A 54,088-nucleotide genomic window follows, 5' to 3' on the forward strand; every position below is an offset into this window, starting at 1 on the left:
AGGAAGTATTGTCCCTACTCCATTCTGTACGCTTCGTCTATGTTAAAGGAAAAACTGATTTTTTTTTTTTAATCTGATTGAGTACTAATACAAAATGGATTTACTGCATGTAACAAGTGGAAGTGTAGTACTCGAGCTCAGTAATATGGTACCAGAGATATAATATGCTTCAGACAAACACTTTGGTGTTGGTTTTCCTACTGTCTATTAGAAATGCCAATAAAGTGAGAACAGTGTCATTTGATTCCGAGTTCTGAGGTAAGGCGAGAGGTGGAAGCCATCTGGAGAATTTAGGAGTAGACAGAAGAAACTACAAAAAGACTGGCTCATTATCTCGGTCAGATTGAGAGCAACAAACCTCCTGACCACAGGTTGTTTTTCTATATGTGCTTTATTTATTTAAAGCTCTAATTATTTTCTGTAGGATTTTCTTGCAAGAAAAGAAAGCAAGTAACTCTTCACTCTCACTGCCCTATATTGAGGGTTCAGGATCTGGCAAAGTGGTTAAAAGAAAACAAAGAAGAATAAATACATTTTGAAAAAGATAACTCAACTTAGCTAACTTAAAAAAAAACTGAGAACAAATACTGTACAACAACAATAATGAATTGAAGCAGAGAAAGTAAATACATACCCTGACACACCTAGACAGGACGCAAATGAAGGAAGGCGTGGTGGTGATCGGCAGAGATGTGGATCATGATAGACACAGCGGGAGCTCACAACAACATTACGGGCTGATCCGAATGACAAAACATCAACTAAAGGAGCAGGAAGTCACGAATCCAATCGGAAAAGTTCCAAACGTGAACCGAAACAGGCAATGCCCCAAGGAGTTGGACAAAGACTGCAACTCTATTTATCTACAATTCTCTGCATGGCAATAGGTGTGGAGATATAAAAATGTAAAAAAGAAAAATAGATACAAGCTATCACGAAATTAGATTTTCAAAGGACTTAGTTGATATCATCATCGCCCATGGTTTTGTTACAAATAAAAGGCAAATAAAAAAATAGTCCAACCTCTGTAACATAGTCCAGTATAATCAGTTCTAGTGTTATTTTTACCGTTATTATTAAAACACTAACAAACAAAAGAGGCACAATATGAAAAAGAGATCTGTATTAACACCCAAGGCCTTTAATGTAATCGGCGTGACGAAAAGGTTAGAGCGTCAGTCGCACAGTTCTGGGAAAATGGGTTTGAATCTTTGCGCCAGCCTTGCTTTGTGCAATTTGCATGTTCTCTCCATGTTTGTGGATTTATTTTTCCTCGTAATGTGTCTTCTTCCCACATTCCAAAAACATACAGGTTAGATGAGCTGAGATTCCATCCATCCATCTACAATATTTTTTTCCATCCTGATTTTCCACATTAGGGTCAGATGTGGGCTGGAGACTAGCCAGCTGACTTTAGGTGAGGGGAGGGGTGCACTCTAGAAAGGCTGCCAGCAAGTTGCAGGAAACTTATAGACAAACAAGCATTCAGATTCAAATCAATGCCGAATTTGGAGTCTTTAAGTCTTCATTCAAGTTAAAGTGCACATTTTGGAACGTGGGGAGAAGCTGTTGTACCTGGAGATAATCAATGCAAGCACAGAGGAGGACATGCAAACTGCAAACGGGAATTGGAACCCTGAATTTCAGAACTTTAAGGCAGATTTGCGACCCACTGGGCTGCTAGGTCACTGCGTTGCCCCTGTTAATATTCCAGATACTTTTGCCGGAATGGGAGCAAAACAGGAACCTACCAAAATAAAACCACTAACGTCTTCATGTCAGTCTAATCAGCAGGTAGCTTTAGAAGCTAAAGTAGCAGTGCACATCTTAACGCAGTACTCCGTTCGTCTCGTCCATGCTGAGATCTCACGTTTTATGAACAGAATGAGTGGATGTCTAAATCAAAGAATGACACGCGTTCTCTGCATCTCTGCACCCACAAATAGGCCTAAACTCCAACATGTCCCAGTGGAATACAACTATGTTATGGACCATTGCAAAATTTCAACAGTTTCTATTTGAAGGCTGGTGAAAGACCGAATGGCTGGTTCAAAAACAACTATGGACCAATTTATGCTTTAATATAACATAGGGTGAAAAACATTTACACTGGGTACCTTGGCTTTCAAACGCCATGCAAGTTTTGCTGTTTGGAGTTAAAAGCGTCAGCATATTAAACAAACCTTGTGGGAAAGTCTGCATCAAAGAAATAACTACATGCAGTGTCCGAAATTAACTTTTTGATGAAAAAAAAATGCGTTCATAGGTTTCATATTGATCCTGGTTCTCAAGAACCCAGAGTCAAATATTCATTTAATCCATGCTATGGGCTGCTAAGAAAATCTATGTTCATAATTTGGACCTCCACGCAACCTTTTTTGACTTAGCCCTCTAAAATTCTCTAATTGGTACATTGAAATCTCAAGACTATGGAGCCATGTTGAAGTAAAATGTGCAGCCCAATGTAAGAAAAAAGTTAGGCCTCGGTTACTGATCATGTGTCTTCTAAGTTGATAATGACCACCTAAAAATGTTAAGGATAAAATATTCAACTGTTGAAGAGTCCTGGTCTAAATCCTGTTGAACATCTGTGGAAGGACCTGAAACAGCTGGAATCGTTTGCTCATGAGGAGTGATCAAAAATACCTGTCGACTGTCTCCTTTATTTACAGAAAAAGCCTGATGACAGTGATTGCTTCAAAATGTTGTGCAGAAAAACCACACATTTAGTTAAGCATGCAATCATTTTGTTCAGAGCACTTTCATAAAAGAATATCTGATCGTAATCAGTTAATTGTGCTTTTTTTTTTAGCTGTATTATTTGTGACTTTTGTGGGGTTTTATTTTTATGAACATGACACGCTGCTATTATTCACATCTAAAAACATTTTACTGTTGCCCATGTGGAGAGATGTTAAAACTATAGTAGAATAGTAGAAGGTTGGCAAAAAATTGAGTAGGGAATTAAGAAAGTGAAACACTAAGGGATCTAATTTCTTTGACAGCGCATCTGTGGTGGGCCCCAAATGACGGTGGATTCATTTTTTTGTACAAGTGCAAGGGTCACTGTGCATGTTTGCTAAGTTGGAAGACTAGTGTGTGCTGTTCTGTTCAGGCAAAGTGAGGGTGTGTCCTTAGATATGTGCTTGGCAGAGTGACAATATGGTGGAAGAAAGTCGGTCCAAACGTACACCTGGTCAAACCACGTTTAATTGCCGGTGCAGGCTGGACAACCAGTATAACACAATTTTGGTGATTTTGATCAGGGCACGGACAGGACGGACAGATACTGAGCTCATCAGCGATGTTTAAATGACCAGTGGTTATCACCAGCTCATTCCGTATTTAACAAGGGTACCCGACAGCCTCACATTGTCTGTTGTCACGCTGACCAAGAGCAGTGACAACGGTCCACTCACGCATGGATCTCTGCAGTTACGTATCATCTGCAGCCAGGGTGCGCTGGTCTACTAAATTACCAATAAGTGTCTAATCTGTGCAAAATTGAGTCATCCAACATGGGGATTTACGATGGTCCCAAAAAATTAGGCTCCTAAATGTGAAAACCTATCCAATGTAAACATAAAGATTCATGGAAAAATCAATAGGACTCTGCCAAATAGCAGCACAGGTGGAAACAAAGCATTTCACGACTTTCTCAGCATACACCTCATGCGTGATTATTATTATGGATTGACGCGTGATGAATCCAGGAGGGGTCATCTGTCCCTGTTATTCATGGCTTGACAGATAACAAATGGATCTCTCAGATGTTTCTTTGTCTCTCCTGTGCCAACAGGTGTTGTGTGCTGCATGCACTCCTCAAGCCAAGTCATGGCCTCGTTCAAGATGTCCAAAACAAAGACAAATGGCTTTGGCTCTTTCTGAACATTCCACTCAAGCTTAATCTCTTTTTTTTTTTTTTTTTCAGGCAATGGCAGCCTTTGTTTGAGGCAGAATTTGAAGGAAGCCAAGACAAAGTTTGCACTTGAAATTGCATTTGATTGAAGGACAGGGAGTAAGCGTAGCCACAAATTGATGGCTGAGTCATACACCCTTGTTGCTACATTTGTTGTAATCGTCCTCACTTTTGTTCACTTTGGATGATTCACTGAAAGCTTTCTGCGCACTGAGAAAAACAGCTGTCACTTTTATTTCTGGCGGAAATACGCACCAACATGATGGAGAGTGCCCGGCCAACTTAGCTGAGTCAAATATTGAGATAGGTTCTGCTTTGATGATGATGGCTGAAATGAGGTCCATTCAGATGTACTGACAGCTGATGTGATAAAGTCAAATGTCAAAAATTCGCTGAGCCTTGTATAGCATTTTTGGCCAACGTTTTGGTCATACAGTTAACTGGTATTTGCGTTGGGATAAGGGCAGATCGAAAAACTGCTGATAACTGATGGCTACTCAAAAATGCTTAATTGTCAATGATTTAAACCTTAAATAGTATACCCCAGAAAATATGATGAGAAAAAGCTAAATGTCATTAACATGTAATTCCATACTACCACTAAAAATTAATGGCTTCCATGTGATTCAGGTTGGTGGTATAGTGAACGATGTTCTGACGACCAGGGTTCAAACCCTGGTCTCGTCTGTGTGGAGTTTGCATGTTCTCCCATGCCTGTGCGGGTTTTCTCCTGGTACTCCGGTTTCTTCCCACATCCCAAAAACATGTAAGTTCAGTGAAGCCTAAATTTTCTGTAGGTGTGAGTGTAAAAGGAACTACTGTATAATTATAGTCAAAATGTCCTTCGTTAGTGTGAGTGTGAACGGTTCTTTGTTTATATGTGGCCTGTGACTGGCTGACGACGAGTTTAAGGTGTACCTGGCCTCTCGCCCAAAAATAGCTGGGATAGGCTGCAGCGCACCCGCTACCCTAGTGAGGACAAGGGGGACAGAAAATGGACGGATAGATGGATGATTTGGTTTTGAAGAAACCACCAGAAATTTACTTTGACATGCACATATGGTGACGACCCTCCGCAGGCTACCACGACAGCCCAAGCTAAACTCAATTCGTCCCCCAACGTACAAAGCTTGTTTCTTAGTGAAGGTATATACTTCAACATGGGAGCCCCCGTAGCTCAGTGGTTAGAGCACTGGCCTGGTAAACCAGGGGTTGTGGGTTCGTATCCCACTGGGGCCTCCACTCCCTGAGAAGGGTTGCGTCAGGAAGGGCATCCGGTGTAAAAACTGTGCCAAACATATGTGCGTTCATCTGAGATGACACGCTGTGGTGACCCCGTAAGGGACAAGCTGAAAGAAACTTACTATACTTCAACATGCTTCCTTGACACTAACTACTGGAGTGCTCTTCTATTGAGACGGGGCTTTGGCAGCATCTTTAGGCATTTTATTATGTTTCATAAATATTACAATAAGTACTGAGTAGCTGTTTTCAACAAATAGTGGAGGGTTAGGTTTCATGGAAAAAAAGTGCAAATTGGTGAAATCTGGAATTTTGAAGTGATATTTCGGGATTACTGTACTTCACAATTGACAACATTATTGGTCTAAAATTACTGCTTGTGGCAAAAGGAAAAGAAGCGTGTCACGTGGAGCACGCTGTGGGAATCCAACCTTAAGAGAAACTTGACATTGCCTGTGGAAGACAGACTTTTCCCCATTGACCTTCACTCCTGAGTTCATGCCAAGGTCATGACCTGCTGCTGGCCTGGCGGACTTAACGAAATGACATTGCTGCATGGGTCGTGGAAGTGAACAAGGACTTGCCAAACAGAAACAAAGGCCATTTTAGACAGCCGAGCACAAGACAAGGCAGTGCTCGGAATCAAAAGAAAAGCAGTGTGTATGCACAAAACATAAATGGTTTGAATGAAGGGGAGGGAGGTGTCCCACCCCCCTGCAAACATTAACCTTTATGTGTTCCTAACATGAGTGAGCAGCCCACCTCTCGTGCTCGGTTTTTGTCTCCCACACACATTATAGGTATGTAAAACAATCACACCCTTCCTCGACTGCATACATGCTCCACCCTAGCCCTCGAGGACAGGCTTGACCCAGGAGGAGGGTATACCAGTGGGAGGCAGGGGAGGAGGTGGGGGAGGCAGGAGCTCAAATTCATTTCTACTGGTGCAGTTGAAGGGAGAGCACACTGGAAGAGCATGAAGAAGTGACGCACGAGCTGCCGTCGCCGCTGCCGGGACGCACATGGCTACCGCCGGGGATTACAAGCATTTCTGAACTACTAGAGAGGCAGCCAAGCAGAGAGGCACCTGGACGGGGGGGGGGAAAAACAAAAAAGCATTTCCATAAAGATGCAGTGACATTGTTATTTATCTTGGATCCCACCTGAGTCATCGGAGGGCTGTTTTTTTTTTTGTTTTTTTTTTTTGTTTTTTAACTGACCTGGATTGACCAACCTATCATTTGTTCTTCTGAGATCTCTCAGACTGTTGCTCAGCCAAAGTGGATCTTACGTGAGTGTCTTTCATGTACCCCGCCGCCCCAATTAGGATTATTATTGTTATTTTTATTATTAAATCAGTCATTAAAATATGGAATAGATATTAACGTCTGATTACTTTAAGTGATGGCGTATGATTCAACTGTTAAAGGATTAATGTGGGTCATCACTCTGCAAACAAACTACAGCTGAAGTCTCCACGACACACACACACACACACACACACACACACCACACACACACACACACACACACACACACACACACGCACACACACACACACACACACACACACACACATTCTTTTATTATTGGATCAATAATTCTTCCTTTTATTTTGATATTCAAGTACAATTCACTCTTATGATTGAGAAATACAAAAGAGTGCTCTGTCACCTGTGTGTAGTTAAATGCAAATTCCAATAAAAAGTAACAACGGTGTATATTGGCTTGCTATTATAATAATAATAAGAGTAAAGAAATTGGATGATCATTATGTTTTTATAATCACGATGAAACAATTTGTGATATCAAAGGAAAATGTTCACTCATAACATGAGCTTTGTCACACCAATAGCTTTTTGTGTCATTCAAAACAATTTTTTGCCTCACTGGAGTATGCAGTACAAAAATGTAACTTTTACATGGACCAGCTAATGAGAAAAGAGTGGATTGATCTTAAAGATAATAAACACACAGTTTGTGTTGAAAACAAATTATTTTTGTCAAGGCAGTCCTGATCAGCAAAATATTAACAAAGTCTAGCATGAATGAGCGATAACATGTTTAATGGCAGAGGTCCCTCAGAATTGTTTGACGGGATTAAAAGAGCTCCAGGAAAGTGTCGACTTATTCCCGTTAACCGCTGAAGCCTGAAATGCTAATGGACTGTAAATGGTGGCAGCACTAAAACTTTGTTTTGCAGCCGTGGTTCCAAAACATGTGAGGAAGAGCAGAGCGAGGTGAGAGGCAGCCTGTGCATTCTCAACAGGGTTGAGGACTTAATCATTCAGAATTTTGTCAAATGTGTGGATGTGAATGTTGATTCATTGTATCTTGAAGCGTCCATCCATCCATTTTCTGAGCTGCTTATCCTCACGAGGGTCGCGGGAGTGCTGGAGCCTATCCCGCCTGACATCGGGCAGGAGGCGGGGTACACCCTGGACTGGTTGCTAGCCAATCGCAGGGCACATAGACACAAGCCACCTGTCATATTTGTAATCACACCGAGGGGCAATTTAGATTCGCCAATGAATGCATGTTTTTGGGATATGGGAGGAAACCGGAGTGCCCGGAGAAAACCCCCACAGGCATTGGGAAAACATGCAAACTCCACGCAAGCGGGATTTGAACCTTGGTCCTCAGAACTGTGAGGCTAACGATATCGCCCCACCATGCCGCCTGTTTTTAAGCAATAGAGGCAAAATGGACAGCTTGACGATGCATCATTATTCGTTACAACGTCATTGTGACATAAAATGGGAAAAATAGATTATTTTTGTCAAACTGACTTTTTCCCTCAAAAAGGACTTTGAACTTTTGGACTTTTAAAATGCATTTTAAAAAATATATATTTTCTTGATGTTACAGTTTTATTCTTGAATAACTAGGGAGTATACATTAATTAATATTTTAGTTTTTCATTAAAAAAATTACCCGAACTTTCCAGCAAAAATATGATTATGAATACAACATGACTTTTAAAGACTTAATTCATGCAAAATGATCACTTTGTCTACTCTAATAAAAAAGGAGGTTATTTTGGAAATATGATTGTTGATTTTCTTTCCAGTGTGGCCAGACAAAGGAAAACATCTGTTTTCCAAACAAAATGCTTTTCTGCCAATTTGAATCCATTTATTTCATATTTTTTCTGTTTTACCGGCTGAGATATTATAAAAAGCTTCTGAAAACACTGACAGACACGGGAGACAACTTCTGATGCCCATACTGAGCTGTGCGGCACTTTGTTGATTACGTTTGGATTTTTGCTATTATGTTAATGCCTTCGCTTCATGTCTTGGCTCAAGTGAACCGAACATGATCGTGTTCACTTTGGTTCAAATGAAGGTCACTCGCATAGTAGTCACAACTGAAGACATTTTAACCGTACCAATTGTGACAAGTGTGGACACAAACCTGAGTCCAACCCCCGTACACAACTTCTCACTTTTTAAATAGTCAATATGTTTTTTTTTGTTGCCATTACTGTACTGTACATATATGGAAGCTGTGTTCTTGGTTTTTTTTACACTGCTGCGTGAGAAAATTGTATTTTTAGCCTGCTTTGTGCTTGCAGACCTTTCCAGCTGGAGTAATCCCAAATGATCCCAGAAAGATCTTCAAGTTGCCTGCTGAAGCAACACGTATAAGCTTCGGATATAGTTTTAATGATCGAGTGCTGGAATTTAGGAATTAACTTTTTTTTTTTTTTGGGGGGGGGGGCCGTCTACGGGGGCGGGGGGGGGTGGGGGGGGTCCTCAGAGGGTTTGTTTCATTAATCATTCACCTTTTCAGTATAATCCAAAACATAACATCCAAAAATTACTTCCTCGGTTGTACCCTGAGGAAAAAAATTCTCTATTGAATGGCTGACTTTTATTTTGGTGTGTTCAATTGATCATACCTTCACCATTTTTGTCTCATCCCTCCATTGTTGTTCAGGGCACGTGTTTGTGGTTAATGAGACATAACCCCCCCCCACCACACGCCCCAAAAAGGTAAACTTATTCAACACTGCCAATTGGCGTACTGTATTGTGGAAATACACTAACGCTGTGTGCGCCTGACACAAAGCGCAGGTGGCAGTGACAATGTGGGTGACTAATGAGCTGCGGTTACACACAATTAACATTTCATGAGCTGTTATGGTGTCACAGTGAAAGAACAAATTGTTTGTTTTTATCCGTCGCGGCTGATGAATTAATCCCGGGCCCACCACTGTTCATCCACATTCATGTGTGGAGCGTGCAGCGACCCGACAATGAAACGTCTCGTTCACATCGTGTAATGTGTCTGTGCTGGATGAGGATCCAATTGAGTCATAGGTAGAGCTTCAAGAAGAAAGCGAGGTCATGCAGTCTTTATAATGCACTGGTGACTCATGCAGCCCTTTGTAGTATTGATCAGAATGCAAATAAAGCCTCCTGCTATGCTGACAACAGCAAGACGAAGCTCACCATCGCATTGTGCATCACAATAATACACTACCTACCTACACTCGCAGAGACGGCATTCATCCGTTCCACATGATATTCCCACAGATCCGGCAAAAGTACTCACACTCGGTACTTTAGCACTCATATTAATGAGAGTAGAAGTCACTCAGAGACAGAAGGTGTCAATTATTGTCGCTCACCCGCAGGCATGCTCATCGCAGGCGCACTGCCGCGGCCTCGTGTTGAAGCACCTTTTTTCATGGATTATTAACGTAACATTAAATGCTGTTATTAGTTAGAAGTTAAACTTTTTTGTGATGTGGGGTGTGCCATAAGTACAAACTCCAGCTCCAATGAAGTCGGGGTGGTCTGCAAAACATAAACGACAAACCCATATTGAGTTGAATATAGCACAAATCCACAATATTTAATGTTCAAACGAATAACTTTAGACGTTTGTTTTGCAATTGCATTCAGTCATTTTAATTGTGATGCCTTGCAACACATTCTAAAAAAAGATGGAATGGGAAAGTTTACCGCCATGTTACATCAACTTAGCTTTTAACAATACTCAGTAGACATTTGGGAAATGAGGAGACAAATTGTTGAAACTTTGTAGGTGGAATTCTTTCCCGTTCTTGCTTGATGTGTTGGGGGGGAAGGGGGGGGGGGGTTAAATCAGGGGATGCTGTCAATCATTGTCAACTCTGGGCCAATGAAGCCCTTTGAGACTCTTTTGCAATTAAGGGTTACACAAATAAACATGACCTGGCTTGACGTACAACTTCAGCTCACTTCTTGCTCAACAGTTCAGGGTCTCCGTTGTCGTATTTTGCGCGTCAAGCCCCATTCATTTTCAATGGCAGATCAGAGCAACACTTGCACTGTTGTACTACGAAGCTATGCTGTTGTAACACATGCAGAATGTGGCTCGCCGTTGTCCTGGACGTCCCTAAAAAAAAAAAAAAAAACATTACTTGGGTGGCGGCACACTGTATGTTGCTCCAAAACTTCTATAATCATTTCAGCATTAATGGTGCCGTCACAGATGTGCTGTGAGCTACTCGTGGCACGGGCATAAACACACCCACATACCATGACAAATGCTGGCTTTTGAACTTCGGACTGACAAGAGGCTGGATGGTCCTTTTCATCTTTCCCCGGAAGGACATGATATCCATGCTTAACAAATACAATTGGAAATGCGGACTTATCAGAACACAGCACGCTTTTCCACTTAGCATCAGTCCAGAAGCGATGAACTCGCACCCAGAGAAGCTGGCAGCATTTCTGGCGTTGTGGATTATTGGGCTTTCATTTTGCATGATAACATTGACGTAAATTTGTAGAGCTTGGAATGAGCTGTGTTTATTGACCAAGGTTTTCTGAAGTGTTCCTGAGCCCACATTTAAAATGATGCCAGTTTTCAATGTAGTGCTACTCGAGGATCGAAGGTCACTGGCACTCAATGTTGATTTTCGGCCTAGTCACTTGCACAGTTTTAGACTTCATCAGTTTATGATATGAACCTTATTGACAGGCTAGCTACCATAGGCATTAGATAATGGGAGGGGGGGGGGATTTGCCTCCAGATAATGAATATTCACACACAAATGTTGAAGTAGCACATGGTGACAGATGAGATAGCAATTCTCACGAACATATAGTTTTACCAATCTCTGACAATTTAGATGAATGAAGTTTGATTGTGACACTCGTGATTATATTTACCCATAATCACGCAGCTCTACCTTTGATGATGAAATCTCGAAATTCTTTGCAATTTACATTGAGAAATGGTGTTTCCTCCACTTACTGCGGGTTACATGATGTACGTGCGCGGATGTGACGTGTACCGTGCCGTTCCAAACCCTGGATTACATGGAACACCATTATGCCCAGCGATAATTTCTCGGATTTATCCTCATCTGATGAAGAAATAGCAGTATCGGTTGAACGGGAAGATGGAGGAATACTTCCATACAGCCGTGAGCTTGCTCCGCCAACCGGCGAAGCTGTGAGCTCGCTGTGAGCTGAGCAAACCGAACCCTAGTCTGGTGGCCATCCAGGCCACCAAACACGAGGCGTCCGGGTGGACAGGTCAGAGGACAAGCACCAGGGTCCCCACGGGGCGATTTGGGCGGACGACCTCTGTGAGGAACCAAACGGCGAAGCAGGAACCAGACCGAGGCATCCAACTGCTCTGGACGAGAACCTTCCGCACCGTGGTTGCGAGACGACCAGGGATTGGTCGCCACCAAGGTTTGGTCAGAGGCAGCCGTGGATTGGTCACCAACAAGACCAGGTCATGAAGCGGCTGGGAGACATCAGGAGCGAAGAGGATGATGAAGAGAAGGACCCGAGCCATGACCACCACCATCACAGCCATCCTGAAGTCTCTCCAGCTCCTTGGTGGCTCCACAGAACTCCCCATCTCCTGTCACCGTCGAGACAAGGGCGTGGGACGGCCGCGGACCGGTCGCTGCTGGTACTCCTCCTCCTGGACGGGAACGTGAGAAGGCAGCGGTGCCTTCGCCACCTCCTGGACGGCAACGTGAGGCGGCTGGGGAACCGTCGCCACCTCCTGGACAGGAACGTGAGAAGGCGGCATCACCACCTCTTCCTCCAGGACGGGAATGTGAGGCGGCTGGGGAACCGTCGCCACCTCCTGGACAGGAACGTGAGAAAGTGGACTCACCACCTCCTCCTGGATGGGAAGGTGAGGCGCCTGGGGAACCGTCGCCCCCTCCTCTTGTCGCCGTCAGAGCAGGAACAGGGGAAGACCGCGGGCCGGTCGCCGACGAAGCAGGAGCGGGGAGCAACCGCGGACCGGTCGCCGACAGAGCAGGAACGGGGAGCGACCGCGGGCCGTTCGCCGACAGAGCAGGAACGGGGAGCGACCGCTGGGCGGTCGCCGACGAAGAAGGTACGGGGAGCGACCGCGGGGCGGTCGCCACTGGTACTCCAGGGCACGGATGAGAAGCGGCTGCGGAGACGTTGCCACCTCCTGGACAGCAACGTGAGGTGGCATTGGGTCGGTCCCCACTGCCACGTGAGCTTGCAGTGCATTCATTGAAACAGCAACGTGGGCATGGCGCGGTGACGGATCCATCGTGGCCCGGGTTAACAACGCCCCCCCCGGCACTGAGAACCTGCAGGTCATCGGTGGAAATTCAGCTACTGTGGGTTGAAGACAAAGAAGAGGAGGAAACCGGATCCGTCATCAGAAGAAAAAGAGGAAGGCACAGAGCCTACAACTGAGAGTAGGGACTTTGAATGTTGGGACTATGACGGGAAAAGTTCAGGAGTTGGTTGACATGATGATGATGATACCACAGAGTAGATGGGAAGAGAAATGGAGTAGGGGTTATTTTAAAGGAAGAGCTGGGTAAGAATGTCTTGGAGGTGAAAAGAGTATCAGATCGAGTGATCAGACTAAAATTTGAAATTGAGGGTGTTATGTATAATGTGGTTAGTGGCTATGTCCCACAGGTAGGATGTGACCTAGAGTTGAAAGAGAAATTCTGGAAGGAACTAGATGAAGTAGTTCTGAGCATCCCAGACAGCGAGAGAGTTGTGATTTGTGCAGATTGTAATCAACATATTGCTAAAGGAAACAGGGGCAAGGAAAAAGTGATGGGTAAGTACAGCATCCAGGAAAGGAACTTTGAGCGACAGATGGTGGTGGACTTTGCAAAAAGGATGGCGATGGCTGTAGTGAACACTTATTTCCAGAAGAGGGAGGAACATATAGTGACCTACAAGAGCGGAGGTAGAAGCACGCAGGTGGATTATATTTTGTGCAGACGATGTAATCTGAAGGAGGTTACTGACTGTAAAGTAGTGGTAGGGGAGAGTGTAGCTCGACAGCATAGGATGGTAGTATGTAGGATGATTCTGGTGATGGGTAGGAAGATTAAGAAGACAAAGGTAGAGCAGAGAATCAGGTGGTGGAAGTCGAGAAAGGAAGAATGTTGTGCGGCTTTTCGGAAAGAGGTAAGACAGGTTCTCAATGGACAGCATAAGCTCCCGGAAGACTGGACTACGACAGCCAAGGTAATCAGAGAGACAGGCAAGTGAGTACTGGGTGTGTCTTCTGGTAGGAAAGGGGTAGAAGGAGACTTGTTGGTGGAACCCCAAAATACAGGGAGTCATACAAGGAAAGAGATTAGAGAAGAAGAAGTGGGACACTGAGATGACTGAAGAGAGGCAAAAGGAGTACATCGAGATGCGACGTAGGGCAAAGGTAGAGGTGGCAAAGGCTAAACAAGAGGCATATAAAGACATGTACACCAGGTTGGACACGAAAAAAGGAGAAAAGGATCTCTACAGGTTGGCCAGACAGAGGGATAGAGATGGGAAGGATGTGCAGCAAGTAAAAGTGATTAAGGATAGAGATGGAAATATGTTGACTGGTGCCAGTAGTGTGATAAATAGATGGAAAGAATACTTTGAGAAGCTGATGAATGAAGAAAATGAGAGAGAAGGAAGAGTTGAAGAGGCAAGTGTGAAGGACTAGGAAGTGTCATGCTCCTGGCATCCTACCCAGGCTGGGTGTGGTCAGCCAATTAGTCAACACATACCTGCACCCTGTTTCGGCTGATTATATCTGGTACTTATAGGACACGGGGGACAACTAGTCCTCCACCAGATCGTTGATTCCCATGCCTCGTTCCCGCAATCCCGTATACCTGACCTACCGTTTACCGACCCTCGACTGTTCCCTGACCATCCTAGTTAGCCTGCCTCTTCTGATACTGCTGCTTTTCCTGACTGACTCGCTGATCATTGACCACGGACCGAATAAAGGCTTTCTGTACACTACCTGCTTGCCTCTGGAGTTGCGCATTTGGGTCCGCCCTCGAGCCTTGGACGTGACAGGAAGTGGCAATGATTAGTAAGGGGGAAGTCAGAAAGGCACTACAAAGGGTGAAAGATGGAAAGGCAGTTGGTCCTGATGACATACCGGTGTATGTATGGAAACAATTTTGAGAGATGGCTGTGGAGTTTTTGACCAACTTATTCAACAGAATACTAGCGGGCGAAAAGATGCCTGAAGAATGGAGGAAAAGTGTTCTAGTTCCCATTTTTAAGAACAAAGGGGATGTTCAGAGCTGTGGGAACTATAGAGGAATAAAGTTGATGAGCCACACAATGAAGTTATGGGAAAGAGTAGTGGAGGCTCAGGACAGGACAGGAGTAAGTATCTGCGAGCAACAGTATGGTTTCATGCCTAGAAAGAGTACCACAGATGCATTATTTGCCTTGAGGATGCTCGTGGAAAAGTACAGAGAAGGTCAGAAGGAGCTACATTGTGTCTTTGTGGATCTAGAGAAAGCCTATGACAGAGTACCAAGAGAGGAACTGTGGTACTGCATGCGTAAGTCTGGTGTGGCAGAGAAGTATGTTAAAATAGTACAGGACATGTATGATGGCAGCAGAACAATGGTGAGGTGTGCCTTCGGTGTGAGAGAAGAATTTAAGATGGAGGTGGGACTGCATCAGGGATCAGCTCTGAGCCCCTTCCTGTTTGCAGTGGTAATGGATAGGCTGGCAGATAAGGTTAGACTGGAATCCCCTTGGACCATGATGTTCGTAGAGGATATTGTAATATGCATTGAAAGCAGGGAGCATGCAGAGGAACAATTAGAAAGATGGAGACATGCACCGGAAAGGACAGGAATGAAGATTAGCCGAAGTAAAACTGAATATATGTGCGTGAATGAGAGGGGGGGGGGGGGGGAGAGAGCAGGAAGACTGAAGCTCTAGGGAGATGAGATGGAAAGGCAACGGCACTTCAAATATTTAGGGTAAAAAAATCCAGAGCAATGGTGAGTGAGGTAAGGAAGTGAAGAAACGGGTCCAAGCAGGTTGGAACAGCTGGCGGAAGGTGTCTTATGTGACAGAAGAGTCTCTGCTAGGAGGAAGGGCAAAGTTTATAAAACAGTGGTGAGGCCGGCCATGATGTACGGATTAGAGACAGTGGCTCTGAAGAAACAACCGGAAGCAGAACTGGAGGTAGCAGAAATTAAGATGTTGAGGTTCTCGCTCATTGTGAGCAGGTTGGATAGGATTAGAAATGAGCTCATTAGAGGGACAGCCAAAGTTGGATGTTTTGGAGACAAGATTCGAGAGAGCAGACTTTGATGGTTTGGACATGTTCAGAGGCGAGAGAGTGAGTATATTGGTAGAAGGGTAGTGAGGTAGTGTTGCCCCTGTTCACCTTTGTCCATGTCACATTTTTTTTTTTAAATTATCATTTAATATCCCATGATCTGATTTAAAAAGAATCTCAAACGTGAAGGTCTTTTTTGAAGTTAAAATACAAAAAATTAAAAATACAGATACCTAATTTGATGTACTTCATCACTTTCCCACCACTGTATTTCTGATGTTTTTTTTCTTGACGGTTATCATAATTGACAAGGAGCAGTTTGGGACGACAAGAGAGACTAAGTAAGTGAAATTATAAAAATGAAGAAGAAAAGAAATACAATGGAAATTAGTTTGAAAGGGAAGCACTGCACTGAAGTGAAAATTTGCAGTGGTCCTACCACAGTAAGTTCCCACACACATAGACACTGGTCCACTTTCACTAAATAAATAAATGTTCTCAACTTCCCTTTGCTGCTGTCATCTCGCACTTCTTCAGACTGGCTGTATGGAACCTTTCTATGCCACAGAACAGTTTTACACGCCGGCCCGAAATTATTCAAAGTACAGCTCGCCATCACGCTGAATGTAAGAGAATGCTGAATTAAAAATGTATCCACTGTGTTTGTAAGGCAGAGCAAGTTAGCGTAGCATACTGTAAATCTAAAACCTTGTTTTCCTCTGCCTCTTTATTTTGCTCAAACTGCGCAGTTCATATTTAATTGACGGTCTCAGAGCGCTAATGGTTCTTGGCTGGTGACATTGTTTTTAGGGCTTTTGACCCAGAGATATGCACAACATGCAAGCTGGACTAAGAGGCTAAGGATAAGATTCTCTAGACCTGTAATATTTTCTTACACGCCTTACCTAACTGTTTCAGTCAAGCCTGGGGCAGCGTTACCAAGTCCGCCGAGGTAGGAGACGATGAAGATGACATGGAAATTGACAGTTGCGCATCAGTTTGCCTCTGGAGAGATATGCGGGGAATGAGAAGACTCCTTCATTAATTTGTGAGTGAAAGCCTCAAAGAGAGAATGCAGTGTAGTGCGGGTAATGACCGAGAGTGATGTCTGCAGTCCGCCAAATCAATCAAACGTGTTTCTAAAGCACTTGTAAGAGTACAGACGCCAAACAAAGTGCTATCCCGGGAGAATAAAAGGGAATTACATAAAAATAAGGAACAAAATCAATCAAATTTAGGAAAATAAAATTACACAAATGACAGACTGGTCAGAAAAAATAGATACATTTTTTATTGAATCAGAAGGGCAGATATTATGACTGCAAAGGACTTACAGGAAAATGTATTGAACCACAATTGCTTGTGCAGATGACAGGACATGCAAGCACTTCCAAACTATGCGTGGATCAGCCGAAGCCACGGACCCATTTAAAAATAACCGGTGTTGATTTCCATGATGCACACAGTCAACAAACAAATATTGTGAGGGGGAAAAGCAGCAAGTGCAAAAAAACAGCATTTGCAGTCAGTACACCTTTAAACAGGAACTGCTAAATTTGCCACTTATAACATTGTTAGCCTAATAGTGTAGTTGTCGAGTAATATTTCAATGTTGAAAAAAAAAACCTGGGGAAACCCCCCCCCCCACAACATTTAAAAAACAAAGTCCAATTGTGTCGATTCAAGAACAGATTACAATAACCTGGATGACTCAGACTCTACATAGACATGAAGAAAAAGACACAGTTGCTACCAAACACATAATCCATACTTCCTGGTTTTGTTCTTTTCTTTTGTTGATGTTGACATAACACTGTCAGCTGGTATTAAGCATTTTTGTTTTTTGCAAACGTAGGTCTTTGACTTTATCGTGTATGACTGGTTTAATCCGTTTGACTCCATTGCTCTGTGATGTTTGACAAGAAGATACATTGCATGAAAATGCAGACTGCTATGTAGCGCCAACTGGCTTGCTGCCATATGCCTGTCGTGCATTTTATGTGGTGTTCTAATGTTTGACATGACATTAGTGGCGGATTTTATGTTACACTTGTGTTTTGTGTTACTGTTGGTGATAAAAAAAAATGGATGGGTAACATTATACTTCCTCCTTCATTCAATTTAAGAGGGTTTGCAGAGAGTTTTACTGTTTATGCTCTGTATTGATGTTTTATCTTCTTATAGGTATTAAATGTCAGTTACGTGCTCATACAGTTGCCTTCAGAGATCATAAGATGATGCTGTATAGTGGGAACAAAGAATCCTCTATAGTGTAATTACAGAGAGGGGAGCGAGACTCGAGAGGTCAAACGAAGAGAGGCCCGGAGTTCCCTTGAAGATAAATAAGACCTCCGTGTACCGTTAAATCCTAATTAAGAAAATATAGACATTCATTTACATCACGCTGTATCTATATGCAGGTATTGAGTCACAAAAGGCCAGCCGAGCTAAATGTTGCCTCGGTGTGCCATAAGGACAAAATATAGCTACAGCTAATAAGAACACTTAATATCGTAGGAGAAGTCTAATGGAGATGCAGAGGAATGTTTGACAAGAGAAGAGTCCCATTCTCCACACGCCACACGGCTGGTTCTGCTTCAGTCTGGGTCACAGAAGTCCAGCTGGCGAGGCTTCTTTCGCATTCCTGCATCAAAGCCAGCCTGCGACACTTGACAATATGTCATGCGACACTATTAGCAGCTAATTGGCCAGCACGTTCCCAGTGGGATAGTGAGAACCAAACCCTACTAAGATGCTTTTACATCCCTATTTTTAGCCAAGCAGGACATTTCCAAACACCCATTCAACGTGAGACATCATCTTTAAAACATAAACCAGCTACAATGGTCTCTTCAATTACCATTTGGTAAAGCCTCAAAGCAAATTTCCGAATGGAATATTTATATCCATCACTATCAAAACTTGTACTCCACGCGTCTCTGAGCAAACACAATAATTGTCAAACATAGCGATTCATAATGGCACGCAATTACGCAAGTTTGAGAAAAACTTTTGAAGACTACCCTCCTTGAGTGTGTCTAACGGTGCATGACAATTGATTGACACTGTCATGATCCTGCCGCTCCAGCACGAGCTGTGTGGGTGCCCGCGTGGGTGCCCGCGCGGGTGTGCTGATTGTGAGGTGCACACCTACGCCTCATGCACCCTGATTATGCTGTGTATTTATATGACGACTGGCCGGCGCCAGTTCGTTGAGCTTCATGTCCCGTTCCAGCACTCTCGTATCCCTGATCGACAACCTGTGTGTACCGACCGACCACCCTTGTAAGCCTGACTCCTTCGTTACTTCTGCCTGCCTTGATCGTTCTCCTGTGTACCGACTCCTGCCTGCCCGCTCACCTGCTCTCTTCGTCCGACGTCCCAACTACCGCTGCTGCACCGGACTGCCTGCTCGATCCCCGACCTCGGCATATAATAAACGTTTCTCCTTGAACTACCTTGCATCGTCCGAGTCCTGCATTTGGGTCCTACTCCCGTTCCGATGGGACGTGACAGACACCTCGTCAATCATTCTTTTCTCTGATCTGATCTTGTTTTCTTCTGCCATATTGGTTTATTAAAAATCAAATTAGACGTTGAGACCAGAAAGGGTTTCTTTTTTTTTTTTTTTAATCACAGGTCATTTCACTCATGTACTACTAGTGTGAGATTATACAAAGGTTTAACAAATATGGCAAAAAAGTTTTTAGTTAGTTTTTTTTTTTGTGGAAATTTGTACAGAGCCCCTAAAGGGACAGACATGGGGAAAAAAAACAACTTGTTCTCATTGTAATAAGAAAGTTTCTCCTTGTACTCCATAAGGAAGCACTTTCTGTTGCTTTTTTTTAGAGTATGAAAAGTACTTAATTAATCAAATAGTAATTGAGTGATTGATTTATTGATTGATGAAACCAAACCAGAAAGTAGAAACCTGGCAAAATAAATGTGGTAACAGCTCTAAACATATTATTGCAATCACATGATTGCTGGCACCCCAGGGTGCCAAGCGCCACACTGTTAAATCTGCTACTTTAAAAGCAACCAAGCGCTCATAGAGCCATATTTAGCCACCCATTCCTTTCTTATCATCATCTCTGACTCTTTGACCTGAACTGTACTTTTTTTTTTTCCTGGCATTTTTTTTCCACAATATCCTCATCATGATCTTCCTCACGGACTTTCTTCTACAATCACGTTTATTTAAGCAAGACTCCACCCAGCCTCTCATGGTCCGTCCAGTCCTCAAATTGTCATGTCATTCATCTCTCTTGTGACGTTTGAGCAATTTATTTATAAGCAAAGAAAAATAAACATGACATTTATTGCACTCAAGAGTGACATGGGGAGGAGAAAAGAATCAGATGCTCATGATGAAGAGAGATAGATGGGGGCGGGGAAGAAAAACAGAAATGGGATGATTATGTAGAATGGAGGTAATGGGATAAAATTGGAGGGATAGAAGGAAACTCTGTCCATCAACCTTGAGAAAGTATGAAAGGGAAAATAAACCGCGCTGGATTTGCGTCAAACAGAACAGAAGAATGGTGGACAAACACAGAAACCCACTTCTGACTAATTAAAAACTCAAAACGTAATAACATGACAGCATGATTGGTACATGTCTGCCTTTTGCCTTTCATTCTGTCAAATTTGGTAAATATGGTTGTTTGAAGCAAATGCAATCTGTGTTAAACATTCGCAAATATTACTAATTAGGTTATATTAAATAATGCAAAGATAACAGCGATCTCATGACCACCACCCAGCGAGCAGGTTTGATACGCAGTAGACAGAAATGTAATTTTTTTTTTATCCTCACCACATGACCTCTTTGTTTGTCTTGCAGGAATGGAAAGCATCAATGTGGAAACGGACTGGGATGCTTTAACCCTCTCCTCTCTGGTCGTGACGGAAAGGAAGAACCACTCTTCCTCATCTTTATTTGAGCTCAACACCCTCAATGGCTCCCACAGTGGAGGATCTTTCTTCGGGATCTTTCCAGATAATGGCTCAAACACCACCCCTTACCCATTACCCCAGCCCAGGGTGAGGGACCAGGCCCTGGCCCGAGCAGAGATTGCTGTCCTCGGGGTGATACTGGCTCTCACTGCCCTGGGAAACAGTTTTGTGCTTTGGGTGCTGCTCAGGAGGAGGAAGCACAATGCGCCGATGCACGTCTTCATGGTCAACTTGTGCATGGCTGACCTGGTGGTGGCCTTCTTTCAGGTGACCTCACGATTTCTTGACCTAAGTACTTGCAGTAGCCAATGAGCCTGTGTGGACTATAAAAGCCAATTGGTGGAGTGACATGTCCTGTAAACTGTGTATACAAATTCCCCAGGGGTGACTGTTCTCACAAGCATTTGCTAGGCTTCTACAGTAAAAATAATATAAACAATCTTATTTTGGGGTTCCTTGACCCATGGATCCACCGTCCATTTGTCCTAAAGTTAACCTGCCAGTATGAAGCTGCATTGTCAATCCATCCATCCATTTTTTTCGGGTCACGGGGGCAGCAGCTTAAGCATGGAAGCCCAGATTTCCTTTCCCCCACTTTGTCCAGCTCTTGCGAGGGGATATTGAGTTCCCAGGCCAGCCCAGAGAAGGTTTCTCCACTCTGTCTTGGATTGTCTCAGGGGCCTCCCCTGGTGGGACGTGCCTAGAACATCTCACCGGGGAAGTTCACGGGGGACATCCTGAGCAGACGCCCGAGCCACCTAATCTGGCTCCCCTTGGTATGATGGAACAACGCATCACATCTGCACTCGTCCTGGTTGACCAAGCTCCTCGTGTTAACGTTAAGTTGTATCAGCCAGTTGAAAACAAAAAATAGTCACGACTTTAATGATGAATGAGGAGTATTGTACATTACGGATAAAGTCCCATGTATATTTTCATGAAGATAAAGTTTCATTTCTCATCCCTATCACCAAGTTTAAAGATGGTGATCATGTATTCTTTGCAAATGTCACCAAGAGACAACCCGAAAGTACACTAAAGTGCAAAACGTATGCACTCAACTGTTCTAACCCGCACATTGACTTCGTGACATTGCTGTACAGCGTATATCCACAAAAGCGTGTCAAACACAGTTAATGAGATCCCCTGATCTCACCTCCCCAACTGGGCAAGGAAAAACTCAAAAACCTACTTTTGGAAAAAAGAAGAAATGTTGATAAGGAAACTCAGATGGAGGATCCCACTTTCAGGATGGCAAGGCTGCAATGGATGAAGGAATGTAACTTCAATGGATGTTTAATGCATGAATAGTCCAATTGCACTTGGTCTCTTCACTTGGTGTGCAGTTGGCGTTGACAACTTCAGATTTTTGTAATTGATGCTACTGTAAGTAGCGAGTTGACGTCGACTAATTGATAATTTCATTGATATTTTTTTAAGTATCACCTTGCTGCACAATCCAATGTATATTAAAAAAAACTTGCTGTGCACACTCACTCACTCACTCACTCACTCTCACTCACTCACTCACTCACTCACTCACTCACTCACTCACTCACTCAGTCACTCTCCCTGCTATGCATACATAGACTGAACCCCATGACTCAGTAATCCAATCACATTCAGACCCTCGCTCGTCCAGTAACATTCGGATACATCCAATGTAAAGTTGGAATTTTTACAAATCCAACACCAATTCATGTAACACAACTCCATGGTTGAATGGTGTCCTTGAGTTCAGAGAAATGCACCAATATCTAATATGTATACAGTAATTATTATTTACTTGTTATTTTGTAATGAAACAAACTATTCCTTATGCCTTCATCCTATGATGGGCCATAAGTGTGATCACTCACTCAGCAGACAATCGAAAAGAGACAGGTTTGTCTAAATACATAATGTTTGTTAGAATGGTACTTATAGCAATAGATCTACAAGACGAACTTCTATTATCAACAAATAACTTCTAAGATCAAGTCCCTTTCTGGCTTGCTATTTGGAAATTTCTTGCCACAAGTTAAAATAATATCAACAGCCTCATCAAAATCAACTCTGTGAACCCCAATTAATCAAAGATATGACTCACCAGTTTCAACACTCATCACTCACAAACGAGAGTGAATGAAAGTGATCGGGGGTCACGAGCAAATAGAAATCTTTTTTTACCCCCAAAGTTCAATACTTGAGACTTAAAAATCTCAAAATCTCGGTACTCAAGTTATCAGCAGATCATCAGTCTCCAACAGAGGCTGGAGGATGAAAAAGCGAGGCTAAAAATAAACATTTGAGTGACAAACTGGAAATGGTATTTACATAAAAATAACACCCATGTGTGTGTTTTCTAAATGTGTGTACAGGTCCTTCCCCAACTCATTTGGGACATCACAGATAAATTCCAAGGACCTGATTTCCTGTGCCGCTCCGTCAAGTACTTGCAGATTGTGGGCATGTTTGCTTCGTCCTACATGATAGTCGCCATGACAATAGACCGGCACCACGCCATCTGCTGCCCGTTGCAGGCTTACCGTAGTGGGGCAATCTCCCGCTGGAACACTCCTGTCATGGTGGCTTGGGTCTTGGCACTTGTCCTCAGCCTACCGCAGGTAAGGGCTGTTAACTTCACACCTCCAGCATAGACATACAGTATGTTCATACAGGAACCGAGAAGCTAGGCTATGAATACATACTTGAGAACTCAATCTATTTTTAGTGCCATGAGGTCATTGCCAACCTCACGTAATGTCTATCAGTTTGATGAGCATCCCTTCTCCCATGTCGTCAGGTGTTCATCTTCTCACGCTCAGAAGTGAGTCCCGGGGAATTCGAATGCTGGGGTCACTTTGCTGAGGAGTGGGGACTGAAGGCCTACATCACCTGGATGACGGTGGCTGTCTTTCTCCTGCCTGCCCTCATCATCACCATCTGTCAGGTAAAACGGGTCTCGGCTTGCAAACAATTGCTGGCAGATAGACAAAAGCCAGTATACAGACTGATGCAAAGCAGATGACGGCATCCAAAAGTCAGGTGTGTGGTAGCGATGTGCTGTCAATCACTGAGTCCATTCGTGATACACATCTCATTTAATGTGCCCTGATGTGATACTATCCATCTATATGGACTTACTTTCACTTACTTTTATTACTTTGATTAGGGCCACAGGTAGGGATGGGAATTTAGCAATTCCGATCAATTATTGACACTGCTAATCGATCTAATTCTGGATTAAAAAAATTATTTTTATGTAATTGGAATCCTTTTCATTACTGATAAGATGTGTGATAATGTGTGGTAAACCTAGAGTTAGTTTTGGAAATGTCCAGTCTAATAAACATGAAACAAAAGGAATATCTTTTCACGCCTCAGAGTTGAGGAATCAGTTTGAACACAAAGGCGATGTCATGGTAGACTTCTGCCGATTCAGGTACATGAATGAAACGGCGGTTTCAAGATTGCCTTTGTTGTTGACTTTCTCGACCAGGTAGGCATTTGGTTCCTCACGTTGCACAAGTCTTAAATTTTGTCTTCTTTTCAGCTGACCTGTTTCTGATTACCTAGATTGTTCAAAGAAGACTGTAGAACAGTTCAATTGGTCTGTATGGGCTGTAGTTTCTCAGTGATATGACTTTTAATGCCTTGTATGGCAAATAGCTCGTTAAGTAATTTCTCTGCGATCTGCGCCATTGTCAGTGTGTATGTAAAAAAAAAACTAGAGCCACAGCAAGCATCCAAACAAGCTAAAACACGATTTTGACAGTAACAAATGGCAAAACAAACAAAAATTGAGCTGTGGAAGTTAGGATCAAAGAAAATATGCTTGTAATGTTATTTTAAAGCGAGGATATGATGACAGACATGAGCGGCTGATGCCTCAAATCCCCTTGCGACCATATTGATCACATAACGTATCTCGTGTTTGGAATAGCAGATGCCCTAATATGTGGTGTGAAAGGGCGATGCAAATAAGTCGTGAGTAATCATTCTGTGCCAGTAAATGTTTATGAAGTCCATTCCGACCCAACCCAAAAGAGAGAATAACTGAATGAAATAATGGCACATTAAAATGTCTGTGGTTGGTTTATGACTGATAGTGAAGGCCAAAACACACTCCTCCTTTGGTTTCAATTTCCTGCAGCGCTTCAACCAGAAATGCTAGCAGGATGACTGGCAGCAGAATCTGGCATGCGCCCATCTTAAAATTGAATCCAGAGTCCTTTTGCATGAGTGGTCGTCTTGGTGATGTCATTTCAACTGCACTAAAGTTAAAAAAAAGATACTATTGCTATCTTCTAGATAAGAATCTTCCGGGAGATCCACAACAACATCTATCTGAAGTCAGAGAGGATGGTGATGGCTGAGTTGAAGAGGAATGAAATCCTTTTCGGTTTCCACAGCTTTAAGAAGGAAGACGAGCGGCCCAGGGAAAGGGGTCAGCGGGGGTCTGGAGGCGGAAGTTGGGCGGGGCTGCACTTTGAGTCAATGACCAACAAACCTCTCCAAAACACTTACAATAAAAGTCAACTGGCAGACGTGACAACAACAACCACACCGCCTACAGATCTGCAGCAGATGACCAGCACTGACTGTCGGGAGTCCTGCACCTCCTGCGAGATGGCCTCGGGTTCACATAGCTGCACACTCGACTATGCCCCCCCTCACACACCGGCGACGCCGCCCCCAAGCATCACCAAAGCCATGTCCAAAACAGTTCGAATGACGCTGGTCATCGTGCTGGTCTACACCGTCTGCTGGTCCCCTTTCTTCATTGTCCAGCTGTGGGCTGCATGGGACCCTAATCCTCCCAATCAAGGTCAGAATCATAAAACATTCACAAAGAGTTAGCTATATTCGGCTTTCATGTCTTAAAGTTGACCTTTTGACTCTCTAAATTATTGAATGCACAGCCCACTCCCGACCACCGCAGATGACACCACTCTTTACTTCTTTTTGTCCTCCCTCCTCCACTCCCCCAACACAGCAAAATACATTGGCATGGTGCATTGTTGTTATGATCGCCACGGTAACAGATGTATGCGGTCATGTTCACCAGTGACATGATTTCTGGTTCTGCATCTCCCACAACGTGTGATTTGAGAAGAGAATGTCCACTGATGCTAAAAGTGATATGATGCTTTTGGAATAAATGTGCGTAGTTTTAAATTTTATGGCAGGAATCTGACATTGTGCAATTGTGAAAGACCAAATTTGTGTTGTAGTCTGATCCAGGCACACGTCACATCTTTTCCCATCTGGCAGCAGTAGGGCGTGTTGTGCCGGAAAACAGCAGCCAATCAAAGTGCAGCGGCATGTGTCCTGGAACCGGTAATCTTGACCAAACCATGTTCTGCCTGGAAACTACCCTATGTGAGAATCATAATACCACGCCACAGAGTGTCATCAGCATGTCGCAGCAGAGATTAAAATAAGACTGGAAGAGTCACAGAGAGGCATCGTAGAAGAAGAACAAAAAGAAGAGATTTGTGGTTTATAACACCTGTGTAAGGAAATATTCTCTGCAACGATCCTCAGAAACACTGAAAATGCAAACATTTTCACAGGCTAATTACGGCAGACCAATTTAGTGAAACTGGATCATTTTACCACAACACACCTGATACACCCTCACTATTCCTACTTTAGGGGCTATTTTTGAAAGTTTAGATTTGAAAGACAAAGCAAAAGCAAGGTGAGCATACGGAGCTTCAAGATGAGCCCGATAATATACAATAGACGGCATCCTGTGATCTGAAGCCAAAGACAAACACCAGGCCCCGGTAAATAACGTGCTTATATTCCCCAATGATTTTGCAACCTGATCAGATGTTGACATTTCATCAACAATGATCGGTGCCAGCAGCCCGGAGACACTCAAAATTAAAGGCCGACACAAAGAGGACATTGTACTCTCATGCATGCCTCACCTTTGTTTTGGAATTGACCTTTACTTTCAATGATCTGAATATAATCTTATTTAATGCAATGCAAACCTACCTCCCATCGCCCCTCCACCACCACCACCACACACACACAGACACACAGAGCTGATGTTTATCGCTCTGTATTCATAAATCATTTTTGCTTCATTGTTATCCACAGTGATTGTGCGTAAGCTTGTTTCAGTCATTATGTAATAATTATTATTAGAACCAAAACGAAACAGGATGTGCAGTTTTGCCCAACTGCAATGTTCACAATACTAGTGGGAGAAAGTTAATTATAACGCTGAATGGTTTAGGGTTGAACAGACGGGTTTACAAGTTGATGATTCTACTTTACAATTCCGTATTGACATTTAGAACTTGAAATCAACTAATTGCCAATCACGTTTTTCCCATCTCATAGTCCAATTAGCCAGTTTACAGAAATGTTCAACTCGCCCAACGCTGGGCAACACGGCAACCCATTCTTTATAAAACTACAACTGAGTATGATCGGCGCTTGCGTCAAAATATTCATAGGGAGACGAGACCACAGGACAAGGTGAAGAACAAGGCCTGCCCCACAAAATTAACCTCCATGTTTATCGCTAAAGTGTTATCTACAATAACACAACGGCAGCAACTTTGTCTTGACTTTCGCTCAACCGTTCGTTGATTTGTTGCTGTTTACAGGAGTGGCCTTCACTATCCTCATGCTGCTGGCCAGTCTCAACTCGTGCACCAACCCGTGGATCTACACGGCCTTCTCCAGCAGCGTGTCCAGAGAACTGCAGAACTTGCTGCATTGTCGGTCGCGACCTGGACGCCGGGGTTCACTGCCTGATGACTCCACCACCACGCACACCTCCACCACCAAGGACAGCCTGTACTGACTCACGGACACAAATGTGGGAAACGTTCCCAACAACAAATGACAGCTTGGCCATCATCAGGAACTCCATCTGCATTGGGGCGTACCATACAAACAGAAAAGGAGCATCAATGGACCTGCCACTGCATGAAAGATTGCGCAGTGATAGTAAGTGTGAGGCAAGGTGGCCATACCTCAGCTTTTGAGAGACACGTTTATTCCCACGTGAAGTTCTGTCAGATAAAGATGAGCGGGAGTGCAAGGTGTGAACCGCAGCAGATGAAAACTCGGACAAAGGGCGTGTGAGCCAACATTAGTGGCGAGGTTGCGGCTGCGGGCTTGACAACGGACAGAGAACGTGGCGAATGTTCCGTGGGAAGGTTGCAGTGGAAATCTAATCATGTGAAAAAAACTTTGTTAAATCAGAGCTAGTGAATTACCGATGGATGACTTTATATTCGCTCAGGAGGAATCCAGTTACTCAGAACAATGGAGAACTGAAAGCGAGCTGAACAGACATTCATTCAAGAGCACAGTGCTAATTGAAACACACACACACACACACATGCACGCACACACTCAGAAAAAACACAAGACCAAACAGCAGGTTAGGCTCGCAAGATGAACAATCCAAAGTTTCCGCAACCAAGTGGGACACAATGATGTGATTTTATTACATCTATACACAGCATATGAAGTATACAAAACGACCTTCCTGACTGTGAAACATGAAGCATTATCCTGAAGAAACAAAAGGAAACGTTTCAAAACCATTCCACGCACGAGAACGGAGCAGTTGGAAGACAGTGTATTTATTTCAAACCTATCACGCACATTTGACATTATTATATCTTATATATTGCGATGTAAATGTTGTTAGATGTCACTCGTAAGGTAGTAGTGGTGCGTAACATGGACGTTAGCAAGCAAATCAAAGCTAAAATTGTGGTCGTCTTCACCCGAGAAAAGGATTTCATACGAAACAAAGTGCATGCCAGTCAACCAATGAAAGTTGTCCTAGCCGAAAGCAAGTTTCTGTGATGCCCATGCACATTTTTAGTAGGGCACCCCCCCCTCAACCTCTCTAGTTTAATCGCACGCTGATGTCAGCTATCTTATTCTAGGAGGTGCTATCAGCGGAGGTGGGTTCTTGTGTTCTCTTCCTCCAGCACGCTTTCATTTTTCAATCGCGTTTGCCAAGAGTTTCGACCTAATGTCCAACCTCACAGTTTGAAATCGCTAATGCATTCCGCCCCTCAACTGCGTGGACGGGCATCAAGTGCCCATATTGTGAGTATTGCTATATATGATCCTGACCATGCAGTAGATATGAATGTGTATTAACTGACATCCCACCCAAATGCACATTCACGAACCCCAACATTAGGTACACTTGCAGAAACCAATGAGCACTTCAAGGCTGTCACAACGCTGCATGTTTATGTGCCTAATTCTTACAATTTGCCATCAAGAGGCATAATAAAAGTCAGATTTTTTTACATAAATTACATTCATTGTATTATACTCACTAATTCGTCAAGGGGAACTCCAACACCTCTATGGCGGTATACAGTATTATGTTGATCACACACATGCAGACTTGGTAGGGGAAGTGACAGAGTGATGAATCGTACGTCTGTTGATGTCAATGCAACGTAAACAAACAAATCAGATCTACTTCGCTCACGTGAACCTGACATCATTAAAAAATGCTTGGTAAATCCACAGTTAAAGTACGGATGGTCTAATACTCTGTGTATAAATATGATATATTAGAGGCATGTAAATGATTAATAAGGAAAATGACTCCCAACGGCAGTCAGTGGGAAACTATTGAGATGGCGGAAGAGTTGTTTCAGGCCGAGAAAATATGATGCAATATTTAATATTCGTATTGTATATTCTGTATGTTCTTCTTTGTATGTTGTCACTGCCTCATGTTAACACGTCCACACACAAGTTGTTTCAGGTGTTAAGTCAAAAGTAAACAGATATTGTATACAATACTTTATATGTACCGTTCTGCTCAAACACACCTTACAAGAATTTGTAACGTCTACCGTTCTCTAAAGAAAACGAGCCATCAGACAAAACACATTTACCATATTTTCATTCATCCGTACATTATCTGAGCCACTTATTCTCACAAGGGTCACAGGAGTGCGAGGCCTATCCCAGGTATCTTTGAACTGGTTGCCAGCCAATCGCAGGGCACGTGGAGACAGACAACAGTCGCACTCACAGTCACACCTACGGGCAATTTAGACTCTCCAATTAATGCATGTGTTGGGAGGATGTGGGTGGAAACTGGAGTGCCCGGAGAAAACCCCCACAGGTACGGGGAGAACATGCAAACGCCACACAGGCGCAGTTGGGATTTGAACCTCAGTCCTCAGAACTGTGAGGCAGACGTTCTAACCTGTCGCACCACAGTTCCACTATCATATTTTTAATAGGATTCAAATAATAATAACAATAACAAAATCTGAAATGGACAATCATTAAACAAAGCATAGTAATAAGAAAATCATAACATGGTCCTAGTTCAGTCATATTTTTCCACAAAACTGAAAATATTTCACCCTGATGAGCATGCAAAAAAAAAAAAAACAACCAAAACAGTTTAACAACAAAATTGCAAGTGGGCACTTAGACCTGCTGTGTAAATCCAGCCTAAGAAAAGAACTTCAGGAAAATGTGTCTCTTTACAATGATGCTGATTAATAAAAGTGTTTTAAAAAGTGTTTTGTTGTTTTTTTCTGTTAGCAGTCCGACCGGGATGACACAAGTCAACAAGACAATGCCATTTTATATTTGGGGCAGAGGTAACAGCTCCACCATGTTTCAAAAATCTTTCTAAAGATCATGAAGCACTGGAGTTTGTTTTTGTCTGTCCATTTGTCCTTTGAACAGGAAAACTCCTCATTCATGGCGGAAGGTCTTTTTCCAAGTTGTCACGTGTCACTTTGAAGCTATGGCTGCCCTCACCATGTCGTTATTGTCACGACCCATCGGAACGGGAGTAGGACCCAAATGCAGGACTCGGACGATGCAAGGTAGTTCGGGGAGAAACGTTTATTATTTCGTGGTCGGGATCAGGCAGGCAGTCAGGTGCAGCAGCGCTAGTTGGGACGTCGGGCGAAGAGAGCAGGTGAGCGGGCAGGCAGGAGTCAGTACACGGGAGAACGATCAAAGCATGCAGAGGTCTCAAAGGAGTCAGGCTTACGGGGTTGGTCGGAGATCAGGCGGAGGTCGGTTCACACGGGTTGTCGATCAGGGATACGGGAGTACTCGAACAGGATATGATGCTCAACGAACTCGCGCGGACCAATCATCATCGGGGTCATATAAATACACAGGATAATCAGCCCGCATGAGGCGCAGGTGTGCGCCTTCCAATCAGCGCAACCGTGCGGGCACCTGCACAGCCCGGGCTGGAGCGGCAGGATCATGACAGTACCTCCTCCCTCAAAGGCACGGCTCCCAGACGTGCCTAAACGAAAGAAAACAGACAATTAACACAGGCAGGGGTGGGCGGAAGGGGGATCCAGGCCACCAAACGCAAGGCGTCCGGGTGGACAGGTCAAGAGGACGACCCGGACGCCAAGCACCAGGGTACCCATGGGGCGATTCGGGCGGACGACTTCTGTGAGGAACCAAACGGCAAAGCAGGAACCAGACCGAGGCAGGCCACTGCTCTGGATGAGAACCTCCTACGCCGTGGTTGCGAGATGACCAGGGACTGGTCGCCACTGAGGCTTGGTCATGAGGCAGCCGTGGATTGGTCACCAACGAGGCCAGGTCATGAAGCGGCTGGGAGCCATCAGGAGCGACGATGATGATGAAGAGAAGGACCCATGACCGCCACCATCACAGCCATCCCGAAGTCTCTCCAGCTCCGGGGTGGCTCCACATAACTCCCCAGCTCCTGTTGCCGTCGAGAAGGGTGTGGGACGGCCGTGGACCGGTCGCTGCTGGTACTCCTGGACAGGAACGTGAGAAGGCGGCGGCAGCGGGATCACCACCTCCTCCTGGACGGGAATGTGAGAAGGCGGCAGCGGCATCACCACCTCCTCCTGGACGACAACGTGAGAAGGCGGCGTCAGTGCCACCTCCTCCTGGACGGCAAGGTGAGAAGGCGGCGTCAGTGCCACCTCCTCCTGGACAGGAACGTGAGAAGGCGGCGTCAGTGCCACCTCCTCCTGGACAGCAACGTGAGAAGGCGGCGACACCATCGCCACCTCCTGGACGGGAAAATATGGGCGTGCCCATCGCCGTCGGAGCAGGAACAGGGGACGACCGCGGGCCGGTCGCCGACGAAGCAGGAACGGGGAGCGACCGCGGGTACTCCAGGGAATGGACGAGAAGTGCCTGCGGAGACGTCACCACCTCCTGGACAGCAGCGTGAGGCGGCATCGGGTCGGTCCCCACTGCCACGTGAGATTGCAGTGCATTCGTTGAAACAGCAACGTGGGCATGGCGCGGTGGCGGATCCGTTTCCAGGGCGACGTGAACGAGAGTCGGCAGAGAGTCGCTCAAAATTGACAGGTGGGCGTGTCTCGGGAGCGGGTCAGTTCCAACTGCCGCGTGAGCTCTGCTCGGAACAGCCAAAACCTCGACGTGGGAATGGCGAGGAGGCGGATCCGTTTCCACTGCAGCGTGCGCTTGGCGAGGTGGCGGGTTTGTTTCCACGGCGACGTGAACGAGAGTAGGCCGAGAGTCAGTCGAAACTGACACGTGGGCGTGTCTCGGGAGCGGGTCAGTTCCAACTGCCACGTGAACCTGCGTCAGTAGAGAGTCCGTCGCAGTTGCGACGTCAGCGTAGCTCGGCTGGTTCGCCAACCCTTGCCGGACCTGGCCCGTTAGAGCCGCCAATTCAGCGCACTGCCGCTCTATCTGCGCCCGCATTTCGCAGCAGAACGCCTCGTGATTTGGCGGCTTCTCCTCCCTCTGGGCTGGAAGCTTCGCCACTAGCTGCGTGTCTGCCGTTTTCGCCGTTGCCGGCGAGGAGTGGGAGGACGGTGTCTTAGTTGCCGCGCAGCAGGAGGCACAAGGGAGCGCCCGGCCGGGGCGTCTCCTCTGGCCGCCACGCGGAGGTCCCGGGTAGATGGCCAAGCGGGTTCCCTCATATGGATTAGTGTACTTGGACCTACCGGGCGAAGACGCTCGGGTGCTGGAAACGCGTTGAGGTGAAACAAACTGAGTGGGATGAAAGACCGGGCAAAGAGATTAATAATCAAAATCATCGGAGTCGTACTCAGGGAGCCGGTCATACAAATCAAGGTCCTCCTCATATTCCGAAAAGTCAGACTCTAGAAGAATATGAGGAGCCGGCCGGGTCGTGTTCTGGACGTATTCACACCTCGTTGGTGGAGCGTAAGATACGGAAGCGGAGGACGTCAAGGAGCCTACTCGGATCGGACAGGCTTGGTCCTCCGGTAGATGGTCTACCTTGCGTCGGTCCCGGCGACGCCGGGTCTTTCCTGCTGGGTCCTGTTTCGGCAGATTGTTCCGTCACGACCCATCGGAACGGGAGTAGGACCCAAATGCAGGACTCGGATGATGTAAGGTAGTTCGGGGAGAAATTTATTATTTATTATTTCGTGGTCGGGGATCGGGCAGGCAGTCAGGTGCAGCAGCGGTAGTTGGGATGTCGGGCGAAGAGAGCAGGTGAGCGGGCAGACAGGAGAACGATCAAAGCAGGCAGAAGTATCAAAGGAGTCAGGCTTACGGGGATGGTCGGAGAACAGGCAGAGGTCGGTACACATGGGTTGTCGATCAGGGATACGGGAGTACTCAAACGGGACATGACGCTCAACGATCTGGCGGGGACCAGTCGTCATCGGGGTCATATAAATACACCTCATATAAATACGCCGCCTTCTCACGTTGCTGTCCAGGAGGAGGTGGCACTGACGCCGCCTTCTCACGTTCCTGTCCAGGAGTTGTAATTGTAGGTGAGTGCTTCTGATAATGTTTATTGTTTAAGGCAGCAGAGAACAGCTCAGAAGGCGCTCAATGCACACTACTGCGTTATATACAAAAAACATTGATGGCTAAGGTGCAACAGAGGAATTTTAAAAGCTGAAATCAAGGTAAATATTTGTGATTGTTCAATTTATTTAAAAAAAGGCTTTGGTAACAAACAAAAAATGCATGCAATATCTCAATGTTATTAAAAGTGAAAACAATTTGCTTGTTTGGCAAGCAGTAGTTGCACATGACTCACTTTAGCAGTCCAAAAAGGCTGCAAGTTGTTCCTCTAGCTTGAGTTTGACTCTTCTGATGTAAGATATTATTACCTGGGCGTTACTCAGCTCATTTTCAGTCACAAAGCGGCCACAGGAAGGAGTCGGTGAGTTGTTGGGTAGCCGCCATTAATCATATTAGCATAAGCATTTCCCATCCTTCCGTAAAGATGAAAGGAAAATTAGACTGATTATTCAAATCCTGCTAAGATACTCCAAAATCACTCATGTTCAGACAATTTTACACGCTAAAGCACAGGTGTGAAAGTCAAGGGCCGGGGGCCAGTTACGGCCCGCCACATGATTTTCTGTGGCCCGTGAAGGCAAATCATGTGTGTCAACTTCCATGATTCTTGTGAAACTCTGTGCCAAAATTTCAAATTGTCATATCATAAATTATAACGGTGAGATATTATAAGAATTTTTGGATTATCAAACATTAACAATGGTTGAAAAAAAACATTACCCTTGACTCCTGATTCCAAAACTAGTTAATAAATTTCATGTGCTAATGTGATGAGGCGATTAAAGACTTTTATGGTTTCACAGTCATAACGGCCCTCTGAGGGAAACTGTAACTACAATTTGACCCGTGACAAAAATTAGTTTGACACCGCTGCTCTAAAATGATTCCTGAGGTGATTGTGACTTTGAATGGTGGCTCAGTGGTCTGTTATTCCCTGGTGAGTGATTGGTGGTGTGAACCCCACCTTTTGCCCAAAGTCAGCTTGGATAAACTCCAGCACAGCTGTGACGTAGAACAGGATCAGCAGTAGAAAATGGATAGATGGATTTGATAAACGTTAGATTGATATCCATTAAAAACAAAAAAAAAAAAGGTGGACAGTATAACTGAAGTCCTGTAGAAAGAGACATCAGCATACTAAGTGCCATTTATAAATAGTATAAGCAACAAAATCCCATGGCGCATTGCGACATGAGTGAGTTTCCCGAGAGATGTGCTGTTGTTTGGCAGATTTTCGAGCTCATTAGAGGGACAGCCAAAGTTAGATGTTTTGGAGACAAAGTGAGAGAGAGCAGACTTCGATAGTTTGAACATGTCCAGAGGAGAGAGAGTGAGTATATTGGTAGAAGGGTGCTGAGGATGGAGCTGCCAGGCAAAAGAGCGAGAAAGAGGAAGACCAAAGAAAAGTTTGATGGATGTTGTGAGGGAGGACATGAAGACTTGTGGGTGTTAGAGAGGAAGATCCACGAGATAGGCTTAGAGGGAAAAAGATGACACGCTGTGGCGACCCCTAACGGGACAAGCCGAAAGAAAAAGAAGAAGATATGGTGGAAGTGAACTCAATTCAACTTGCTTCCCAATAAAATGCATTTTGTCAGACAAACACTAATAATTCAAAAAAGAAGCTTCAAGCTTTTCAGTGCAATTCCCAGTTGACGTTTTCTGACAAATTAAGCATGAAACAAACCAAATGACCTTTTGTGTATTTTAATCTATACTATGCAAAACACCACAGACAAGTCACAGATAGCATGGGTGTGACAGCGTTATTAACCTTTAACGAATATATATTGAAAGGCAAATGGTGGGGCAATTTATACATTTATTTATTTATTTATTTATTTTTTTAGCCTCTATGAAAAATGACTAACTAAATGACTAGTGAAGCAAAAAATGTGGAAATACGGGATTTTATTATCTATTATATTATAAGGTGAGCACTATTATCGAACGCTCTTTTTCCCATCATTAACATTGAAAATGTTTGTTGTTCCGTGTTTTGGGGGACAATGGAACGGATGAATTTCTAATGCAGCCCTATGGGGGCACAAACCCGTGCAATCTGTAGGCCGGTCCCAAGCCCGGATAAATGCAGAGGGTTGCGTCAGGAAGGGCATCCGGCGTAAAAACTGTGCCAAACAAATATGAGCGTTCATCTAAAGAATCCCATACCGGATCGGTCGTGGCCCGGGTTAACAACGCCCGCCCCCGGCACTGCTAACCTGCAGGGCGTCGGTGGAAATTCAGCTACTGTGGGTCGAAGACAAAGAAGAGGAGGAAACCGGATCCAGCGTCAGAAGAAAAAGAGGAATGCACAGAGCCTACAACTGAGTGTAGCGACTTTGAATGTTGGGACTATGACAGGAAAAGCTCAGGAGTTGGTTGACATGATGATTAGGAGAAAGGTTGATATTCTGTGCATCCAAGAGAGCAGGTGGAAAGGTAGTAAGGCTAGAAGTTTGGGAGCAGGGTTTAAATTATTCTACCATGGAGTAGATGGGAAGAGAAATGGAGTAGGGGTTATTTTAAAGGAAGAGCTGGCTAAGAATGTCTTGGAGGTGAAAAGAGTATCAGATCGAGTGATCAGACTAAAATTTGAAATTGAGGGTGTTATGTATAATGTGGTTAGCGGCTATGCCCCACAGGTAGGATGTGACCTAGAGTTGAAAGAGAAATTCTGGAAGGAACTAGATGAAGTAGTTCTGAGCATCCCAGACAGCGAGAGAGTTGTGATTGGTGCAGATTGTAATGTACATATTGGTAAAGGAAACAGGGGCGATGAAGAAGTGATGGGTAAGTACGGCATCCAGGAAAGGAACTTTGAAGGGCAGATGGTGGTGGACTTTGCAAAAAGGATGGAGATGGCTGTAGTGAACACTTATTTCCAGAAGAGGGAGGAACATATAGTGACCTACAAGAGCGGAGGTAGAACGACGCAGGTAGATTATATTTTGTGCAGACGATGTAATCTGAAGGAGGTTACTGACTGTAAAGTAGTGGTAGGGGAGAGTGTAGCTCGACAGCATAGGATGGTAGTATGTAGGATGATTCTGGTGGTGGGTAGGAAGATTAAGAAGACAAAGGTAGAGCAGAGAACCATGTGGTGGAAGCTGAGAAAGGAAGAATGTTGTGCGGCCTTCCGGAAAGAGGTGAGACAGGCTCTCGATGGACAACCGAAGCTCCCGGAAGACTGGACGACGACAGCCAAGGTGATCAGAGAGACAGGCAGGAGAGTACTTGGTGTGTCATCTGGTAGGAAAGGGGAGAAGGAGACTTGGTGGTGGAACCCCAAAATACAGGGAGTCATACAAGGAAAGAGATTAGCAAAGAAGAAGTGGGATACTGAGAGGACTGAGGAGAGGCGAAAGGAGTACATCAAGATGTGACGTAGGGCAAAGGTAGAGGTGGCAAAGGCTAAACAAGAGGCATATGAAGACATGTAGACCAGGTTGGACACGAAAAAAGGAGAAAAGGATCTCTACAGGTTGGCCAGACAGAGGGATAGAGATGGGAAGGATGTGCAGAAGGTTAGGGTGATTAAGGATAGAGATGGAAATGTGTTGACTGGTGCCGGTAGTGTGCTAAATAGATGGAAAGAATACTTTGAGAAGTTGATGAATGAAGAAAATGAGAGAGAAGGAAGAGTTGAAGAGGCAAGAGTGATGGACCAGAAAGTGGCAATGATTACTTAGGGGGAAGTCAGAAAGGCACTACAAAGGATGAAAAATGGAAAGGCAGTTGGTCCTGATGACATACCGGTAGAGGTATGGAAGCAATTTGGAGAGATGGCTGTGGAGTTTTTGACCAACTTATTCAACAGAATACTAGCGGGCGAAAAGATGCCCGAAGAATGGAGGAAAAGTGTTCTAGTTCCCATTTTTAAGAACAAAGGGGATGTTCAGAGCTGTGGGAACTATAGAGGAATAAAGTTGATGAGCCACACAATGAAGTTATGGAAAGAGTAGTGGAGGCTAGACTCAGGACAGAAGTAAGTATCTGCGAGCAACAGTATGGTTTCATGCCTAGAAAGAGTACCACAGATGCATTATTTGCCTTGAGGATGCTCGTGGAAAAGTACAGAGAAGGTCAGAAGGAGCTACATTGTGTCTTTGTGGATCTAGAGAAAGCCTATGACAGAGTACCAAGAGAGGAACTGTGGTACTGCATGCGTAAGTCTGGTGTGGCAGAGAAGTATGTTAAAATAGTACAGGACATGTATGATGGCAGCAGAACAATGGTGAGGTGTGCCTTAGGTGTGACAGAGGAATTTAAGGTGGAGGTGGGACTGCATCAGGGATCAGCTCTGAGCCCCTTCCTGTTTGCAGTGGTAATAGATAGGCTGACAGATGAGGTTAGACTGGAATCCCCTTGGACCATGATGTTCGCAGATGATATTGTGATATGCAGTGAAAGCAGGGAGCATGCAGAGGAACAATTAGAAAGATGGAAAAATGCACTGGAAAGGAGAGGAATGAAGATTAGCCAAAGTAAAACAGAATATATGTGCGTGAATGAGAAAAGTGGAGGGGGAAGAGTGAGGCTACAGGGAGAAGAGATAGCGAGGGTGGACGACTTCAAATATTTAGGGTCAACAAACAGAGCAATGGAGAGTGTGGTCAGGAAGTGAAGAAACGGGTCCAAGCAGGTTGGAACAGCTGGCGAAAGGTGTCTGGTGTGTTATGTGACAGAAGAGTGTCTGCTAGGATGAAGGGCACAGTTTACAAAACAGTGGTGAGGCCGGCCATGATGTACGGATTAGAGACGGTGGCACTGAAGAAACGACAGGAAGCTGAACTGGAGGTGACAGAAATGAAGATGTTGAGGTTCTCGCTCGGAGTGACCAGGTTGGATAGGATTAGAAATGAGCTCATTAGAGGGACAGCCAAAGCTGGATGTTTTGGAGACAAGATTCGAGAGAGCAGACTTCGATGGTTTGGACATGTTCAGAGGCGAGAGAGTGAGTATATTGGTAGAAGGATGCTGAGGATGGAGCTCCCAGGCAAAAGAGCGAGAGGAAGACCAAAGAGAAGGTTTATGGATGTGGTGAGGGAAGACATGAGGGCAGTTGGGGTTAGAGAGGAAGATGCAGGAGATAGGCTTAGATGGCAAAAGATGACACGCTCTGGCGACCCCTAACGGGACAAGCCGAAAGGAAAAGAAGAAGAAGAGGAACGGATGAATTTCTCTTCATTTCAATGTGGAAGGTTGAATCGAGAAACAAGCGCTTTGATTTATGAGTGTGATCACGGACCAAATTAAACTTGCATTCCAAGGTGTCAGTGTAATGATCAAGTTCTGAGTACAACAGTGTACTACAAACTACAGCCATAATAATAAACATACAGTATTGTTACATGAATACCTTTCTGACAGCGTCTCATTCGACTGTGCAGATGTCCCCGTTGAAGAGGCCGCTGAGTGTAAAGGATCAAAGCGGACATTTCAGATGTTCTGTTTTTGCGTCCAAAACACAAACCGCTCAGGACAATGCTAGGATGCTTTCAAGATGTCTCTGGAATCCTCATTCGTGTCGAAGGAGAAGCCTCACCTTTTCCTCTCGCCGGGTGCTCCGTTGTGCATTTGTTCCCCAGACGCAAGGATTCCCTTTCATGGTTTTCCAGATGAAAAGTTACATCAACACCCTTTCGTGTCCTACTTTTTAACATCAGGAAATTGATGAACTTCTCCCCTAAACTCCTTTGGGTATTAATGGATGTTCCTCTTCCTCATAAAAAATGCTTCTTCTCCGGCGGAAGAGCTCAGCTTCAGACCCTCAGATTGATGAGATGTCACACATGTACTAGTTTGGGAGAGTAGCTGTCAGTATTTACAGGCATTAGTAGTCGTGAAATAATACACATGGGAGCTTGCAGAGACCCAAATATATAGACGGAAGTCAGACACCTTCAGAGCAAACACTGGAGAAACCTCCAATGTTCCCCTTTTTGTCAATAGGATGTGATGCGATGGGGCCCCCAATGCTCGTAACGCACACCCTCACAGAGAAACTTAAAACAAAGCTCAAATAAAGGCATCCTGTTTAAATAAACAAAATCATCATGATGAATCACAATTACAAAAAAGAGCTACCGCCTGCAAGGCAAGCACAGATTGTTGATTTTACTTTTTAGAATAAGACAGTTGACTGGCAGTGACTGCATTTTGGGTGCTGCATTCTTTTTTTGGTGTTGCCTTTTTTTTGGGGGAGGGTGAATTAATTTCAGTAAAAGTCAAATTCAACACAAGAAAAAAAAAATCACATTAAACTTTTTTTTTTTTATTGTGTGCAACGGTGCCTTGAGATACAAGTCCAATTCATTCCGTGACCATGCTCATTACTAGAAACACTTTGATCTCAAATCATGTTTCTCCACTCAAATGAATGGCAATTCCATTAATTCATTTCACCCAACACGCACGAAAATATTGTTTTACATATGAAAAGGGTGTGACCGAAAGAACAAGATCCTGGATACAAATGGCCGAAATGAGTTTCCTCCGCAGGGTGTTCGGGCTCTCCCTTAGAGATAGGGTGAGAAGCTCAGTCATCCGGTAGTGTCGAGCCGCTACTCCTCCGCTTTGAGACGATCCAGATGAGGTGGCTGGGGCATCTGATTCGGATGCCTCCTGGACGCCTCCCTGGTGAGGACGACCCAGGACACGCTCGAGAGACTACTCTCGGCTGGCTTGGGAACGCCTCGGGATCCCTCCGGAAGAGCTGGAAGATGTGGCTGGGGAAAGGGAAGTCTGGGTATCCCTGCTTAAGCTACTTCCCCTGCGACCCGACCCCAAAAAGCAGTAAATAATGGATGGATGGATAAGAAAAGGGGCAGTCTGTAAAATTGAAGTTTATAAAAATGTCAGCCTATCCATTACCACAGCAAACAGGAAGGGGCTCAGCGTGGATCCCTGATGCAGTCCCACCTCTACCTTAAATTTTTCTGACACACCTACGGCACATGTCACCGCTGTTTTGCTGCCCGCGTACATGTCCTGTCCTATTCTAATATACTTCTCGGCCACACCAGACTTTCGCATGCAGTACCACATTTCCTCTCTTGGTACTCTGTCAAAGGTTTTCTCCAGATCCACGACATAATGTAGCTACTCCTGACCTTCTCTGTACTTTTCCATTTGCATCCTCAAGGCAAATAATACATCTGCGGTACTCTTTCTTGGCATGAAACCATACTGTTGCTTGCAAAAACCCTTTTCTGTCCTGAGTCGAGCTGCTGTTCCTCTGCATCAAGATAATCTAGATGAGGCATCTTGGGCCTCTGATTAGGATTGAATTAAATAATACAAGAGTGGTAAGTGGGCCTTGTTATGAAAGTTAAGCACAGCTAACTCACAATTTAGCGAAACAACATCACTTTGTCTGTATATAGTGGGGAACGGAACTTGTGATAGCAGGTATACACCCAGAGGGTTGTGTTTTTAACCCTGCCCATAAAATCAGGAAAATGCAAACAATGAAAATATTTTATTGTACTGTTATATCTTTGCGATATGTTTTTATAATCTTATCCAACATTTCAAACCAAAACACAGATTTCTACTCATTGCCACTTTAAGGCTCTTAAACCACAGGCGTTCATTCATTCATTGTTCAGGTGTCTTGACTATGGTCTGAATGCTCACTCCATAACTGTGCATGTTTTGTGTGTGTGTGTGAGTGTGTGCTTGCTGAACATCCAGATGTGTTTCAGGCTGAAAAGTGCCTGATGTCACAAGTCAAGTTCATGTTGTTATGCTGGGTGGCGTTTCCTGCCAAGCAATGCACTACTATGGCAACGAATGGCTCCACTTGGAGTCAGTCACAAGGACCGCAAAACAGGTGAACCTCTCTCTTGAAATCACTTCTGGTCCAGCGGAAAGGTGTGATTGATGAGGGCCTCCAGGCTTGACTGAAGTCAGTATAGGTCAGACCCCCCACCCAGGAGCTCTGGTTGACCCAACTGACCTGCATTTCTTCACTACACTTCTCACCACACTATCAGCTCCACATCTGCAGACAACCAGTCTACCGTTTTTGTTCTGCAGCATCATATTCAAGAACCAGAAGAAGGCAAAAAAAAAAAGAAAAAAAAAAAGCTGAGCAAGTGCTCATGACCTTTAAAGACAATCAGTTTCTCCTTTTTGATGTTTTAAAAGTCCCACCAGTATGAAATTCAATCAACCATAAATGTTATGTGGGCAGAGTGCTGACATTTAAGTTAGTTCATTTATCCCGGATGTTCTGAGGTTTTGCATTCGTACCTCAGGTCTGGTCTTCTTGCATGGAGTTTGTGTGGTCTCCTCCTTGCCTGTTCTCCAGGCATTCGGTTGGGCATTCTCACACACCCTTAAAAAACAAATATGATTATTAATAAAAATAATATTACATTAGCTTCATTGAGGGTGAAACAAAGATATGAATAGGTATATACAACACCCTTCTTTTTGAGCTGCATGACTAGAGCGAGGCCAAGCTCAAAGGGTCGAAGTTGTCTGTGTATTCCATGTGTGCTGACAGCAAGAAAACCAAAAGACCAACGAAGCCGGCACATTGTACTGCATACGGTTGCATACAACACCGTACAATTACAACTAGGGAACTGTTAGTAAGCATGCACACCCACCACATGGGCACTAGAGTATCCAATCTTCACATCTATGGGTTTCAATCAGTGCGCCGTGACGGGCAGAAAAATTAAATGCTCTTCCACTAGTAGAAGGTAAAGCTATTGTGTCATTCATTCAACACAATGGCTTTGTGTTCTATTAAGGCTGAGCTTTATAGTAGGTTCTGAGTATTTTCTTATGTAAAATATTTGGCTTGGCTCAAAAATGGTTGGGAAACACTGCTTCAAATTGTCCCGTGTGAATGGTTTGGTTGTCAATATGGCCGAGACGACTGGCTGGCGACCAAGGGCAGGATGTATCACTTCTCCTGCCTGAAGTCAGCTGGGACAGGATCCAGCTCCCCAAAACGCACCCCTAATGAACGTGATGTAAGGTTTTAAAACGTAACACACACACGCAAAACCATCTACTTTTGACCACAGCGAATAACTGTCCAATGAAAAATTGCCACTCAATGCCTACTAAGTTAGTAGCTAAGCTAACATAGCAGAGGTTCCCGCTAAGCTAAAATAGCTGAAGTTCTTCCTCTAAGACCAAATGGAAAAGTAGCAGGTAGCAACCTGACAATAAAAATCACAAGAACTGCTAAAATGGCTTAACGAGAAAGCACGTGTCACCCATTTTACTATGATCATCACCAACGATCATGTCGGTGAAACACTTGCTAATCCCGGACAAAAGTATTTTGCTCATAAGCAGCTTACGTAAACATCTTATGAATACATTAGTCTTTTCTTACCAGTGTCATAGTTTGAGACAATGACACAAAATGCCAAAGGAACAAGAAAAACACAAACGCAGACCTGTGGCATGTATAATGTAGTTTGAACTCTGCAAAATGTTGATTTTTGGAGTATTTGTCACCAACATGCTTGTCCAACTTTTGAGCAAATTATTTGTTTTTATACATACATCCAAAATACTTGAGTATGGTTTATATATACCTGTTTTCAGATTTATACCAAATATAGCCATACTTGGATTTTTAATGTTTGTCTACAATTCTCGAGACATTTTTACCTGACTTTGTAGAGACAGCGTTCTTGGCACTTAATGCAAAAGGCTGAGACAAAGAAATGACGAGGATCAAGGTGAGCTCTTATAGCGTTCGCCCACCTTGTTTTGGTTATTTAGAAGGCAGTTGTGCTTATGCCTCCTGAAGGACGTGTTTCTTCTTCAAAGCGGGCATGTGGGTGGCGTGGTCAAATGCCTTTTTACGGGAGTTATTGGATTTATGGCGGCGAAACGCTTTGAGAGGCTGCGTCTGCTCCCATTTCATCTGCAGTATTTTATGGCCGATCGCCAGGTAGGAGCAGTAAATGGGATCATTGAATGAAACGGGCTCCAGTTTGATGGTCAAAACAAAAGCAGAATAAAGGAAAAACTCAAAGAATGGGGATAGTTTCCTTATATGGCTGATTTTTGACAAGCAACTGGACCGACAGACAAAGTGGATTAGTTGAAGCTCAAACAGGACAGGAAGAGTGAGATAAGAGTGAGAGGAAAGCATGGAGGCTTACGTGGCCCACTCACAGTCAATCCCCTGTGTTGCATTAGCAGCTGCTCTACCGTCCATACAGCATCAGAATCTGAATCAGAATCCGATTCGTAAGTCAGAGCCCGCATGCCGGGACAGCCGTGAAATTACCACAACAATGAATGCGAATGGAGTGTGACAGGAAGCCGAGCGTGCCGAGAAAAGATACAGAGTGTGACTTGATGTGACAACTATTTGTCAGATACGACCTTTAAAAAAATCTCAACATGGCCACCGTCCCACAGAGCGGGAAATGTTTTACAGGCCTCACTCAGAGCAGCTTTGGTCGACTTCACATTCATTTAGATATAAAAACTATTCAACTTTTGTTTGCAACAATATACTATGTCTATCTATTTCTTAAAGTAGCTTTTTATATGTTGCTATATTTAGGTGCAATGTTAATATTTAAACTGTGTATAACTTTACAGTTGTTTATAATATTATCAATTATACATTTTTTTAAATAAAGCCTCTGCCATGTTGTTGACCAACACTGAGCCCTACTACGCTACTGTATTTTAATATCGTAATAATAATACTGGTGGTACTTTCTGTAGAGCTGAGCATTTTTTTAAGGTGGTGCTTCTTGTGAACCAATTGTTGTCTTCCATAAGGAAAATGGGATTTAAAAAAAACAAAACACTCAAATGGATTTTCACCACCATTAAAGGAGTTTTCATTTTGCTTCTTATATTTGACCTTTTGTGGTTGTTGCCAGACTATTTTAAAAGGATGAACGTGGTGAGAGAAGAAAATTCAAGAGTACGGCCATGTCCTTGGGTTTCGGATTTCATGCAACCATTGACTACACGAGATGAGGAAAATACAGTCACTCAAGATATTTCTCACTCGACTTCCATATGTGGGTTCTTTTCCCACTTGGTGGTCACACAAATTTGAATGTTTGTCTATCTCCGTGTGCACTGTGGTTGACTAGTGCCCAGTCCAGGAAGTAGTTGACCTTTTACCTCCAGCTTCCTGCAACCCTGAACTGCCTGAGCGCTATAGAGATGAATACATCAATATTATTCCCAATGTCTGAGAATTCCCATCCAGTCAATTCTGTAGATTAACTTCAAATACATTGTAGTGATTTATAGAGCAAAAAACCTAACAACTGTACCATGGTCCAAGTACAACTTTGTAGGGCTAAATCCATTGTAAAACGTTCGCTTTATTCTGATAGTTTAATATAAGCTGTATCTCCTCCATCAGGCAAACGATACTAAAATATAAATTTCCCATGGTTGTAATTGCTATGAAACAATAACAAAAACCTTAACATACTGAATTTGATTTGTACTCCTGCAGTGGTGTGTAATCATCCCTTGGAACGACATCACGAAACAGCGAGCAAGAAAGACAAGCCTGCGGCGGCTTTTAAGCGCGTTTGTTTATTTCCTCCATTCAGTGATGCGCCACTTATTGCCACAGTCCCGAAGGTGAGTCCATCTGGGAGTGCTTGGATTCCCTCCAACTCCTGTCTCCTCCTTATTAGCAACACTGGGACATCTCCATTGTCCTCTGGTCAAGGTGATTTCACACAGAAAAGGTTTTATATGCGCTTGCGTCACAATTGTGTCTGAACATTGCCGGGGGAAATACCAGAAAGTTCTTGCGCTGATGTACAAGTAGGCTACCTGATTGCACAATTTAAAGCGTCGGATTTTGTCGGACATAGAGTTTCAACGAGTCTCATGGAAGCTTATGAAAAGTTTGCACGCCCTCTCGCTGTGTTCTCATCAATATAACAGTTGTCACGTGTTATGCAGATTAAGCAGGTTGCTGTTTTCGCCACCAAAATTCAAAGATCGAAGATCAAACCTCAACTTGTCATTGAAAACCACAAATGAAGTGCAACGTCTTGGTTTCATTCTGAACATAGACCTTAATATTAAAATCCACTTAAAACTCTAGCAAATACGGAGCCCCGACAGGGACATTGAAAAAAAAAATCACTTGTTTCTCATTGCAATGAGTAAGTGTAGGAGAAATGTCTACCTATGGGTCGTAGCTTATTTACCTGCTGGCTAGCGGAAGCTTCCTGCTCCGTAGCTTCCTGCATTCAGGAAGCTGTAAACTATGTCAGCTGAGAGAAAGGCAACAGAAGAGGACTTTGTCTCTTTCCTCAAAACATGGAATATACCTGACAGTGTTACCGATCAACTCAAAGAAGATAAGGTGAGTATAACTGTAAACCTTTTATCAGACAAATATAGCAGTATAGGCTTCCTTTCCGCTTGCTAGGCTAAAATGATTGACATTAAAGACTTCAAAATGATTTTTGAATGTCTGTCAGACACAACATAATGATGACGACTTGCTAGCAAAGCAGAAATGTCTTTATAATAAAGTTCCAGATGAAAATATCACAGAACTAACTCCTGCATTGTCATTGTTTTGTAGAAATGCAAACTGAAATGAATAATGGGTCTTTTATACATGCACACATGTAATGGACTAGTTACTCATTACAACGAAAATGTTTGTCATTACAATGAGAAACTATTTTTTTTCAATGTCCCTTTAGGGGCTTCGTAAGCAAAGGCCCAACACACATCAAAGAGACACGGAAGACTACAACTGAAGTGGAGTGAAGACTGCAATCCTGCAATCCGGTTTTGAGGCAAAATTACAATACAAAGCAGAACAGTCCAGTTTTAAAAAGGTTTTGAACCACACACACACACACACACACACAACACACACACACACACACACACACACAAATATGGTGATTGTCAAGGAAGAGTAGAAAACTGATTGCTGAACCCTGGGCAACTGACACTTGACAGTTGGTTCCAGTTGCGTTGCTCAGTGTCAGCCAGGCACGATCTGCTTAATACCACCTGAAGAATATTTCTTGAAATATCTTTATATCCACCCAAGATGCAAAAAGCTGTTTTACATGTTCATTTTCAGTACAGTGGACTATTGGACTATCGTAACAGAGTTTTAACAGGTCTGGGGGGAAAAAGAAAGAAGGGATCAGAAAGCTGCAACTGTTCCAGAATGCTGCAGTTAAGGTTTTCACTGTTAGCAGAAAACTGGATCTCATACTGGTCCTGAAGATCTCGAGACTATCGACTGTATTGCCTGTGAGTCAAAGAAAATATTTAAACAACTTTATTGTTGGCTGAGAAAGCTGTGGATGGTCTTGCTGTTTGATGATCTTTTAGTTCCCAAAGGACTTCAGGATCAATATCAGACGCAGATTTTATAAGTGTTTCCAGAACCCAACTAAACACAGTAATTGTCAGTACATTTAAATCTGGCCTGAAAACTTTGTTTGCTTCTGCAGTTTCATAAATCAAAAATATTATTTATTGTTTTAACCAGCTGGCTTTTATTGAGTGACTTTAACGTAATAATCCATGTGTTTCTGTTTTATCTTTTCATTTATCATGCTAGATATAAGGTTTTTGTCTGGAATCACATTTTTCATGAACTTATTTTTTTACTTCTTATTTCTTAACCTCTGTAAAACAATAAGATTTGCCTTTTGTATGGTATGAATGGTTCTTTTATTTATTTTCGTGTGTGTGTTTTAATTAACCTTGCGTTAGTTACAGTGGGCAAAGTTTATAAAACACTGGTGAGGCTGGCCATGATGTACGGATTAGAGACTGTGGCACTGAAGAAACAACAGGAAGCAGAACTGGAGGTAGCCGAAATGAAGATGCTGAGGTTCTCGCTCGGAGTGAACAGGTTGGATAGGATTAGAAATGAGCTCATTGGAGGGACAGCCAAAGTTGGTTGGAGAGAGCAGACTTCGATAGTTTGGATATGTTCAGAGGCGAGAGGAAGACCAAAGAAAAGGTTGATGGATGTTGTGAAGGAGGACATGAGGACAGTGGGTGTTCGAGAGGAAGATGCACGAGATAGGCTGAGAGCGAAAAAGATGACACGCTGTGGCGACCCCTAACGGGACAAGCTGAAAGAAACAGAAGTTGTTTTCCTTTTGAGGTCACAAGTGGGGAAAAGAAATTAAAAGAATCAGATGCTACTCATTTTTGTTGAAAAAAAATATCCAAATATTATTTTACTGTGTAAAATGCAAATTTGTTGCGTTTGTATGACATGGACAATTTAGTGAAGCAGTTCAAGAGGATCCATTGGCCGCTTGATGGCCACAGGATTTACGTAAACTGCATAGTTCTGCCACCTCGTGTTGAATTGGTGTAACTGCACCATAGGCGGGACAATACCGTAACCAGGGGTGTCAAACTCTTTTTTTTTTTTTTTTTGTCGTGGGCGACATAGTAGTTATGGTTTCCCTCAAAAATCATGAAAATCCTTAATTGCATCATCACATTTACACATTAAATTTAAGAAGTAGTTTTGGAATCAGAAATCAAGAGTAAAGGGTTTATTGTTGATGGGGGGTGAGAAGATGCCAGAAGAATGGAGGAAAAGTGTGCTAATCCCCATTTTTAAGAACGATGTTCAATGTTCAGAGCTGTGGAAACTATAGAGGAATAAAGATGATGAGTATCTGCGAGCAACAGTATGGTTTCATGCCTAGAAAGAGTGCCACAGATGCATTATTTGCCCTGAGGATGCTCGTGGAAAAGTACAGAGAAGGTCAGAATTGTGTCTTTGTGAATCTAGAGAAAGCCTATGACAGAGTACCAAGGTAGGAACTGTGGTACTGCATGCGCAAGTCTGCTGTGGCGGAGAAATATGTTAGAATAGTACAGGACATGTATGAGGGCAGCAGAGCAGCGGTGAGATGTGCCGTGGGTGTGTCAGAAGTGACCCCTAACAGGACAAGCCATAAGAAAAAGAAGAAGAAGTTGACGTTTGGAAACACAAAAATGCTTGTAATCTCTCATCATCATTTATGATATGACAATTGGAGATTTTGATGTCGAGTTTAACAAAAAATCATAGACGTTCATACACATGATTTGCCTTCGCGGGCCACATAAAATCATGTGGTGGGCCATATCTGGCCGCCGGGGCTTGAGTTTGACACTTGTGCCATAGGCAGTCATCAATCCTGTCCTGTATATTTTAACAGCTAGTGATTACTTACTGGGCGGCACGGTTGTCAGCTGGTAAAGCCTTGGCCTTACGGTCTTGACGACCCGGGTTCGATCCCAACCCCGCCTGTGTGGAGTTTGCATGTTCTCCCCGTGCCTCTGTGGGTTTTCTCCGGGCACTCCGGAAAATGAATGGATAATTACTTACCCTAATGCTAAAAATGTCGGAAAGCACTTGAACTGGAGTGGAATTTCTAACCATAGTCATGTCTAATATATCCATCCATCCATTTTCTTTGCCGCTTATCCTCACAAGGGTCGCGGGGAGTGCTGGAGCCTACAGCTGTCAATGGGCAGGAGGTGGGGTACATCCTAAACTGCTTGACAGCCAATCATAGGGCACACAGAGACAGACAATAGTCACACTCCTAATCACACCTTGGGGCAATTTAGAGTTTGCAATGAATGCATCTTTTTTGGGGATGTGGGAGGAACATACAGTATATATACAAATGTAAATGAGTTAATCTTTGAAATTTGACATACATTAGTGATTGACAACACCGGGCGGGAATCCCGATGAAGTTGTCTATGTCTATTGGAAATAGAATAAGATTCAGAAAATGATGGAAGGTTGCAACTCAGTTTCAATTTTTAAAAAAAGGTCATAAACAAAACCTCGACCCCTTGTTGTCTTTGCATTAAGTCGCTGCCCAGAAAGAGTAAATTTTTTACCATTTTTTAATATTCACAGAAGAGAGAATGCATATATATATATATATATATATATATATATATATATATATATATATATGTATATGTATATATATATATATATAATGTAAATGAGTTAATTTTTTTAAATTTGACTTACATAAATGATTGACAACACCGAGTGGGAATCCCGATGTAGTTGTCTATGTGGTTGCAATCGCATACAAATGCCACGTGAGGACGCTATTTCACTTACAATGAAAACGTCCGCGTTCTGCACTGTACTGTATTGCACTGGACCATGATTTTGCGCCCCGTAAATTAAAAAAAAAAAAAAAAAACGAAAAAAAAAAAACCTGTTACACTTTTGACATTTCTTCCATGTTTTTCCCGTGCTTGTCTGGGTCTCAGTGAAGATTCAAAATCGCCCATAGGTAGGAAAGCTTCCAATGAGCTGCCGACCACTTGGACAATAGGTCCAGAAAATTGATGAACAGAATTGAACAGAGAGAGGGAGTGAGAGAGAGAGAGAGAGAGAGAGAGAGAGAGAGAGAGAGAGACCCGGGGGTGACACGGGTCACATTTTCAGTTTTGAGAAATTGAACCTTTTACCTCGGTCAGACAGTCATGGAGACAGAGGTTGATGGAAAAAACAAAAAAGAACCTGAACAAAAGAGTTCCACACAGGCTCTGTAATTCCCCAAACCTTCGTCCTTAGACTCGATGCTATTTAAAGCTGCCGCATTCCTCTGTGAGAAGACGCTGATCTCTTGGAGGCTCAGTACAGTGCCAGAAATAACAGGTTTGGACAAACACATAACTGAGGCGTGGTGGGCTTGGCTGACCATGACTGAGTTCCACTGTGGTTTTTTTGGGCAGTGTTCTTTCGCCTGTGTCTATTCGTCTGTTTTTCTCACAGTTTGCAACGGGGGTAGTAGTACAGTGTGCGAATGTTTGTCATCTTAATCAGTGGAAGCGGCAAATGAACTTGACTGCTCACCTCCAAGTCTGGGAATGCAAGTTGCGCTCCACCGTCATTGACCGAGGTGAACTCGGGTGTACTGCATTGAGACGTATCGTTTGGTGTCTTCCGCGGCGGGAAAAGTATTCCCCATAGGTCCAATGATTCAACGATTAATCGATCGTCAGATTAATCCACAACTATTTTGATAGTTGACTCCACATTTAGAGCCAGTGTTTAAAATTGTTTCAAATGTGCAAATAGGCTGATTTGAGCGTCTGAATATTCTCAGATTTCTGTGTCCTCCATAAGAGCAGGTGGATAATCTTTTGTGACACTTACAAACCTCTGCATTCAATTTAGAAGCTCCTTCTGGGGGCAACATTTTTGCCCATTTTCTGATATGTTACGGACCGAACCTGAAACTGAATCATCAACAAAAATAAGTTCAACCTGTAATGAAAATAATCATTATTTGAAGGTGTAGTATGAGTAATCTGTAATTGTCATGTTGGTGAACTTGAAACAGCCTCAGAAGTGTAGAAGTTTGAAATACGTTACTGAGTACTGTCGTGGGCATAGTCTGGTCACTGCCGTGGGCAGCGCTTCCTGTGAGGGGCGTGGCTAAGCCACTGCTCTGGCCAATGCCACCTTGAACAGCTGTCATAGCTGTGTCACATTTGGGACACTAATGAACGAAGTACTTAAGTGGTAAATGTGTCAGTTTGCCAGTTCGTTGTGTATGCTTCATCGCATTTTGTGTTATTCTTCTACTGTGCGTAATTTAGTGTAGAGGAATCTTTTGTCATGGCGAGTCTGTGCCATTTTAGTTCGATCACGTCTTGTCATGTTTCTCAGTTTGCCTCATAGTCATCAGACCTTGTTTCATGTGTTTTGGATCTTGCCTAGCCTAGCGTTTTGGTGCCTCTGCCTTGTTTTGGACTGCCTTTTGGTACTGACCTGTTTTTGGAATAAAGCCACTCTGAACATTATGCATTTGCCTGGAAGTCCTGCATTTGGGTCTGCCCCCCGTACCGTTGGCCTATGACAGAGTACAGCGTGACTCCCTCTCATGTGATGCTGCTTGAATGCTGCTGGGGATTCTCTTTAATCATTAAGCAGTAGCAAATAAGCAAACAGTAATCAGCTGATAGACAGTAATCAGAAAAAGATTTTGGGAAAATTTGATGAATCGATGGGATATCCGATAGAGCAATCAATCCGAAAGATATGCACACTTGTACTTTAGTAGAATTACATAAGCTTATGAAAATACATTGTAAAAGTACAAGTATTCATGTGATTAATTTAATGCAAAAGTCTGGACTCTAAAATGTAATGTAAAAGTACAAAAGTAAAATAGCAATTTTACAGTACAGTATTTCATATACAAAACCCATTTTGATAACTTTCCAAACCGATTTTTTTATTTTTTCAAACCCAAGCTCACTGGTGAGGCACTTTCATCATCAAAACATAGCTCTAATTAGCTAATGACATAAAAAATAATAATAAAGTCACACTACCTGAATGTGCCCACTCAAATTAGACATATTTTTTTTGAATCCCATAATCTTTTTCAGACTGAGACATTTGCCACAAATTGCTTGTAAAAGACCAACAATTCCCATAAAGGGAAAACCTGCAATGTTAAAATTTGCATTACATTCCTTGCCTGCTGCCTTACAAGTAGATAGTTTGCGTTCGATTCGCCGTGCCCAGTCGCTGCTGTTGTTAAAAAAAAAAAAAAAAAAAAGTCTAATCAGAGGTATAATACCGAGCCGGAGAGGGCTGATTGTTCTTAACCCATAATTTTACTCCTATACTGCTTTCAGATTTAACAAGTATAAACACACACGTGCAGGCACACACCCTTTATTGGCCAATTGTTTCTTGTTGCTATCGTTGCTTTTCTGAATTGCAAGTGTGTCTCAAATTAAAGTCAGTTGGGTTCAGGCCCGTTAGCCGGCAGTTGTACGTGCGCTTAGTATTTACTAGTTTGTACTCCATGTGACACTTTGAATAAAATATCCTCCATCAGGGAGAGTGACAACGACCGTGGCGATGACATGTGGAGTTGTGCTGTCATCCCTTGGATGTGGTGTCATGCATTATTTGGCAGGAAGATAACACTAATTTTGCATTAGATTCATGGCCCAGTGCACCTGCATTTTTAACACACAAACACACACACACACACACGCACGTTTGTCGCCTCTCTCGACACCGTTTGCGGACAAGAATGTAGGTCAGATAGTGTATGTGAGCTTTGGTGTTTGTGCTTGGGGCGGATGTACACACACAATCCAGCGGTGGGTCAGTTTAATATTTAATTGGGCTGATGGACGCTGTCTGTTGCTCTGCGAGACAAACATCATTATGACACACTAAGTGACTTCAATCTAATTAGAGCTGAAAATCACATTATAGCCGCTCAGTGATATATGAAGCAACGCTCTCTTTTTTTTTTCCTACATGGCTCCCTGTGGTAGCAAAAAAAAAAAAAAAAAGGCACCGGTGAGAAAAAAACACATAAATCAATGATTATACAGAAATGAGTTTCAAACAAAACAACAACCAGATACTCGTAATCATCACCTTTCATATTTCACACCAAAGCAAAAATGGTGTGCATGTGCTATAACTTATGCACAATGAAGGCGTAAACAGCTTCCATTTTTGGGTACATGCTTTTGCACTTTTATTGTTTGTATTTGCGTGTGAGTGTTCATCTCTGGTAACAGCTTTGTTTTTTTTTTTGTTTGTTTTTTTGTTTGTTTTGAAGTGTGTCTATCGGCATTGGAATTTGTTTGTTGTTCATCTACACGGGGGTAATGTATAAAGTGAATAAGATTTGGCATACGATAGAATTTTGCACGGTGTGGTGTGTGTGAGAATTTGGGATGTTGAAAAGGATATGGGAGGAGGGGTGTTCGCCACAATTCTGAGTAGCAAAATAAACCACAAAGCTGTAATGTGGGCAATGCCTTTGGTTAAGTGACTAAATGCAAGCAATATGTGACAACAATGAAAATGCATAGAAAATCATAGTGCTTCTAAATGGAGTTTATTATAGGCTTTGCTTTCCACTGTTGGGAATCTCTATTTTCGCTTGCTTGTATCTGAGATGTCTTTTTCATTAAAGGCCTTTCTTGTCGGAATTTCTGCTCCATGGACCGCATGCTCTGATCTCGCTCTTGAGATGAAACTGCCTTCAGACAGGACCCCCCCACACACACACCCACACCCATCAGAGCGCCACACTTGTGCCTTGGCGATAGGGGGTATGTCCTTGTTCTCTCCTTCTTCCGTTCCCTCTGTCCCTCGCTGTTTGTTCTGAACAGATGCCAGCGCTGGGTAAAGCCCTCTCCGAAGGGACCCAACAGCAGCATATTGGTTTATAATTTATGAAATTAGGGCCCATGTCAGCCGAGGAGGAATCAGTCGGTCCTACGGTAGACTGCTCCCTTCGAGGAGGCTGATGGGAAGAAACAGACTGTACTGTACATCTGGATCGCATGATGATTTACTAAACTGTATCAAGGATTGCATCATTTCAAAAGAAAGTCATGTGACGTGTTTCCTCTAGATTATGCTTCCAACACAAACCTGACACGAAATACACACAACCATTCACATCTTTGGTAACATAAAATAGTGCTACAACATAGGGTGTTCTAGTTAAAATAATAATAATAAAAAAAAATATATATATATATATATATATATATATATATATATAGTTCTTCAGTCATACAACTAGTCCACTATTGTATTACTGGTGAGGAAAAAGTACATTACTCGTACAT

At 43.5% G+C, this 54,088-nt stretch overlaps 1 protein-coding gene across 1 annotated transcript; it reads left to right on the forward strand.

Annotated features, from left to right (window-relative positions):
• The first annotated feature begins 20,560 nt into the window (after positions 1-20,560).
• LOC133505763 (vasopressin V2 receptor-like) lies at positions 20,561-30,252 on the forward strand. Its single transcript, XM_061829206.1, has 5 exons — positions 20,561-20,938; positions 23,032-23,277; positions 23,457-23,603; positions 24,965-25,481; positions 27,283-30,252. The coding sequence occupies exons 1-5, from the start codon at positions 20,561-20,563 to the stop codon at positions 27,480-27,482; spliced, it is 1,488 nt and encodes a 495-aa protein (XP_061685190.1). The 3' UTR covers positions 27,483-30,252.
• Positions 30,253-54,088: the final 23,836 nt, after the last annotated feature.

Source organism: Syngnathoides biaculeatus, chromosome 2 (assembly GCF_019802595.1).
Source record: "Syngnathoides biaculeatus isolate LvHL_M chromosome 2, ASM1980259v1, whole genome shotgun sequence".
NCBI classification, from domain to species: domain Eukaryota; kingdom Metazoa; phylum Chordata; class Actinopteri; order Syngnathiformes; family Syngnathidae; genus Syngnathoides; species Syngnathoides biaculeatus.

Excerpts from the sequence above, each read along its gene's own strand:
- LOC133505763 (XM_061829206.1), top strand. The coding sequence starts at position 20,561 with ATGGAAAGCATCAATGTGGAAACGGACTGGGATGCTTTAACCCTCTCC. Across the intron at positions 20,939-23,031 it reads TGGTGGTGGCCTTCTTTCAG|GTCCTTCCCCAACTCATTTG; the intron begins GTGACCTCACGA and ends ATGTGTGTACAG. Across the intron at positions 23,278-23,456 it reads TTGTCCTCAGCCTACCGCAG|GTGTTCATCTTCTCACGCTC; the intron begins GTAAGGGCTGTT and ends CCATGTCGTCAG.